Here is a 72,089-nt window from a genome sequence, read left to right on the forward strand (position 1 = left end):
AGGTACGAGGGTGACGCCCAGCAAGTCCTTCGCGAGCGTGCTGGCGTCGTCTGTTTGCTTGGGGTTGGCGTGTTGCGGGGAGACGGCGCTCGTCTTCGTCTCAGACGCGAGGTCGATGCCCGACGTGCCCCCCGTTGGGGCGCCGGCGTCGTCGACTCGCTCGACAGCCAACGAGGTGCCGCCTCCTGCTTGGCCTCGGTTGCCCCGCCTTCTCCTCCGTCGGCGGGGGAGGGGACGGGACAAGCCTGAATGTTGTTCTTCCTCCTCGTGGGGAAGACGTCGTCGATTCCGCCGCCGGCGGGCGGGTTGTCGGCCGCCATTGTCGCTGTCGCGCGGCGGGGGAAGGAGTATCATGTCGTAGCTGCCGTCGAGGGACATGAACTCAAGGCTCCCAAAACGGAGCATCGTCCCGGGCTGAAAGGTTGCTGGAGACTGCCCATCTGGAGCTTGACGGGAAGCTGTTCGTCAACACGCAGTAGGCCTCTACCTGGCGCGCCAACTGTCGGTGTTTCGAACCTCGGGGGTCCCTGGACCGACGAGTAAATTATCGTCGCGTGCCCCAGCCTAGATGGGTCGGCGCGAGACGGAGCGCGAAGGGGGGAAGAGGAGCCAGAGGGAGACAGGCGTGAGAGGTGAAACCTGCGGCCTTCGTGTTTGTCCCGCGCCCAGGTCGGGTGCGCTTGCAGTAGGGGGTTACAAGCGTCCACGCGGGAGGGAGCGAGCGGCCCTGCGCGAGCGCCGTCCCGTCCTTCTCCGCGCGGCCAACCCTCTGTAAGAGGGCCCTGGACCTTCCTTTTATAGGCGTAAGGAAAGGATCCAGGTGTACAATGGGGGGTGTAGCAGTGTGCTAACGTGTCTAGCGGAGGAGAGGTTTTGGCACCCGGTTCGTGTGGTGTCGTGGCCGTCGGAGGAGCGCTGAAGCCTGGCGGAAGGACAGCTGTCGGGGCTGTCGAGTCCTTGCTGACGTCTTCTTGCTTCCGTAAGGGGGCTGAGAGCCACCGTCGTCATGGAGCGTGTGGGGCGCCATCATTACTTGTTTAGCGGAGCGAGCCAGATGGGACGCCGGTCTTGTTCCCCGTAGCCTGAGTCAGCTTGGGGTAGGGTAATGATGGCGCCTCCTGTGACATGGTCGGTCCGAGCCCTGGGTTGGGCGAGGTGGAGGCACCTCCGAGGTCGAGGTCGAGTCTGTCTTCCAAGGCCGAGGTCGAGTCCGAGCCCCTGAGCCGGGCGAGGCGGAGACCGTCGGCTGAGGCCAGGGCTGAGTCCGAGCCCTGGGGTCGGGCGAAGCGGAGTTCGTCGTCTTCCGGGGCTGAGCCCGAGTCCGAGCCCTAGGATCGGGCGAAGCGGAGTTCGTCGTCTTCCGGGGCTGAGCCCGAGTCCGAGCCCTGGGGTCGGGCGAAGCGGAGTTCGTCGTCTTCCGGGGCTGAGCCTGAGTCAGAGCCCTGGGGTCGGGCGGAGCGGAGTTCGTCGTCTTCCGGGGCTGAGCCCGAGTCCGAGCCCTGGGGTCGGGCGAAGCGGAGTTCATCGTCTTCCAGGGCTGAGCCCGAGTCCGAGCCCTGGGGTCGGGCGAAGCGGAGTTTCCTATGGCGTCTGAGGCCGGACTTGGCTGCTATCAGCCTCACTCTGATGAGTGGCACAGTAGTCGGAGCGGCGCAGGCGGCGCTGTCCTCTTGTCAGGCCGGTCAGTGGAGCGGCGAAGTGACTACGGTCACTTCGGCTCTGTCAACTGGAGGGCGCGCGTCAGGATAAAGGTGTCAGGCCACCTTTGCATTAAATGCCCCTGTGATTTGGTCAGTTGGCGTGGCGATTTGGCCAAGGTTGCTTCTTGGTGAAGACTGGGCCTCAGGCGAGCCGAAAGTGTGTCTGTTGCTGGAGGGGGTCCTCGGGCGAGACGTAAATCCTCCGGGGTCGGCTGCCCTTGCCCGAGGCTGGGCTCGGGCGAGGCGTGATCTCGTCCCTTGAATGGACCGATCCTTGACTTAGTCGCACCCATCAGGCCTTTGCAGCTTTGTGCTGATGGGGGTTACCAGCTGAGATTTAGGAGTCTTGAGGGTACCCCTAATTATGTTCCCCGACAATGTACACTCAGTTTGTTGCATACCTGTTAATAGCTTATGACAAATTACACATACGTTTATGCCAGTTTGCAAGTATACTTATGATACTTTCTGGAATTTGTCAAATAAACACAGGAATCACATTTACATAAGGAAATATTTGTATCTTATGGTCTTCTACTCTCTCGCAGATGAATCATCATTTCCGACATCCACCGTTCGTTTTTTCGACGTTGATGTCTCATTCCATTGTGAGGCTGCAGCTATGATTTTGTTCCTTGAACTAGGAGGCCGTCCTCGCTTACGTCCAGATAGGTTAGCCAATCGAACCCTATTATCCTCGACAGTTAAACACGTACGGCTGTTGTGACCATCAGCTATGCCACATTTCTGGCATTTCCTGCTCATCTTCTTAGCTCCTTTCGCACCCAATTTTAAAACTTGTTGCTCACTACTTTTGATTGTTCTTCCCTTAGGCTTGGCCTTATCTGGTCTTGCTAAGTTTACACCTTCCATATGAAATTCCAGTTTCTACAAAACAAAGATATTAAGTCAGTTTTTATATTTACGTATGTCATCGTATATTGTAGCAATGTTATTACCTTTCTAGCTTCCACATCCGTAGAACTACTATCAACCAGCCGAATGTCAGTGTTATGTTCCAATGTTAATATCGGCATATTACATTGATCATCCTTATTATTGCATTCATTTGTATTAGACCCCATTAAAATTTCCTGTGAAATAAAGCAAAGTCCAGTGAAGACACAAATGTTATAGAGCAGCATATGTAATACATTATAAAGATTTGTTCCATACCTCGTTCCCATCATCTAATTTGCGTAAGTTGTCTATAGCCATTTCGTCTGTTTCATACGCTTCGACCTATATCAGCATTACAAACATGGATCATTATCAACAAGTAATTATGCAAAATTCATAACATCACGAGGTGCGTACCTGGATGTCATCGCAAATACTTGTGCCACAACTCTCACCAGTACCTATATCAGGCTCCACACGCATCAATAACCCTAATAATTTGTCCATCATCTCTAGGGCTTTATCATTCCCAGCTTTAGACAGACTCGCATGGTGTACTACTTTCATTGCTTTTTTAAGCAACATCTTCTGTCTATATGATCTAGTTTCTCCATCTTTTCCTTTCAATTCCTATCGTCTCTTGAAAAAGCCACATCTTGATGCGTGGAGTATGTGTATCGTTGCAAAATATACTCACTCGAGATCCTTTCAATTTGTAGATGCATGAAAGCGCGTACAAGATGAACACAAAATAGACCTATAATTGATTAAACATACATTATGTCATATATTAATCGCAAACAGCTATGTATTCGTAATAATTTAGAATTTTATATAGAAATAATCGTTTAGTATAACATACATGTATGCTCCCAATGCTTGCACTCACATGAATACTTTTCGGCATCCACATCAGCCCTTATTTTGAATTGGTGTTGACCCCAAACAATTTTATTTGATCTTGTAGTATGTTTCACCACCCAATCATGTTCATCACCCTCTGTATCACGGTCTATTCGGTATGCAGTTGCATATTTTACTGTCTCCTGGAACCTTGTCATCACAGCTCTAGTGTATGCCCTTGCAACTCTTATTTCAAACATATACAATGTAGTTGTATCCTTTTGACCCTGCAAATTACACAATATAGTATTAATATCGTTTTGTTTTTAATATCATAAAACATATGTTTATTATTTTGTTTCACTTACCATGCATCCTAGTGCCTCTTTGGCCTCTTTCATCTTCCTACTATGCAGAAGCTTCATCATTTGCTTTGCAAATTGATGAAGCGGTGTGTTTGCATCCACGTGGGCACTCTTCACCAACTTGTTCATGCTCTCGCTTCGTTGTTGATAGTCGCCTAGAGGGGGGGTGAATAGGGCGAAACTGAAATTTACAAAGTTAATCACAACTACAAGCCGGGTTAGCGTTAGAAATATAAACGAGTCCGCGAGAGAGGGTGCAACACAAATCGCAAGCAAATAAAGAGTGTGACACGCGGATTTGTTTTACCGAGGTTCGGTTTTCGCAAACCTACTCCCCGTTGAGGAGGCCACAAAGGCCGGGTCTCTTTCAACCCTTCCCTCTCTTAAACGGTCCTTCCGACCGAGTGAGCTTCTCTTCTCAAATCAAAGCCGGGAACAAAACTTCCCCGCAAGGGCCACCACACAATTGGTGCCTCTTGCCTTGATTACAATGGAGTTTTGATCACAAGAACAAGTGAGAAAGAAAAGAAGCAATCCAAGCGCAAGAGCTCAAAAGAACACGACAAATCTCTCTCGCTAATCGCTAAAGCCTTGTGTGGAGTTGGAGAGGATTTGATCTCTTTGGTGTGTCTAGAATTGAATGCCTAGCTCTTGTAAGTGGTTGAGAAGTGGAAAACTTGGATGCTATGAATGGTGGGGTGGTTGGGGTATTTATAGCCCCAACCACCAAAAGTGGCCGTTGGGAGGCTGTCTGTTCGATGGCGCACCGGACAGTCCGGTGCACACCGGACATGTCCGGTGCCCCAGCCACGTCACCAAAGCCGTTGGATTCTGACCGTTGGAGTTCTGACTTCTGGGCCCGCCTTGATGTCCGGTGGCGCACCGGACATGAACTGTTCACTGTCCGGTGCGCCAGTATGGGCACGCCTGACTTCTGCGCGCGCTGCGCGCGCATTTAATGCGTCGCAGGTAGCCGTTGGCGTGATGTAGCCGTTGCTCCGGAGTTGCACCGGACAGTCCGGTGCACACCGGACATGTCCGGTGAATTATAGCGGACTAGCCGTTGGAGATTCCCAAAGCTGGCGAGTTCCTGAGGCCGCTCTTCCTTGGAGCATCGGACACTGTCCGGTGTACACCGGACAGTCCGGTGAATTATAGCGGAGTCGCCTCTGGAAATTCCCGAAGGTGGCGAGTTTGAGTTGGAGTCCTCTGGTGCACCGGACACTGTCCGGTGGCACACCGGACAGTCCGGTGCGCCAGACCAGAGGTGCCTTCGGTTGACCCTTTGCTCTTTTGTTGAACCCAACTCTTGGTCTTTTTATTGGCTAAGTGTGAACCTTTAGCACCTGTATAACTTATACACTAGAGCAAACTAGTTAGTCCAATTATTTGTGTTGGGCAATTCAACCACCAAAATCAATTAGGGACTAGGTGTGAGCCTAATTCCCTTTCAATCTCCCCCTTTTTGGTGATTGATGCCAACACAAACCAAAGCAAATATAGAAGTGCATAGTTGAACTAGTTTGCATAATGTAAGTGCAAAGATTGCTTGGAATTGAGCCAATATAACTACTTACAAGATATGCATGGATTGTTTCTTACTTATAACATTTTGGACCACGCTTGCACCACATGTTTTGTCTTTGCAAATTCTTTTGTAAATCTTTTTCAAACTTCTTTTGCAAATAGTCAAAGGTAAATGAATAAGATTTTGCAAAGCATTCGTAAGATTTGGAATTTTCTCCCCCTGTTTCAAATGTTTTTCCTTTGACTAGACAAAACTCCCCCTAAATGAGATCCTCCTCTTAGTGTTCAAGAGGATTTTGATATATCATTTTTGAAATACTACTTTCTCCCCCTTTTTAAACACAATAGAATACTAATTTATAATATTCTTGGAAACACAAAATTTTTGAAATTGGTGGTGTTGCGGTCCTTTTGCTTTGGGCTCTTACTTTCTCCCCCTTTGGCATGAATCACCAAAAACGGAATCATTAGAGCCCTCGAGTTACATTCTCCCTCTTTGGTCAAAACAAATGAGTGAAGATTATACCAAAGATGGAGTACTTTTGCTTGGTGCTCATGCTTTCTCCCCCAAGAATGGAGAGTTGCTTGGAGTGACGGCGAAGGATGAGTTACGGAGTGGAAGCCTTTGTCTTCGCCGAAGACTCCAATTCCCTTTCAATATTCCTATGACTTGTTTGAAATTCACTTAAAAAACACATTAGTCATAGCATATGAAGGAGACATGATCAAAGGTATAAAAATGAGCTATGTGTGCAATCTAGCAAAAGAAATTGCACGAATCAAGAATATTGAGCTCATGCCTAAGTTTGTTAAAAGTTTGTTCATCAAGAGGCTTGGTAAAGATATCGGCTAATTGATCTTTAGTGTTAATGTAAGAAATCTCGATATCTCCCTTTTGTTGGTGATCCCTTAAAAAGTGACACCGAATGGCTATGTGTTTAGTGCGGCTATGCTCGACGGGATTATCCGCCATCTTGATTGCACTCTCATTATCACATAGCAAAGGGACTTTGGTTAATTTGTAACCGTAGTCCCGCAGGGTTTGCCTCATCCAAAGCAATTGCGCGCAACAATGACCTGCGGCAATGTACTCGGCTTCGGCGGTGGAAAGAGCGACCGAATTTTGCTTCTTTGAAGCCCAAGACACCAAGGATCTTCCCAAGAACTGGCAAGTCCCCGATGTGCTCTTCCTATTGATTTTGCACCCTGCCCAATCGGCATCCGAATAGCCAATCAAGTCAAATGTGGATCCCCTAGGATACCAAAGCCCAAACTTAGGAGTATAAGCCAAATATCTCAAGATTCGTTTTACGACCGTAAGGTGAGCTTCCTTAGGGTCGGCTTGGAATCTTGCACACATGCATACGGAAAGCATAATATCCGGTCGAGATGCACATAAATAGAGTAAAGAACCTATCATCGACCGGTATACCTTTTGATCCACGGACTTACCTCCCGTGTCGAGGTCGAGATGCCCATTAGTTCCCATGGGTGTCTTGATGGGTTTGACATCCTTCATTCCAAACTTGCTTAGAATATCTTGAGTGTACTTGGTTTGGCTTAGGAAGGTGCCCTCTTGGAGTTGCTTCACTTGAAATCCTAGAAAATACTTCAACTCCCCCATCATAGACATCTCGAATTTTTGTGTCATGATCCTACTAAACTCTTCACATGTAGACTCGTTAGTAGACCCAAATATAATATCATCAACATAAATTTGGCATACAAACAAGTCATTTTCAAGGGTTTTAGTAAAGAGTGTAGGATCGGCCTTTCCGACTTTGAAGCCATTGGCAATAAGGAAATCTCTAAGGCATTCATACCATGCTCTTGGGGCTTGCTTGAGCCCATAAAGCGCCTTAGAGAGCTTATAGACATGGTTAGGGTACTTACTATCTTCAAAGCCGGGAGGTTGCTCAACATAGACCTCTTCCTTGATTGGTCCATTGAGGAAGGCACTTTTCACGTCCATTTGATAAAGCTTAAAGCCATGGTAAGTAGCATAGGCCAATAATATGCGAATTGACTCAAGCCTAGCTACGGGTGCATAGGTTTCACCGAAATCCAAACCTTCGACTTGGGAGTATCCCTTGGCCACAAGTCGAGCTTTGTTCCTTGTCACCACACCATGCTCATCTTGCTTGTTGCGGAAGACCCATTTGGTTCCTACAACATTTTGATTTGGACGTGGAACTAAATGCCATACCTCATTCCTAGTGAAGTTGTTGAGCTCCTCTTGCATCGCCACCACCCAATCCGAGTCTTGTAGTGCTTCCTCTACCCTTTGTGGTTCAATAGAGGAAACAAACGAGTAATGTTCACAAAAATGTGCAACACGAGATCTAGTGGTTACCCCCTTATGAATGTCGCCGAGGATGGTGTCGACGGGGTGATCTCGTTGAATTGCTTGGTGGACTCTTGGGTGTGGCGGCCTTGGTTCTTCATCCTCCTTGTCTTGATTATTTGCATCTCCCCCTTGATCTATGTCGTCATCTTGAGGTGGCTCATTTGATTGATCTTCTTCTTCATCAACTTGAGCTTCATCCTCATTTTGAGTTGGTGGAGATGCTTGCGTGGAGGAGGATGGTTGACCTTGTTCATTTGGAGGCTCTTCGAATTCCTTAGGACACACATCCCCAATGGACATGTTCCTTAGCGCGATGCACGGAGCCTCTTCAATACCTATCTCATCAAGATCAACTTGCTCTACTTGAGAGCCGTTAGTCTCATCAAACTCAACGTCACATGAGACTTCAACTAGTCCAGTGGACTTGTTAAAGACCCTATATGCCCTTGTGTTTGAGTCATAACCAAGTAAAAAACCTTCTACAGTTTTAGGAGCAAATTTAGATTTTCTATCTCTCTTAACAAGAATAAAGCATTTGCTACCAAAAACTCTAAAATATGAGATGTTGGGCTTTTTACCGGTTAGGAGTTCATAGGATGTCTTTTTGAGGATTCGGTGTAGATACAACAGGTTTATGGCGTAGCAAGCGGTGTTTACCGCCTCGGCCCAAAACCGATCCGAAGTCTTGTACTCATCAAGCATGGTCCTTGCCATGTCCAAAAGAGTTCGATTCTTCCTCTCCACTACATTTTGTTGTGGGGTGTAGGGAGAAGAGAACTCATGCTTGATGCCCTCCTCCTCAAGGAAGCCTTCAATTTGTGAGTTCTTGAACTCCGTCCCGTTGTCGCTTCTTATTTTCTTGATCCTTAAGCCGAACTCATTTTGAGCCCTTCTCAAGAATCCCTTTAAGGTCTCTTGGGTTTGAGATTTTTCCTATAGAAAGAATACCCAAGTGAAGCGAGAATAATCATCCACAATAACTAGACAGTACTTACTCCCGCCGATGCTTATGTAAGCAATCGGGCCGAATAGATCCATGTGGAGTAGCTCAAGCGGCCTGTTGGTCGTCATGACGTTCTTGTGTGGATGATGGGTACCAACTTGCTTTCCTGCTTGACATGCGCTACAAACCTTGTCTTTCTCAAAATGAACATTTGTTAGTCCCAAAATGTGTTCTCCCTTTAGAAGCTTATGAAGATTCTTCATCCCAACATGAGCTAGTCGGCGGTGCCAGAGCCAACCCATGTTAGTCTTAGCAATTAAGCAAGTGTCGAGTTCAGCTCTATCAAAATCTACCAAGTATAGCTGACCCTCTAACACTCCCTTAAATGCTATTGAATCATCACTTCTTCGAAAGACAGTGACACCTACATCAGTGAATAGACAGTTGTAGCCCATTTTGCATAATTGAGATACAGAAAGCAAATTGTAATATAATGAATCTACAAGGAAAACATTGGAAATAGAATGGTCAGGAGATATAGCTATTTTACCAAGACCTTTGACCAAACCTTGATTTCCATCCCCGAATGTGATAGCTCGTTGGGGATCTTGGTTTTTCTCGTAGGAGGAGAACATCTTCTTCTCCCCTGTCATGTGGTTCGTGCACCCGCTGTCGAGTATCCAACTTGAGCCCCCGGATGCATAAACCTACAAAACAAGTTTAGTTCTTGACTTTAGGTACCCAAATGGTTTTGGGTCCTTTGGCATTAGACACAAGAACTTTGGGTACCCAAACACAAGTCTTTGACCCCTTGTGCTTGCCCCCAACATATTTGGCAACTACTTTGCCGGATTTGTTAGTCAAAACATAAGAAGCATCAAAAGTTTTAAATGAGAGACTATGTTCATTTGATGCATTAGGAATTTTCTTCTTAGGCAACTTAGCACGGGTTGGTTGCCTAGAGCTAGATGTCTCACTCTTATACATAAAAGCATGGTTAGAACCAGAGTGAGACTTCCTAGAATGAATTTTCCTAATTTTGTCCTCGGGATAACCGGCAGGGTACAAAATGTAACCCTCGTTATCCTGAGGCATGGGAGCCTTGCCCTTTACAAAATTAGACAATCTTTTAGGAGGGGCATTAAGTTTGACATTGTCTCCCCTTTGGAAGCCAATGCCATCCTTGATGCCAGGGCGTCTCCCACTATAGAGCATACTTCTAGCAAATTTAAATTTTTCATTTTCTAAGTTATGCTCGGCAATTTTAGCATCTAATATCGCTATATGATCATTTTGTTGTTTAATTAAAGTCATATGATCATGAATAGCATCAATGTTAACATCTCTACATCTAGTACAAATGGAAACATGCTCAATGGTAGATGTAGAGGGTTTGCAAGATTTTAATTCTACAACCTTAGCATGCAAGATATCATTCTTAGTTCTAAGGTCGGAAATGGTAGCATTGCAAACATCAAAATCTTTAGCTTTAGCAAGCAATTCTTCATTCTCAATTCTAAGGCTAGCAAGAGAAATGTTTAATTCTTCAATCCTAGCAAGCAAATCATCATTATTATCTCTAGGGTTGGGAATTGAAACATTGCAACCATGAGAATCAACCTTAGCTAAAAATTAGCATTTTCATTTCTAAGGTTGTCTATTGTTTCATGGCAAGTGCTTAGCTCACTAGATAATTTTTGACATTTCTCAATTTCTAGAGCATAAGCATTTTTAACCTTAACATGCTTTTTATTTTCCTTGATTAGGAAGTCCTCTTGGGAGTCCAAGAGGTCATCCTTTTCATGGATGGCACTAATTAGCTCATTTAGTTTTTCCTTTTGTTCCATGTTAAGGTTGGCAAAAAGAACGCGTAAGTTATCCTCCTCATTGCTAGCATCATCCTCATCACTAGAGGTTTCATATTTAGTGGAGGATCTTGATTTTACCTTCTTCCTTTTGCCGTCCTTTGCCATGAGGCACTTGTGGCCGACGTTGGGGAAGAGGAGTCCTTTGGTGACGGCGATGTTGGCGGCGTCCTCGTCGGAGGAGGAGTCGGTGGATCTCTCGTCGGAGTCCCACTCGCGGCATACGTGGGCATCGCCGCCCCTCTTCTTGTAGTACCTCTTCTTCTCCTTTCTTCTCCCCTTCTTGTCGTCGCCCCTGTCACTATCACTTGATAATGGACATTTGGCTATAAAGTGTCCGGGCTTACCACACTTGTAGCAAACCTTCTTGGAACGGAATTTGTAATCCTTCCCTTTCCGTTGCTTGAGGATTTGGTGAAAGCTTTGATGATTAAAGCCATCTCCTCATTGTCGAGCTTGGAGGCGTCAATTGGTTGTCTACTTGGTGTAGACTCCTCCTTCTTCTCCTCCGTCGCCTTAAATGCCACCGGTTGTGCTTCGGACGTGGAGGGTTCATCAAGCTCGTTGATCTTCTTGGAGTCTTTGATCATGCATTCAAAGCTCACAAAATTCCCGATAACTTCCTCGGGGGTCATTTGAGTATATCTAGGATTACCACGAATTAATTGAACTTGAGTAGGGTTAAGAAAAATGAGTGATCTAAGAATAACCTTAACCACCTCGTGGTCATCCCACTTCTTGCTCCCGAGGTTGCGCACTTGGTTCACCAAAGTCTTGAGCCAGTTGTACATGTCTTGTGGCTCCTCCCCTTGGCGAAGACGGAAGCGACCGAGCTCCCCCTCGATCGTTTCCCGCTTGGTGATCTTGGTGAGTTCATCACCCTCGTGCGCGGTCTTGAGTAAGTCCCAAATCTCCTTTGCATTCTTCAACCCTTGCACTTTGTTGTATTCCTCCTTGCTTAGAGAGGCAAGGAGTATGGTTGTCGCTTGAGAGTTGAAGTGCTCGATTTGGGCCACCTCATCCTCATCATAGTCTTTATCCCCTATGGACGGTACCTGTGCACCAAACTCAACAACATCCCATATACTTTTGTGGAGTGAGGTTAGATGAAATCGCATTAAATCACTCCACCTAGCATAATCTTTACCATCAAAAGTTGGTGGTTTGCCTAATGGGACGGAAAGTAGAGGTACATGTTTAGAAATGCGAGGATAGTGTAGGGGGATCTTACTAAACTTCTTACGCTCTTGGCGTTTAGAAGTTACGGAGGGCGCATCGGAGCCGGAGGTCGATGTTGATGAAGTGTCGGTCTCGTAGTAGACCACTTTCCTCATCCTCTTTGGCTTGTCCTCACTCCGATGCGGCTTGTGGGAAGAAGATTTTTCCTTCTTCTCTTTGTGGTGAGAAGAAGATTTCTTCTCCTTCCCTTTGTTGGAGGAACTCTTCTTCTTCTCCCTCCTCTTGGTGCGGGACTCTTCCGATGAAGTGCTCCCGTGGCTTGTAGTGGGCTTTTCGCCGGTCTCCATCTCCTTCTTGGCGTGATCTCCCATCATCACTTCGAGCGGTTAGGCTATAATGAAGCACCGGGCTCTGATACCAATTGATAGTCGCCTAGAGGGGGGTGAATAGGGCGAAACTGAAATTTACAAAGTTAATCACAACTACAAGCCGGGTTAGCGTTAGAAATATAAACGAGTCCGCGAGAGAGGGTGCAACACAAATCGCAAGCAAATAAAGAGTGTGACACGCGGATTTGTTTTACCGAGGTTCGGTTTTCGCAAACCTACTCCCCGTTGAGGAGGCCACAAAGGTCGGGTCTCTTTCAACCCTTCCCTCTCTCAAACGGTCCTTCCGACCGAGTGAGCTTCTCTTCTCAAATCAAAGCCGGGAACAAAACTTCCCCGCAAGGGCCACCACACAATTGGTGCCTCTTGCCTTGATTACAATGGAGTTTTGATCACAAGAACAAGTGAGAAAGAAAAGAAGCAATCCAAGCGCAAGAGCTCAAAAGAACACGACAAATCTCTCTCGCTAATCGCTAAAGCCTTGTGTGGAGTTGGAGAGGATTTGATCTCTTTGGTGTGTCTAGAATTGAATGCCTAGCTCTTGTAAGTGGTTGAGAAGTGGAAAACTTGGATGCTATGAATGGTGGGGTGGTTGGGGTATTTATAGCCCCAACCACCAAAAGTGGCCGTTGGGAGGCTGTGTGTTCGATGGCGCACCGGACAGTCCGGTGCACACCGGACATGTCCGGTGCCCCAGCCACGTCACCAAAGCCGTTGGATTCTGACCGTTGGAGTTCTGACTTCTGGGCCCGCCTTGATGTCCGGTGGCGCACCGGACACGAACTGTTCACTGTCCGGTGCGCCAGTATGGGCACGCCTGACTTCTGCGCGCGCTGCGCGCGCATTTAATGCGTCGCAGGTAGCCGTTGGCGCGATGTAGCCGTTGCTCTGGAGTTGCACCGGACAGTCCGGTGCACACCGGACATGTCCGGTGAATTATAGCGGACTAGCCGTTGGAGATTCCCGAAGCTGGCGAGTTCCTGAGGCCGCTCTTCCTTGGAGCATCGAACACTGTCCGGTGTACACCGGACAGTCCGGTGAATTATAGCGGAGTCTCCTCTGGAAATTCTCGAAGGTGGCGAGTTTGAGTTGGAGTCCTCTGGTGCACCGGACATGTCCGGTGGTGCATCGGACACTGTCCGGTGGCACACCGGACAGTCCGGTGCGCCAGACCAGAGGTGCCTTCGGTTGACCCTTTGCTCTTTTGTTGAACCCAACTCTTGGTCTTTTTATTGGCTAAGTGTGAACCTTTAGCACCTGTATAACTTATACACTAGAGCAAACTAGTTAGTCCAATTATTTGTGTTGGGCAATTCAACCACCAAAATCAATTAGGGACTAGGTGTGAGCCTAATTCCCTTTCAGTTGTGTAGAGACCATAAGACCACAATAGTCTCCTTTGAAAAATGCAGGTACCCAATCTTTGCGTATTTCATATAATCTGGCAAGGGTGTTGTTCTCGTGTAGCTGGAAATCATCTAGCATCATTTGCCAGGCAGCCTCGAACTCCATTTCATTCAATGGATGATGTATTATAGATTGGAACCTTGTTTTGAAATCCATCTCCTCAAATCTTGCATATAATTCATTCAAGTGGGGCATATACCTGTTTTGCACATGCCACAAACACAATCGATGTATTGTGTTTGGGAATACTCTGCCTAGTGTGATTGGCATAGCAGGGTCTTGATCTGAAATAGATAAATTTACATAACATCATGCAAGCCAATATGATATCATATAGTACGTGCCATAATAATTACGAGCCATTTATTACAACATACCTGTCAACATCACTCGTGGTCCGTCACATCCCATGCATGTTTTGAACGTATTGAAGACCCACTCGAATGTATCAACTGTCTCGTCTCCTAGCAAAGCAAACCCAAATATTGTGCATTGTAGGTGGTGGTTCGAGCCAACAAACATGACTAATGGCTTATCGTACATATTAGTCTTATGTGTAGTATCAAATGTAACTGCATCACCAAAATCAATGTACTCGGCTTGCTGGCTAGCATGGGACCAAAATATGCTTAAAATTTTCCCTTCTTTGTCCAGTTGAAAGTATGAAAAAAATTGTGGATTATCTTTCTTGCATAATGAAAAAAAGATAACAGCTTTGACACATCATTTGCATTTCTTTCCCTTTGCCATGCTTTTTTCCTGACAAAAAATGTAATGATTATGCATTATATCTAATTCAACACATTATGATTGTTTCTGTAATATAAAATACAATTATTGTCAATGCATAATACACTTACAGGTTACTCATGTCCTGCACGGTTATTGGAACGTTTTCTGGGCCACCATGCATTTCTGTAACAAAATCCATAATGCAATGTTGTGGAATCCTGCTTTCTTGCATCGCACTAAGGAACTCCATATATTCACGATCATGTGTTTTGGTGCAATTGTCATTTTTCTGTATCTTTCTTCAAAAATTCATGATTATGCTCATAGTTTACCATATCAATCCGAACGGAAATAACATTCTCTTTAGCATCATCGTAGATTTTTTTAAGTTTCATCCCAGCCTTGCACTGTGTTCGTTTCGAACATGTGTTACGTATCCTTGGATTTCCAGCTACCCTTTCAGCATTCTTTCCTTCCATTGAACAGTTCAACCATTTACAATTCTTCTGCTCCCTATATTTCTTCAACGGAAATCCAACCTCGTATGCATATTGACTATAAAAATTATACGCCTCGTCCACGTTACTAAATGTCATACCGACTTTAGGTATCAATCTTATATCAATATTGTCCGGCTGCGCACAGAAATTTAACATTTACTATTCAATAGCGTCTAAATTAAACATGGTATATGTACAACATTACAAAGAAGTATGTAAGAGAATAAGAGTATCATATTAGGGAGAACTTACATGGCTTTGAAGAATATGAGGTGTGTCCTGTTCATGCGGCCCAATATGTCTCATGGGGATGTGCTTCTCTGCGCCGACCACATCTGTCGTTTTTGTTTGCTCGTCGATATGTCCAGGTGCCCTCAATGCTGCCGGGGGAGTAACGGAGACACCCTCTGTGTATGGTGCGATCGCAGACGCTACAAGATTCATGTCCATTGAAACAGACGTACCTGCTGGCGTATTTACAGATGCTACAGGTGGCATGTCGTCGCCAGCTCCGGTGCTTGACATTTTCTCGCCACCGGCCGTACCTCTAACTTCCGCCGCCGCTAAACGCCGCCAATACCTGAGATAAAGACGGTGGACGAGCGAACGTGGACGAGCTTACCTTGTATTTGTTTCCTCACGTAACTGTGCCTTTATTTACGCGCATGTCTTTCCTTATCTCAAACTAGTGGGAGATTTTTAAATGTTGCATGGTTTACGCTATCATGTCTCACAGCGTTATGCAATCGTAAACCGGCATGCACATGCAAATATTCGTTTCGTGATTTGTGGCAGAAACTTCTCCATTTATGCATGAGTTATGCACATTTCCACATACCTTTATGCGTGCGTATATCGGTTGCAGCGTCTTAGCCGGGATACGTTGCTATCCTATGCATGGCTGACGCAAGCTGGCGTCCATTGGGCCGAACGCGACCCGATCGGCCTCCTGGCTGGGGCTTCCTCCACTAACGGAAGCCTAGAGCTTCCATTACCTCTTCCCTATATATATATATATACTACTATATTAAGAGTGTAAGGGGTAGGCTGCCTCCATCTAGTTCTGCCTTCAGCCAATCTGCACCGTCGATCTGTCCCTGCTCAATCCCCACCCTCGAAGCAAAAGATAGTGGACACGATCGCCGTATGCCTTACTGTTTTGCACGATGGCCGCGATCCTCCCCCACGAGCCGCCACGATGGCCGCGATCCTCACTCTCCCTCCCCCCACGATCTGCTCCCCCCATCTCAACAATCCCCGCCCCATCGCCGTGCGTCTCGGCTGTCATCTTCCCTACCGGAAGCAGCGACTAGGGTCAAGATGGTGTGGTGGCTCACCTACCAGAAGCGGCACAGCTACGCCACCAAATCGAACCAGACCCGCGTCGTCAAGACACCTGGTAAGATCAGCGCACTCATCCTGTGTTGTTTCTGTTCCTGCAGGTTGTAGAGATAGGATTCTCGCTGATTTGTTCATGTTTTGGTTAGGAGTTAGATGGATCTGCCCTTGAGATCTAGGACCCTTTAGACCGGATATCGCACTGTTACCACTTAATCTCGTATATTCACTTAGTGTCGTTGTTGTGTTGTAGTTGATTAGGTGGGAAACTTGTGTACCAGTACACCAAGAAGCGCGCGAGCGGACCGAAGTGCCCAGTCACCGGGAAGAAGATCCAAGGAGTATGTGTCGCCCACCTTTCTATTTTATCCTTTCGTTATTGTGTTAGGTCGTTGCATCATGCTCCATGCAGAGATTTCAACTTTAATGCTGCTTGATCAGCCTAGGCTAAGAGTTTCTGATGGAACATGTATTTAAACCACGACATTAGTATTTTGTGTAGCTTATGACTCATTCTTGTGAAGTGTCATTGCAAACTGGAGATTTAAGTGCACCTATTATTGTCGAATCATGTTGCGGGCTCTTGGTTGGAACAGTTTATTATCCTTAGATTTAAAAGAATGCTATAGGACCTTGGCAAACTGTATTTGTAGCTAATCCCTAACCTTTGTGTGTTTGCCGGAGCTGGTTAATTTGCATTTCAATCTATCTGTGTTACTGGTACTTATTATTCATCCTAGGGCAGTGTACACATCTGAGCACAATGTGCTGTGTTGTGCAAGTTTTGCTTGTGTTATAGGTCGTATCAAGTTGTCCTTTCTCCAGGCCTGCCTTCCTTTTTTTTGTTTTGAGTTTGTTGGCCAACAATTATACAGTTACAATTGACAAGCATATGTCTGAATTTTCCTATGAAGATTTCAGCATTTTGTGTTGTTTGTCTAGAAATTATAACAAATCAGGATGCCAGAGAGACTGGGCTTTGATGCCAATTACATGGAATTGTATATTTGCATTGTGTACTTTGTATTGATTTTGATTTTGATGTGTTTTTCTGGCCATGGTGCATGTTCCTGATATCAAGTGGCTATGATGCATGATTATCATCCCAGTTCATAACACGAACAGGTAAAATGCACCAAGTATCCCTACTGGTTGGTTTGCTGGTTTGTTGCTCCTACTTCAATAACTGACAGTGATTTCAGCTACATACCGACAGGGAATTGTTTTTTCATGTAGTACAGGTTATTATGAAATGTTGGGACACGATTATTCCCTTTGGGGTTCCTGGTTGTTGAGATGTTCTCTGTTGATGTCTCTTCTATGCTTTTCCCTTAAAAACATGTTTTGTTGTAACTTCCAAATTGTCGTTACACATTCGAAACTGTGTACTGCCTGTTCTGTTCATACTAATGGGCCTATGGTTACTGAGAAACATGACAAGCATATGTCTGAAACTTTCAGGCTGATTGCCTAATCTTCCCTACGAGGCCCTTTGCACTGAGATACCCCTTGTTCTATCAATCCAATCCCTCAACAACCATGCTGCTCCGCTCTCTCAGCAAATTTGTCGCGCCTAGATGCTTAGCATTTTTATATGCTGTTTTCATTCCACAACGGCTCCAATCCATCACTTGCGCGCACACAGCAAGCAGCGTGGCTGCGATCATGAGCGTGCAGCGGAGCGGAAGCCCAACGCTAAGGTCTCCTAGGACGGGCGGCGACAGCCGCAAGAGATGCGCTTATTCTTTGATGGTTCTGCGACATGTCCATATCATCTCTGTTGCTTGGCGCTGACCCTGTCCCCATCCGGTTGTTGTTGGCAGGGACAAGAAAGCACTGGAGAAGAAGGCGGCCAAGAAGACGCTCCTCTGCTTGAAGCAACACTTGGAAATCTAGCACCAACATATTCAGAACATGTATTCTGTTGTGCTCCCCTTGCAATCTTTATTTTAATTGGTTGCATTTCTGTTTTTTTATGCAATTATAATTATTGATTGCATTACTGCTCAGGTGATGGATTAGAGCCGTATTTGCATTACTGCTCTCAAGCCAATTAACATAAACAAACTGGTATATTCACATGTGGTTCAGGCAACCAATCATAATATATGGTTACGCAGTTTGTTTCTGTTAATTAGCGTACAGGCTCTGAGTGGAATCAATTTTTTGATACGTTAATAAACTAAAAATGCTCTGATTGTGTAACTGAATTTTTGCTACTTCAATGATGTATACATACACGGTTCTATGTTGTTACATGTTCATTTGTCTGTATGCAGTACTTTTATTGATAACAAGATCCTTGTTACATGTTCATTTGTTAGGTAGCTAACCACTATGTTCCTGATTTTATTGTGTTTTTTTCGAATATGAAGAAGCTCTTTACTACTATTAAGACGGTAAGGGGTAGGCTGCCATTCCTGGTTCTACCATTCCCATTCCCATGCGCCCCCTGACAGATCGGTTTTCTGAACCAGTGTTGCCATTCTCATTCCTTCCACATCTGTGTAACCTGTGTTTTCATTTCCATTCCCAACTGTGTCCCGCGCATGTGACCCATTTCCCATTCCCAACTATATGTCCCGCGCACCGCGACCAAATTTTTACCAAAAAAACTAGCTGCGTGGGTCAAAGCTCGCGGCCAACCAAGACCACATGTTGTGTGCGCACTAGACCTTATAAACAGATGTGTGCACAGTTTAGTGAACAATGTGGTACTATTTTTAGCTTGCCAATACGAATTACACGCTTACTGGGAGGCCCATCTGCTTGTGGCCCAGACAAGGCCCACAGTCGACGGCCTCCCCCACCTCCGCGCGCCGTGTCGCCTCCACAGCGCCACCCCTGCTCGCCGTCTCCACCGCCCCACCCCCACGCGCTGTCATCGCCAGGGCTCCCCCACCCCCGCGCGCCACGACCTCCATAGCCCCACCCCCGCGCGCCATCTCGCCAGGGCTCCCCCACCCCCGCGTGCCGTCTCTCCTGCACCAGCTCTCCCTGCAATCCCTCCAGCTAAGCTTTACAAGCCAATGTCCTATATGTCAATGCACGATGGGAGGTACTTGTGGTTCTTCAACTTCATGGTTGTTTGGCCTAGCCGCCATCCGCCCGCGCAAACGCGGTAGCCTACAACTGCTCTGTGCTGCCGCCTGCTGCAACGGCTCCACTACAGCGGCAGGGGCGGTGACGTCGCCAAAGGCTGGCGGGTCTTCTTGGCATGGTTATTCAACCGCGCTCCCAGTACTTTTCGTGTGAATTTGAGAATCCAAGAGTACTTCACTTCGTTCAAATTGCGCTTGTGAATTGTACCAGGTACTTGATGGCTCTTGATAAGAAGCCTATTGCAACTAAAGGCTGCCACATTTGCTGTCCTCACCCTAGCCGAGGACCTCATCTGCCAGGTGCTTCACTTATTCTCTCACTTAACTTCTGAATTTGCATAGCATTGATATTATTTTCTTGCATCAATCTTAGCACTTCAACTCACAATTGATGTTATTTTCCCTGTTGTTTCATATTATCGTTGTTTGTTAATAAATCTATACTTCTATATTAAGGCTGTAAGGGGTAGGCTGCCTCCCCCTGGTTCTGCCTTCAGCCAATCTGCACCGTCCATCTATATACATCAAATCATCACCGTCCGTCTCGTCGCCTCCCCTTCAAGTCTACTCCATCCCTCGGCAACTGCTCCTCTAACCTCCCCCGACTCTCCTCCCCACACCGCCGCCACTCCCACGACCCACCCTCCCTGCTCGCCTCCACAGGCTACACCATGCCCCTGCCCACTCTCGCCATTCTCGCGTCCGTGCCGTGCCCTAGCCCATCCCCGGAGAGCTCGCGCCGGCGCCATTCCTCCGCAATGCCCTGCGCCCTCCCCGCACGCCATCATCACGTAGGCGCCATTTCAGGAAGGCTCGCCTCCGCCCCGCTCCAGGAGGCCTCGCGTCCCTCGTCCGCGCGCGGCCCACATGCTCCAACCTGCAGCCTCCTCGCCCGCCATTCTCGCATCGGCGTGCCGCTCTAGGCCCCGAGCCCGCCCACGCCCAGCGCCCCCGGCTGCCGCACCTTGACCCTACCCCATTGGTCGTCTGTCCGTCCCTCCCCCTCCCGAGATTGTCGCGTGATGGCAGAACACCCCGCCCCTGAGACCAAGATTGCCTCTGCCATCGCCTGTCTCCACCCCCACTTCACGATCGTCCTCCCCTTGCAGCGCCATCTCCGGAGAAGCCGCAGGCAAAGACCGACCGTGCGAAGGTCGAACCGAAGGTCCAAGCTGGCGTTGTCCCCAACGAAGTCCCCCAAATTACCAGTTGTGATCACTCAATTTGATGTCGTGAAGGATAATTCCCTATCGCCAAAGAGGTCCTAAACCCTAGCTGTTAAATCTGACACCTAGCCTCCTGCTGAAGGTGTTGTCTGTCACACCGATGGGAAGAAGGGGTCACCCTCACCGACCAAGGCTAAATGCTAGGCTTCCCAAACAGAGGAGAAGAATCAAGCTACTTCACCCAAGAAGGTCAAAATCACAGATTTCCTGAAGATAGAGAAGAATATCACCCTAGAGCTAAAGAAGAAAGACACTGAGTTAAGCCCGATGGTTGTTCAATAATCTTTCGAAGAGGTAACTCCCTGTTTTGTGCTTATTTACACTCCTACATTTATTTTGAATAGGATCATATTGAAATTATCCTATTGCTTGCACATTAGATTTTTGTTAGAGAAGAATATCACCCTAGAGCTAAAGAAGAAAGACACTGAGTTCAACCCGATGGCTGTTCAATAATCTTTCGAAGATGAGACATCATGTTTTGTGCTTATTTACACTCCTACATTTATTTTGAATAGGATCAGATTGAAATTATCCTATTGCTTGCACATTAGATTTTTGTTAGTATTTTTAATCAACTCTACAGTCATGGTAGGATGCAACTGTGCAATACACGTTTTACAGGGTTCTACATGTGTTCTTCAATAACCTTAATTCTAATTTATTGATGATTGTTTGTACTATAAGAAATGGTGCTTTGCAAAATTTAGAATAAACTATGTAATAATAATATTGTACACTGTAGGACATAAATGTCGGTTTGTTGCTGAAGTTTCAGACTTCCAATTGATATATACAAAACGGTAAATGTGGCTGGGGTTATGGTAGAAATCTGATAGCCAAGATCTAATGCCTGACCAGATGAGGATGAAACCTGTAGAACAAAGGATTAATGCAAAATGATGGCATACAGTGCCATAGCACTTAGGCATGTGTGATGTGCTTTAATTCCAACAGTCCGTCCCTACTTGCCCCATGTTTTATTTTTTTGGTATCTCAGAAAAACTGATTAGTTATTGTGACTTTTTTCATCACCTTTTTTTCAGAAACACAATTTCTGCACCCCGGTTTCACTGCATGCATTGCTTATCAAAATACAGACTTGACTGTTTCTTGCGGCACTTTGCAGGTGATGTATGATGCCTTTGGTAATTGATGCAAATGACCTGTATGTGGAATTGGGTTTCTCCAAGGTTTTATTCCACAGAACAACATTGGTCCTCTTGAAATTCAAAATTTTCTGGAGGAGCATGATTATTTTCCTAATGCAACCATTGCATACAGAGTTCTTTTTGACTATTCTTGTGACTGTTGCATCGACTGAGTGAAGCTTTTCTAAGTTGAAGCTATTAAAGTCCGACTTGCGCTCTACAATGATATAAGAAAGACTTAATGCATTGGCTGTCATAGCAGTTGAGGGAGATATGGTAGAAAAGATTGACTATGAATATATTATTGAAGATTTCATTACAAAGAACACAAAGAGATTGATGATTTTCATGTGAATATTATGTACCAGGTACAATACTAAGTTTACAGCTTTATCACATACTACTATTCTTATTTTAGTATGTTAAATTAGGCCTCTACTTTCATTTCGCACTCTGGGACGCCCCTGACCGGAGCGTAGTGGTAAGGGATGATGGAGGGAGGTAGCCGCGCGGATGGGCAGAACCCGAACCAGCTCCGGCTGTTCACCTGCATCGGGAACCTGCTCCACCGCGCCCACGGCTGCACGCGGTGGGCGCAGGGCGGAATCGTCATGCTATCCGCTGTGTATGGGCCCAAGCCGGGGACCGTAAGGGGGAGAACCCCCGAGAAGGCCTCCATCGAGGCCGTGTGGAAGCCTAGGACCGGCCAGATCGATACCCCGCTCTTCCCCTCAAGTTCATTTTGTCCCACGGCTGTGCGTGTTATTGGGTCACTGAAATGGCGAGTTGTTTTTGCAGGAAGGCAAGAGAGGGAGTATGAGATGACACTCAAGAGAATGTTGCAGAGTATTTGCTTGCTCACAGTTCATGCTAACACCACCACCTCTGTCGTGCTTCAGGTAATGTTCGCCTGGCTGGTAGCTACCATGCTACTCTTGATTTACTTCTGTTGTTCTATAAACAGTTCCACCATTGTTGTTGGTTGTGTTAGGTACAATGTAGCTAGGTGCATTATATAGTAAATCATATATAGTACTACTTTTGGCGAACCGATGGAAAACCAGTGGACATATTTTTACTCTTATTAGAGCCAATTATATCAATTGCACTGGAAATGCCATAAACAAAGTAAAATGCACCTCTTAGTTCTCTTATTTTAACCTTAATAACTACCTTTCTCAGTGCATCTCCAAGGGTGCAGACTTGATGTGCTTATGTGCACTAATGAACAACTTATAGTATTGATGGTAGGTACAATAATTACTAGGATAGGATGCCCACTTCCAAAACTCTTATGTTGGCTATCGCTGTTTCTAAATCTTTACTTAAAACAATAGATATATGGAAAGCGTTACAACATTTCTGTTTTTGAATTGTTCAATTCATCCAGTAAAGCTAGAATATTTTGTGATTGCTTCTTAACTTCTTTACTGTAATTTATCTCATTTACACTCAACCGCACAATTTTAACTTTCTATTTTCACGATCTATCATGTGCGTTTAGAACCTTTCAGTGGAACGATTTGCTTGTATAACAGAGACAGAAGAGAAAAACTGTCATAAGACTTCTACTTTCACATACTTCCAACAGATATGCAGGATGTAAGCTCTCAGCGCCAGTTGTTTTCTTCTTCTTGTTTTATATCTGCATATATAGAATATTGTACCATGTTAACAATGTTAAGTTTACACTAATCAAATTTCTATTCTTACTGATCATTTAACTTCCTCTGGGCTTAACAGGCTCAGGGTTCTTTGGATCGTCGAGACGTTTTTTCATTGGACACACATTCACCATCAGTCTGCCTTTTGATTCAATTGGAAAAGGCTGCTACTGAAGAAGGGGGAGTAACACCTTCTGTTTATTCTCATAAAGAGCCTGTAAGTTAAAAGGTGTTATTCATTATAATATTAGTGTTGTGCTGCCTACATCGATTGCGTGTTCTCATATTATTCCTGCACCCATTCTTTGTCAGGTGCACTTAGCTGAGAAAGAGAAGCAAAAGCTGCAAGTATGGTCTCGAATTATGCCTTGTAAAGAGTCATTTGCATGGGCCATGATTCCTCTGTTTGAAGGTAACCATGCGGGTGGTCTCAGTGATGCTGCTCACAAATATTATATCTCAAATCTTTTTCAAAGTATTACGCGCTACCATCTGCATGTGACTCCTTATTTAGCTCTGATTCTAACAAGAACCTTCCTATTGCAGTTGAAACGGAAACATAACGACAGAACAGAAAATGAAGCTGCCGAATCAAATGACTGGATGAGCCCTGGATATGCTAATGCTGGCAGCAGCCCAGTTCCTACACCCCCTTCAGGGAAAGGTTTAAAAGCATCCACCAAGCCTAAGGCTACGAAGGGCCAGAAATCTGGTCCTGAGACCCCTTTGGGTTTTGGTGAGTGATGCCACACTTGTAATGTAAACCATAAATCATCCTATTTGGGTCCAATACTCAATTCAATTGCAAATACTCTTCCTCAGGTTCTCCAGGCAATCTTTCTACTCCTGTTGGTGGCTGCCGCTATGATAGCTCCCTCGGTGAGAAGAATCAGCTATGGTTTTCCTGTTCTTTTGTTCACGTCTCCATGGCATCTTGATGAGTTTTCCTTTTTTTAATTGCGAGGTATTGTTGCCTTTTAGGGCTCTTGACAAAGTTCCTGAACTTGCTAAAAGGTGCACCTGGTGGCATTGTTGATCTGAATAATGCTGCAGAAACTCTAGAGGTTGATCACAGCTGAAATGTTGATCACAGCTGTTCATCTACTACCACACAACTAAGCGACCTGTAGCACAAGGAGGGTCGTCCATGGCGCCACGCTATGCCCCTTCTCGCTCGCTCGTAGCTTATTTCAATTCATATTGGTTGCTAGCTGTAGCTAGGTTAGCCCCACCGTACCATGCTGTTTTAGCTCAACGATATATATATATATCCAGGTTGGTTTGCTGGCTGGCTTGGTTGATCACAGCTGTTCAGATGATATTGATGTTGACTAGAGGTTGGTGCTTTCCTTTTGGTACTTGATCCAGTCATGGTTTCTTTTGTTAAACATATGCGTATATAGCTTTTTCAGGTACAGAAAAGGCGTATATATGACATCACTAATGTTCTTGAAGGGATAGGACTGATAGAAAAGAAGCTTAAGAACAACATCCGTTGGAAGTAATTATTCTCAATGTCTATATCTGTAATTGGTGGTTTATGGGCATTACTTAATTCATGTGGCCTTTTGTAGAGGAGTTGACGACTCTCGACCCGAAGAAGTTAGTGATGATATGTCCATTTTACAGGTACCACTATTCACTTCTCTCTGACTAATATAGTTCTTCTGAATTCTCATGACACAATTTATCGAATTGGGAATGCAGATGCTTCATGCTTAAGTAATGGTTTTTCTCTTGGAATAAATATTTGTTCTTTATATTTGTTATCAATAGGCAGATATCGATGCTCTCACACTGCAAGAGCGCAATTTGGATGAACGAATAAGGTTAGACACCAGTTGTTAAAAGGCTCATTTGTTCTTGCGATGGGGACAACGAGATACGGTTCTGGAGCATCAAGCATGGAAATGCTGTCCGAATTTTCAAGGTTTCTCAGCTTGACTTCGTTTTTTGTCGACCTGTAATTTTCTTAACTTGCTGCTAACACACAAGAGTTGTCCACTTGAGGCCTTGTTTGGTTATTCCAATTACATGCGGATTGAAGTGTATTGAAATTGATTGAGATGGATTTTGACTTGTTATTGATTTAAATCGACTCAATACCACCCAATCCACATAGATTAACGGTGAAAACGAACAAGCCCTGAGTTACAATCTATTAGATAAAGTAGCCATTTAATATCGCATCGACGTGTGATGGTAGCAAGCATCGATAATATATGTATACTGATGTGAGTAGCACCAGGCATAATCATCAACTTGTCTCAAATGTGACAATACTATCACCTGTGTATTTTTCCATCTTTTTTCCTTGAACATGTAGAGAGCTGCATGGCAACTAAGAGGATTTTTTCTGTATGCTACACCTTTTCAGGGAGGTTCGACCCAGCTGAGATTCCAACCACTATTGGAGGACTCGTTGCAACGGTTTCAGACAATGTAGTCTCTATCCTGGATGTGGAGAGGCAAGCTTTCGCGAGGAGATTTGAGGTTCGTGACTGAGGTGCACTCTTGAATATGTTTGCAAGTCACACCTGCTTGGTGCAGAGGCTGGAACCTTGTTGACTACAGTTCTTTATTAATCACTACAGGTCCCCTGTTGTTATTGAGAAAGATACTTGAAAGCAGTCGTGTGACAATCTGTTTTTTTTTGTTTTTTTGAAATTGCAGAGCCACACTAAGGGCGTCGATTCCGTGTGTTGGGATCCCACCGGCGAGTACGTGGTGTCTGTCAGCGAAGACACGATGAAGGTGTGGTCTTTGAACGACGAGAGCTTCGTGAACGAGCTTAGCTGCGGCGGGAGAAAGTTATCGAGATATTATATGTTCCAGATGTAATGCACGGGCACTAACCTATCTTATATAATACACTAGGTGAGTGTCCGTGCATCACAGATTTAAGTTTCTCTTCGATGTCATCCCAGACAGCTCGCATATATGTCATCATCTATCTTATAACTATCTTATAAGTGCATATTTAAGTTATCGAGATATTATATGTCACCGTTGCAACGCACAGACACTGACCTAGTATATATATATTTATCATCCTTTGAATGAATGTGGACAGAAAAATATAGGCTAGAAAAAACTCTATTTTAGTACGTATGAAGTATTTGTTGGGTGGAACTAGTACACCTGCTGATGCAGACCCTTCTTATTCAAAAGTTTGAGCGGATGTGCACGCTTATATCTAAATGGAATTACAGATTGCCACAACATCGATTGGTCTTATTTCAGAATCATGAGGCGGCCGTCGTCTACCCAAGAGGAAGAGGCTGCTGGGGCGTCGGCACGTCGCTGACATCGGCCTCCGCGTCACAGCGCGCACGGCGAACCGTCAGCCCGTTCGTGCGCGCCGTCGCGGTCGCGGCAGACAGGATAGCGGTGGCCTGCTCTTGCACCACGCTCCACGCCTCCCGGACGTGCCGCTCCTCGGTCAGCGAGTTGCCGATGGCGCAGCGCAGAATGTAGGCGCCGCCGACCACGGCGGAGCTCATGTACACGCGCCCCGTCGCGTTCACCGCCTCGAGGAGCCTCCGGTTGAGCTCGTTGCCAGCTGCCACCCCGTCGTAGTCGCCGGCACGCTTCTCTCCGGCGACGGCGACGGCGACGGCGCGCAGCCGGAAGCACACCAGCGCGAACTGCCTCGGCACGTGCACCTCGAACCGCGCGTCGCCGCGCACCATGGCCTCGAACGCGGCGGCCATGCGCACGTGGGCGCGCACGAGGCCGCGCAGGCCCTCCACGCCGTGGCAGCGGAGCACGAGCCATAGCTTCAGCGCGCGGAACCGGCGGCTCAGCGCGACCTGCCAGTCCTTGTAGTCCACCACCCCGCCGTCGCTGCACTGCTGCTGCTGCGCCTGCGCCTGCGCCGCCGCCGGGTCCTTGAGGATCACGTCGTGGTCGGTGCCGAGCGCGGCCGTCAGCGCAGCCGGACGCCGCACCCAGAGCGCACAGCAGTCCATGTTGGCGAGGAGCCACTTGTGCGGGTTCGTGCTGAACGACTCCGCGGCCTCGACGCCCGCGACAACGTGGCTGAACTCCGGGCACACGCACGCGGCGCCGGCGTAGGCCGCGTCCACGTGCACCCACACGTCGTGCCCCGCCACGGCGGCGCACAGCTCGCGTAGAGGGTCCACCGCCGCCGTCGGTGTGGTCCCCACGGTCGCGCAAAGGAACAGCGGGACCCTGCCCGCCGCCTCGTCGGCTCGCACTGCCGCGGCCAGCGCCTTGGGCGAGAGAGTGAAGCCGCTCTCCCTGGAGGTCGGTATCTCACGGCAGTTCCCGCGGCGAATGCCGGCGATGCGCGCGGCCTTCTGGAACGAGAAGTGGGTCTGGTCGGAGCAGTACACCACGAGGTCTCCTATCCGCTCCTCGCCTACCTCGGCGAGCTTCCGGTCTCTAGCGGCGACGATTGTGCAGAGCATGGCCTCGCAGGACGTTCCCAGCAGCGTGCCCCCGCCGCCTCCGGAGAACAGCAGGCTCTCCGGGAGGTGCAGCGCCTTGCCGAGCCAGTCTGTGACGACGACCTCTAGCTCGGTGGCCGCCGGCGATGCGGCCCACGTGAACGGGTTCACGTTAAGCCCCGCGGCGAGGGCCTCGCCGAGGGCGCCCACGTTGCTGGCCGTGGCCGCGAAGTGCGCGAAGTGGCGCGGGCTCTGCCAGTGCGTGACGCCGGGCAGGATGAGGTCGCGCACGTCGCGCAGCGCCGCGGCGAGCGCGTCGGGCTCCGGCCGCGCCGGCGCTGCCTCGGGAAGCTGCCGGATCAGGAACCCAGGTGCGACGGCCGGGCGCACCGGGTACCCGTCGATGCGCGCGTAGTAGTCCGCGATGAAGTCCACGACTAGGCGTCCCTGCCTGCGGAACTCGTCGGCGTCCAGTGGCGGGTGAGGAAGCGAAGGCATGGCAATGGCAACGGGGGCAGCCGGGGTGGCGCTGCCGTTGGATGCGGTGGTAGTGTGACTAGTGTCAGCTCTGTTCAGGATGGCCATGGCAAGGAGACGGCGTTGGCGCTCTTGCCACTTGGCAGGTCGTATAGCACACACAGACAAGTCGCAACACAGACCCACCGTCCGTGGCTCCTTAATGCAAAGGCCAGGAGAGAGAGGCGGGTGTATAGCGGCGCGCATGACGTGGGACAAAGGCTATAGGGCGTGGGCGTGGCGCGGCTGCCGCCATACACGATACTACCACATACTCGTACAGACGTCAATTTGGGCATCTCCTCTACCAATTCCGTCAACGACGATGTATCAACAAATGACAGCCTCGTATAGACGTACGTGCATGCATGTCACGCTAGTGGAACAACACGTTATGCACGTGTGCCGCACTGTTACACGCGGTTTCCCTTGACCCGGCTCACAGCGACGGATCCTTTGCTATTTTTAGTATCCTGCTCATCTTTTTATGCTTCTTCCTCTTTATTTTCCTGTATACCAATAACGTCACGATATCTAAAGAGGAGTGAATAGGTGTAATATAATTTTTTAAACAAAAATATATCATATTCAATCACGGCTATTAAAAATTCTGAACTTATCGAAAGATTCTGGCAAGGGCCAAATATTTTAGCCTTAGAGAGAAATAAATTGGCCAAGGTTTAAGAGATGGGTATTACTAACATATTAGGGGGTGTTTGGCATTTCTCCAGTGCAAAATTTTGAGAAACTAGAGCTAGGCAAAAAAAAATAACTACTCATTACCCAAAACTGATTTACCTGAACCCGAATTACCCGGCCAATAATTCAGATAGCAAGCCTAAAAACCTGATTTAAGTTTGGGTAATTTGGATTATGAGTCCGGGTACCCGATTTACCCAAACCCTTTATTATTATGATGTGATTGTAAATTTATGAAGTATTAATATATGAACAATGAACTTCAGTCAATATGTATGAGACTTATGAGTAGTGTGGTGTGTTTGTTGAAAAATATCATATTATTTTGTTACATGTAACATTTACTCTAATTTCATTGTCTTTACTAGTTGGTGGAGGTCAAAATGGAAACGGTAATTTTCGGGCAACGAGAACCGTTTTCAAAATTTTACCAAAATGTAGGGCTAAACAACAATGGCCACTGTTACTAAAAATACGAAAACAAAATCGGTAGAAAATCGGAAACGGGAACGATTTGTGTCTCTTCCGATAGTTTCCGAAAATTATCTATTTTTATTCGGAATTTTTCCCCGTAATTAATTTGATTTTTTTCAGGGAAAAAATGAATCTGAACTAACATTTAAAAATTCTTAATAAATTCGTCTTAGTTTAGAAAAATATGGATCTAATTTTATTATTTTTCTAAAAGCAATATTTATCTAATGGTATATAATTTAGAATTGTTTAAATTTTTCATACTTTACGAGGTATTGTATTACGACTTTCTAACTACATGTATGCACCTGTATGTGTGAGATGTTAGCTTAATACTCTGTGAGATATCTTTTAATAATTCATAAATTTGTGAATATTTATATATTATTAAAAAAATAAAGTCAATTGAAGGTACATGTTACATTTTCCACCGATCGAATTTTAGATTTCGACCGTAACCGGTGTATATTCCACGAACTTGTGAATATTTATATATTATTAAAAAGTTGAAGTCAATTGAATGTAGATGTTATAATTTTTACCGATCGTATTTTAGATTTCGACCGTAACCAATGGAATTTTCGTATCAAACTTTTATTTCTGGTGTTTTTGAATTGTCGATGTCTGTCGGGGACCATAATTAGGGGTACTCTCAAGACTCCTAATCTCAGCTGGTAACCCCCGTCAGCACAAAGCTGCAAAGGCCTGATGGGTGCGATCAAGTCAAGGATCGGTCCACTCAAGGGACACGATCTCGCCTCGCCTGAGCCCAGCCTCGAGCAAGGGCAGCCGACCCCGGAGGATTTACGTCTCGCCCGAGGACCCCCTCCAGCAACGGACACACCTTCGGCTCGCCCGAGGCCCAGTCTTCACCAAGAAGCAACCTTGGCAAAGTCGCCACGCCGACCGACCGTATCGGAGGAGCATTTAATGCAAAGGTGGTCTGACACCTTATCCTGACGCGCGCCCTTCAGTCGACATAGCCGAAGTGACCGTAGTCACTTCGCCGCTCCACTGACCGGCCTGACAAGAGGACAGCGCCGCCTGCGCCGCTCCGACTGTTGTGCCACTCGAAAGAGTGAGGCTGACAACAGCCAAGTCCGGCCTCAGGCGCCATAGGAAACTCCGCTTCGCCCGACCCCAGGGCTCGGACTCGGGCTCAGCCCCGGAAGACGACGAACTCCGCTTCGCCCGACCCCAGGGCTCGGACTCGGGCTCAGCCCCGGAAGACGACGAACTCTGCTTCGCCCGACCCCAGGGCTCGGGCTCGGGCTCAGCCCCGGAAGACAACGAACCCCGCTTCGCCCGACCCCAGGGCTCGGACTCAGCCCTGGCCTCAGCCGACGGTCTCCGCCTCGCCCGACCCAGGGGCTCGGACTCGACCTCGGCCTCGGAAGACAGACTCGACCTCGACCTCGGAGGAGCCTCCGCCTCGCCCTACCCAGGGCTCGGACCGACCACGTCATAGGAGGAGCCATCATTACCCTACCCCTAGCTAGCTCAGGCTACAGGGAACAAGACCGGCGTCCCATCTGGCTCGCCCCGGTAAACAAGTAATGATGGCACCCTGCATGCTCCATGACGACGACGACTCTCAGCCCTCTTACGGAAGCAAGGAGACGTCAGCAAGGACTCGACAGCCCCGACAGCTGTCCCTCCGTCAGGCTCCAGCGCTCCTCCGACGGCCACGACACCACACGAACCGGGTGCCAAAACCTCTCCGGCCGCCACGATGGCATGTACTTAGGGCCCTAGCTCTCCTCCGCTAGACACGTTAGCACACTGCTACACCCCCCCCATTGTACACCTGGATCCTTTCCTTATGCCTATAAAAGGAAGGTCCAGGGCCCTCTTACAGAGGGTTGACCGCGCGGGGAAGGACGGGACGGCGCTCGTGTAAGGCCGCTCCCTCCCTCCCGCGTGGACGCTTGTAACCCCCTACTGCAAGCGCACCCGACCTGGGCGCGGGACAAACACGAAGGCCGCGGGTTTCCCCTTTTACGCCTGTCTCCCTCCGGCTTCTTCCCCCCTTCGCGCTCCGTCTCGCGCCGACCCATCTGGGCTGGGGCATGCGGCGACAATTTACTCGTCGGTCCAGGGACCCCCCGGGTTCGAAACGCCGACAGTTGGCGCGCCAGGTAGGGGCCTGCTGCGTGTTGACGAACATCCTCCCGTCAAGCTCCAGATGGGCAGTCTCCAGCAACCTTTCCAGCCCGGGACGGTGCTCCGTTTCGGGAGTCTTGAGTTCATGTCCCTCGACGGCAGCTACGACATGATACTCCTTCCCTCGCCGCGCGACAGCGATAATGGCGGCCGACAACCTGCCCGCCGGCGGCGGAATCAACGACATCTTCCCCACGTGGTGGAAGAACAACATTCGGGCTTGTCCCGTCCCCTCCCCGCCGATGGAGGAGGAGGCGGGGCAACCAAGGCCAAGCAGGAGGCGGCACCTCGTCGGCTGTCGAGCGAGTCGACGGCGCTGGCGCCCCAACGGGGGGCACGTCGGGCATCGACCTCGCGTCTGAGACGAAGACGAGCGCCGTCTCCCTGCAACACGCCAACCCCAAGCAAACGGACGACGCCAGCACGCTCGCAAAGGATTTGCTGGGCGTCACCCACGTACCTGAGACGACGGTGCAGTCTGCCCCTGACGTGACTTCGTCACCGCCCATCGACCAAGAGGTACCGACCGATTCCCATCTCGTGCCTTTTGGATTCAGCCTCGACCCACCAAGCGACTTCGCTTTGGTGGACGCTCTCATAGAGGCGAGTCCAAACCCTCTGGGGTATCGTATGCGGTCACCCTGGGACCGGCTGACGGCCGTCTCGACCTACGGGCCCTCGGGTTCCGAGGAAGATGACGAGCCCGACTTCTGTTGGGATTTCTCCAGACTTGGTAACCCCAGTGCCATGCGGGACTTCATGACCGCATGCGACTACTGCCTTTCCGACTGTTCCGACGGTAGCCGCAGCCTCGGCAACGAGGACTGCGGCCCAAGTCGTGAATGTTTCCACGTCGATCCAGGGGGTCCCAGCGAAGGCAACCATCTTGGTATACCGGAGAACGGTGATCCCTCTAGGCCTGTGCCTCGCGTTGACATCCTTCGGGAGCTAGCTGTGGTCCCCGTCCCGGCGGGGGGTCATGACACACAGCTCGAGCAAATCCGCGAGATGCAGGCCAGGCTCGACGAGGGAGCATGAACACTTGAGCCGATCCGCCAGGACATCGGGCAGGAATGGGCAGGCCAACCTCTGGCCGGAGAAGTGCGTCACCTACTCCAAGGCGTCCAGCACCGCATCGCCGACGATGTCAGGGTAAGGCCGCCACCGGTTTCCAGTGGGGTCGGCCAAAACCTGGCTGCAGCGGCAATACTTCTCCGCGCGATGCCGGAGCCATCTACCACCGAGGGGCGGCGTATCCAGGGAGAGCTCAAGAATCTCCTAGAGGATGCCGCGGTCCGACGGGCCGAAAGCTCTGCCTCCCGAAGGCAGGGGTACCCCTCGGAACACCGCGACACGACTTCCTGATTCATGTGGGAAGCCTCGGTCCACACCGGGCGCACGCGCAACACAGCGCCTACGGCCCCGGGTCGCCTCGGCAATGAACACCCTCACCGCAACCGTCGAACCCACCTCGACGAGAGGGTGCGCCGAGGCTACCACCCCAGGCGGGGGGGGGGGGGGGGGACGCTACGACAGCGGGGAGGATCGGAGTCCCTCGCCCGAACCACCCGGTCTGTAGGCTTTCAGTCGCGCCATACGACGGGCGCCGTTCCCGACCTGGTTCCGAACCCCGACTACTATCACAAAGTACTCGGGGGAGACGAGACCGGAACTGTGGCTCGCGGACTACCGGCTGGCCTGCCACCTGGGTGGAACGTACGATGACAACCTCATCATCCGCAACCTCCCCCTATTCCTCTCCGACACCGCTCGAGCCTAGCTGGAGCACCTGCCTCCGGGGCAGATATCCAACTGGGACGACCTGGTCCAAGCCTTCGCCGTCAAATTTCCAGGGCACGTACGTGCGCCCAAGGAACTCCTGGGATCTCTGAAGCTGCCGCCAGCAGCCAGGGGAGTCTCTCCGGGACTACATCCGGCGATTCTCGAAGCAGCGCACCGAGCTGCCCAACGTCACCGATTCGGATGTCATCGGCGCGTTCCTCGCTGGCACCACCTGCCGTGACCTGGTGAGCAAGCTGGACCGCAAGACCCCCACCATGGCGAGCGAGCTGATGGACATCGCCACCAAGTTCGCCTCTGGCCAAGAGGCGGTTAAGGCCATCTTCCAGAAGGACAAGCAGCCCCAGGGCCGCCTACCGGAAGATGTCCCCGAGGCGTCAACTCAGCGCGGCACCAAGAAGAAAGGCAAGAAGAAGTCGCAAGCGAAACGCGACGCCGCCGACGCGGACCTTGTCGCCGCCGCCGAGTACAAGAACCCTCGGAAACCTCCCGGGGGCGTCAATCTCTTCGACAAGATGCTCAAGGAGCCGTGCCCCTATCATCAGGGGCCCGTTAAGCACACCCTTGAGGAGTGTGCCATGCTTCGGCGCCACTTTCACAAGGCTAGGCCACCTGCGGAGGGTGGCAGGGCCCGCGACGACGATAAGAAGGAGGATCACAAGGCAGGAGAGTTCCCCGAGGTCCACGATTGCTTCATGATCTACGGTGGGCAAGTGGCGAACGCCTCGGCTCGGCACCGCAAGCAAGAGCGTCGGGAGGTCTGCTCGGTAAAGGTGGCGACGCCAGTCTACCTAGACTGATCCGACAAGCCCATCACCTTCGACCAGGGCGACCATCCCGACCACGTGCCGAGCTCGGGGAAATACCCGCTCGTTGTCGACCCCGTCATCGGCAACGTCAGGCTCACCAAGGTCCTCATGGACGGAGGCAGCAGCCTCAACATCATCTACGCCGAGACCCTCGGGCTCCTACGGATCGATCTGTCCTCGGTTCGGGCAGGCGCTGCGCCTTTTCACAGGATCATCCCCGGGAAGCGCGTCCAACCCCTCAGACAACTCGATCTACTCGTATGCTTTGGGACACCCTCCAACTTTCGAAGGGAGACCCTCACGTTCGAAGTGGTCGGGTTTCGAGGAACCTACCAGCAGTGCTGGGGAGGCCATGCTACGCCAAGTTCATGGCCGTCCCCAACTACACCTACCTCAAGCTCAAGATGCCGGGCCCTAACGGGGTCATCACCGTCGGCCCCACGTACCGACACACATACGAATGCGACGTGGAGTGCGTGGAGTACGCCGAGGCCCTCGCCGAATCCGAGGCCCTCATCGCCGACCTGGAGAGCCTCTCTAAGGAGGCGCCAGATGTGAAGCGCCACGCCGGCAACTTCGAGCCAGCGGAGATGGTTAAATCCGTCCCCCTCGACCCCAGCAACGACGCCTCCAAGCATATCTGGATCGGCTCTGAGCTCGATCCCAAATAGGAAGCAGTGCTCGTCGACTTTCTCCGTGCAAACGCCGACATCTTCGCGTGGAGTCCCTCGGACATGCCCGGCATACCGAGTGATGTCGCCGAGCACTCGCTGGATATCCGAGCTGGAGCCCGACCCGTGAAGCAGCCTCTACGCCGATTCGACGAAGAAAAGCGCAGAGCCATAGGCGAGGAGATCCACAAGCTAATGGCGGCAGGGTTCATCAAAGAGGTATTCCATCCTGAATGGCTTGCCAACCCTGTGCTTGTGAGAAAGAAAGGAGGGAAATGGCGGATGTGTGTAGACTACACTGGTCTAAACAAAGCATGTCCGAAAGTTCCCTACCCTCTGTCTCGCATCGATCAAATCGTGGATTCCACTGCTGGGTGCGAAACCCTGTCTTTCCTCGATGCCTACTCAGGGTATCACCAAATCAGGATGAAAGAGTCCGACCAGCTCGCGACTTCTTTCATCACACCTTTCGGCATGTACTGCTATGTTACCATGCCGTTCAGTTTGAGGAATGTGGGTGCGACATACCAAAGGTGCATGAACCACGTGTTCGACGAACACATTGGCCGAACGGTCGAGGCCTACGTCGATGACATCGTAGTCAAGACGAGGAAAGCCTTCGACCTCCTTTCCGACCTTGGAGCGACATTCCGATGTCTCAAGGCGAAAGGTGTGAAACTCAATCCCGAGAAGTGTGTCTTCAGGGTCCCCCGAGGCATGCTCTTGGGGTTCATCGTCTCTGAGCGGGGCATCGAGGCCAACCCGGAGAAGATCGCGGCCATCACCAGCATGGGGCCCATCAAGGACTTGAAAGGCGTACAGAGGGTCACGGGGTGCCTTGCGGCTCTGAGCCATTTCATCTCGCGCCTCGGCGAAAGAAGCCTGCCTCTGTACCGCCTCTTAAGGAAGGCCGAGTGCTTCACTTGGACCCCTGAGGCCGAGGAAGCCCTCGCAAACCTGAAGGCGCTCCTCACGAACACGCCCATCTTGGTGCCCCCCGCTGCCGGAGAAGCCCTCTTGATCTACGTCGCCGCTACCACTCAGGTGGTTAGCGCCGCGATTGTGGTTGAGAGACGAGAAGAGGGGCATGCATTGCCCGTCCAGAGGTCAGTCTACTTCATCAGTGAGGTACTGTCTGAGACCAAGATCCGCTACCCACAAATTCAGAAGCTGTTGTACGTGGTGGTCCTGACATGGCGGAAGTTGAGACACTACTTCGAGTCTCATCCGGTAACTGTGGTGTCATCCTTCCCCCTGGGGGAGATCATCTAGTGCCGAGAGGCCTCGGGTAGAATTGCAAAGTGGGCGGTGGAAATCATGGGCGAAACGATCTCGTTCGCCCCTCGAAAGGCCATCAAGTCCCAGGTCTTGGCGGACTTTGTGGCTGAATGGGTCGACACCCAGCTCCCAACAGCTCTGATCCAACCGGAACTCTGGACCATGTTTTATTGACGGGTCGCTGATGAAGACAGGAGCAGGCGCGGGCCTGCTCTTCATCTCGCCCCTCGGGAAGCACCTACGCTACGTGCTACGCCTCCATTTCCCGGCGTCCAACAATGTGGTCGAGTACGAGGCTCTGGTCAACGGGTTGCGCATCGCCATCGAGCTAGGGGTCCGACGCCTCGACGCTCGCGGTGACTCGCAGCTCGTCATCGACCAAGTCATGAAGAACTCCCACTGCCGCGACCCGAAGATGGAAGCCTACTGCGATGAGGTTCGGCGCCTGGAAAACAAGTTCTACGGGCTCGAGCTCAACCACATCGCCCGACACTACAACGAGACTGCGGACGAGCTGGCTAAAATAGCCTCGGGGCGAACAACGGTTCCCCCGGACGTCTTCTCCTGAGACCTGCATCAACCCTCCGTCAAGACCGACGGGACACCCGAGCCCGAGAAGGCCTCGACCCAGCCCGAGGAACCCTCGGCTCAGTCCGAGGCACCCTCGGCTCGGCTCGGCCTGAGGCACCCTCGGCTCAGCCCGAGGCACTCTCGGCTCAGCCCGAGGTACCCTCGGCCCCCAAGGTACCCTCGGCCCCCGAGGGTGAGGCACTGCGCGTCGAGGAGAAGCGGAGCGGGGCCACGCCTAATCGAAACTGGCAGACCCCGTACCTACAATATCTCCACCAAGGAGAGCTACCCCTCGACTGAGCAGAGGCTTGGCGGTTGGCGCGGCGAGCCAAGTCGTTCGTCTTGCTGGGAGACGGGAAGGAGCTCTACCACCGCAGCCCCTCAGGCATCCTCCAGCGATGCATTTCCATCGCCGAAGGCCAGGAGCTCTTACAAGAGATACACTCGGGGGCTTGCGGCCATCACGCAGCACCTCGAGCCCTTATTGGAAACGCCTTCTGACAAGGCTTCTACTGGCCGACCGCGGTGGCCGACGCCACTAGAATTGTCCGCACCTGCCAAGGGTGTCAATTCTATGCAAGGCAGACCCACCTGCCCTGCTCAGGCTCTGCAGACCATACCCATCACCTGGTCGTTTGCTGTGTGGGGTCTGGACCTCGTCGGCCCCTTGCAGAAGGCACCCGGGGGCTACACGCACCTGTTGGTCGCCATCGACAAATTCTCCAAGTGGATCGAGGTCCGACCCCTAAACAGCATCAGGTCCGAACAGGCGGTGGCGTTCTTCACCAACATCATCCATCGCTTTGGGGTCCCGAACTCCATCATCACCGACAACGGCACCCAGTTCACTAGCAGAAAGTTCCTGGACTTCTGCGAGGATCACCACATCCGGGTGGACTGGGCCGCCGTGGCTCACCCCATGACGAATGGGCAAGTAGAGCGTGCCAACGGCATGATCCTGCAAGGGCTCAAGCCGCGGATCTACGACGACCTCAACAAGTTCGGCAAGCGATGGATGAAGGAGCTCCCCTCGGTGGTCTGGAGTCTAAGGACAACGCCGAGCCGAGCCATGTGCTTCACACCGTTCTTTCTAGTCTATGGGGCTGAGGCCATCTTGCCCACAGACTTAGAATACAGTTCCCCGAGGACGAGGGCCTACGCCGACCAAAGCAATCGATCTAATCGAGAAGACTCACTGGACCAGCTGGAAGAGGCTCGGGACATGGCCTTACTACACTCGGCGCGGTACCAGCAGTCCCTGCGACGCTACCACGCCCGAGGGGTTCGGTCCCGATACCTCCAGGTGGGCGACCTAGTGCTTCGGCTGCGACAAGATGCCCGAGGGCGGCACAAGCTCACGCCTCCCTAGGAAGGGTCATTCATTGTCGCCAAGGTTCTGAAGCCGGAAACATACAAGCTGGCCAAGAGTCAAGGCGAGGTCTATAGCAACGCTTGGAACATCTGACAGCTACGTTGCTTCTACCCTTAAGATGCTTTCAAGTCGTTCATACACCTCGGTCACATACAAAGTCTAGTCATCAAGGAAGGGTCAGCCTTGCCTCGGCAAAGCCCGACCCTCCCTCGGGGGCTAAAAGGTGGGGAACCCCCTCTGTGTCAAAATTTTCCTCGGAAAAAGATCTTTTCTGCCAGAATGTCTTTCGTGCTTTTCGACTACTTCGAAAGTGGATCCTGAAAACGACGGAGTACACGTAAGCAGCCAAGGCTGACCGAGTCGAGGGACTCCTACGCCTCTGGGATACGGATACCTCACCATCACCTTCTGCGATAAGTAACTCACGCTCGGATAAGTGACTCCACGGACCGAACAAGTCTTCACGCTCAAAAACTCCTCTGCCGAAACGATTTTTCGGGCCTTCTCGACTACGTCGGTGACAGAACCCTATGGACGAGTAAGAGTGCACGTAAGCGGCAAGGCCGACCGAGCCGAGGGATTCCTACGCCTCCGGGATACGGATACCTCACTCATCACCTTCCGTGAAAAGTAACTCTCGCTCGGACAAGCAATTCTGTTACCGACAAATAATTCCAGATACTCGAAACAACAGGAAAAGGAACGCAGCTTTACAACACGACGATAGTATGTTTGGGCCTCAGCGGACGCTGAAAACATACGCACACTACATGATAACCCGATCCTGCAGGCTCGGATCTTGACAGTTGAAGGGAGCAGCAGCACCCTCAGCGTCAAATACACCTTCGGTGAAGTCCGGCCTAGCCTCGGACGGCGACGCGATCGGGGATCTCCACTCCGAAGGACGACATCAGTACCACGCCCGGGCCATCGCCGCCAGGATCTTTTCCAGGAATCCGGCTCGAGCAGACGGCTCGGTCGGCCACCCCGAAGCCTCAGCCACCTGTCCCCCGAGGACATCAGCCCGGCCCGTGACCTCGGCAACTCAACTCCGGCGTCGGTCCCGCCAGTGGACGACCCGGTCAGGCTCCGGCCGACCAATTCTTCTTTTCGAGCCAACTCTGCCTCTGTCCGTGCTGACACCGCTACCTCCGGCTTTGGTTCATCGAAGAGCGGCCGAGGGTTCCTTTAACTAAGCAAGAGAAGCCTCAGACAGCAAGGCCGACCGAGCCGAGGGACTCCTACGCCTCCGGGATACGGATACCTCACTCGTCACCTTCGCACGAGGCGACTCACGCTTGATGAGGCGGTTCAGATAGCCGACAGGCGAGTCTTAGTGCTCGAAATGAGGAAAAAACACGGCTCCGTGCCGAAAATACATACATGTTGAGGCCCCGACAGCCACAATGAACAACCTCCACACTGGGGAGCCTGCGGGGCGACAAGCTCCGTGCGACTCGCCAGCGACCTCTGCAGCAGCAGCTATGGTCCCAGGACGGACGCAGCCACCGGAAGGCTCTCGTTCGCGTCCCCGCTCAAGGGACGCGAACCAGAAATTAAAGCCAAAGAGCCGGAGGTCGGTCCGTAGGCGGCGCCGACGGCGTCGACGGTGGGGAAGCTTCCTCCAGCTGCCACCACGTCAGCACCGACGGCGGCGTCCGCCTCTCCACCAACGCCGCACCGGCGAGCGCGGGCCGCTCCAAAGCGCACCGACAGGTCCTCACTCCCGTCCTCACCACGAAAGCGAGGAGGAGGACGGAATGTTGCATCCTAGCTGGGCAGCAACAGTTCGCCTTCCCCGGCATGGCTGGAGGACGCCTCTTCCGCAGAGCTGGAGGATGGTTTCCACCACCAGAAGCTGGAAGAGGAGGTGGCCAGCCGACCCGCGCGGGAGGTAGAGCCCCGGCTCACCCCGCTCTCCGCCCCAGCAAGGATGATGAGGATCCTTGAAGCTGAGGGCGGGACCAAGATCGCAGCCCGGCTTGCCTCTCCCCACCCAGGAGCTGGTGGTCACCGTCTTGGGTGACCACCAGCGAGGGGATGCGGCCGGGCTGCCTGATGAAAATCCTTGAAGTCGAACGATGGCTGAAAGGTACCAACTTCCACGAAGTTGCGTTCCTCCAACGACAAGGCGGAAGGATTGCGGGTGTTCCCCATCCGGGGGCTCGGAAGGTGGAAAGACGCGATGCATAAGGGAGCGCGAAGACATGGTCGCCTTTCAAGGGGGTCACCCTCCTTTTAAAGGCAACTCTCCCCACTTGCGTCCTCAGCCATCGCGGGCTGAGTCTTCTCCAATACGCTCCAAGGTCCTCCCCCTACGACACGGGGGCTGGGTCCCACGCGTCATGCAAGCTGGCCCAGGGCAGAATAAGCCAAACCGCCGCGCGCGGTGCATGCAACTGCCCAGCGGTTACAAGCATTCCTCCACTTTCGCCCAGACCAGCGGGTGAAAGGGCGGGCAGCCATGCAGTCGGCATGCAACCGCGCCAAGTGGGCGCACCCCTTCAACTCCAACGCGCCCAGCATGGAGGCCTAGGCCCACACGTCATGCAACCGATGCGCCGGTTGCTACGTGCGAGCAACTGCACCGCCCCTCGCGCCACTACCGCGCCTCCTCGACTGTGGAACCAGTACCGCGACTCGAGGCAACCCTGCGTATGACCCAATAGTGCCAGCCAGGCACATCGGTCACGGGCCAGTCAGCCGCGGGAGAAGGCGCGACGGTCGACGGGGCCAAAAATGGACCGGTAGTAATGGCGGCGGCAGGCGGGCGGAAGCAGCAGTCACGCCGTCAGCCAAGCTCACGTCCCATCCAGGGACAGCAAGGGAACCCTCTCTCGCGGCGTAAAGATGGCGCGCCCGTGTTCCGTTCCTCGAACGGCTCGCGCACGCGCAACGGCTGCCCCGCGAACCACTCGCCCCGTCACATTAACTCCGCGGCAGGACAGGCGACACCTTTGGCAGGAGAAGCGGGCAACGCTTCGCCTTCGCCATAACGACCGCGTCAAAAAAGGTGTGCCATGCCATTCGTTTTCGTATCCTTTTCCTCTTCCTCTTTCTCTCTCTTACAACAGGGACCGGGAAAGGGGATACCCCGAAAGGGATCCTTCTCCGCGAAGGAAATGGGCCCCGAGCCCCCCTACTGATCAGAGGTTCGAAGGTTGGCCCCTCGGAGGGGTTCAATAGCCGCCTCAGAGCGCTCGGGCTCCGCGCCCACTACTGGTCAGAGGTTCGAGGGTCGGCCCCTCGGAAGGGTTCAACGGCCGCCTCAGGCCACTCGGGCTCCGCGCCCACTACTGCTCAGGGGTTCGTAGGCTGGCCCTCGAAGGGTTCACAGTCGCCTCAGACGCAGAGCGAGGGATGACCCTGGGTACGTTCGATACATAACCAAGGCTCGGGCTACGCTCCCGAGGTACCCAAGGACATTTCCGAGACCAGCGGGAACGATCTTGTAACGGAATCCCATCAGAGGGAGGCATCGAGCCCTCGGACCCCATCAAAAGGGGACCGGGTCCGGCAGATCACCCGCAGGTACTTTTGGAGCGCGCCTCCGGGCCTCTAGCCGACCCCTAACAAATGGGCACGAGCGTCCACTCGGATTACCCGTCAGCAGCTCACTGGAGACACCATGTTCGGCGCCCTCCAAGGGCAACATGGCGCTTTCCCCCCCCCTCCTCCTTGCGGAAAGGCAACGCAAGGGCGTATGTAAAAAAGTCGAGTCTATCCCTGACCGTCCTCTCGCTCTGTGCGGAGGCTCGGGGGTTGCCCTCGCAAACCTGGCTCCGGCCAAACCGTTGACAGCGTCAACATACCAGCCCGAGAACTTGGGACACGATCGTGCACCCGGGCTACGGCCAGCTCGCATGAGGGAACAACCAGACCTACCGAAGCATTGCGAAACGCATTAAGCCCTCGAAGGAGTCAAACCACTCCTCCGAGGCCTCGGGGGCTACACCCGGCGGGTGCGCTCGTGCGCACCCACCGGAACAAAACGCAACCGAGAAAGGCTGGTCCCCTTGCAAAAAAGTGCGACAAAAGCCTCCAAGCGAGTATTAACACTCCCTTCGAGGCTCGGGGGCTACTGTCGGGGACCATAATTAGGGGTTCCCTCAAGACTCCCAATCTCAGCTGGTAACCCCCGTCAGCACAAAGCTACAAAGGCCTGATGGGTGCGATTAAGTCAAGGATCGGTCCACTCAAGGGACACGATCTCGCCTCGCCCGAGCCCAGCCTCGGGCAAGGGCAGCCAACCCCGGAGGATTTACGTCTCGCCCGAGGACCCCCTCCAGCAACGGACACACCTTCGGCTCACCCGAGGCCCAGTCTTCACCAAGAAGCAACCTTGGCCAAGTCGCCACGCCGACCGACCGTATTGGAGGAGCATTTAATGCAAAGGTGGCCTGACACCTTATCCTGACGCGCGCCCTTCAGTCGACAGAGCCGAAGTGACCGTAGTCACTTTGCCGCTCCACTGACCGGCCTGACAAGAGGACAGCGCCGCCTGCGCCGCTCCGACTATTGTGCCACTCGACAGAGTGAGGATGACAGCAGCCAAGTCCGGCCTCAGGCGCCATAGGAAACTCCGCTTCGCCCGACCCCAGGGCTCGGACTCGGGCTCAGCCCCGGAAGACGACGAACTCCGCTTCGCCCGACCCCAGGGCTCGGACTTGGGCTCAGCCCCGGAAGACGACGAACTCCGCTTCGCCCGACCCCAGGGCTCGGACTCGGGCTCAGCCCCGGAAGACGACGAACCCCGCTTCGCCCGACCCCAGGGCTCAGACTCAGCCCTGGCCTCAGCCGACGGTCTCCGCCTCGCCCGACCCAGGGGCTCGGACTCGACCTCGGCCTCGGAAGACAGACTCGACCTCGACCTCGGAGGAGCCTCCGCCTCGCCCTACCCAGGGCTCGGACCGACCACGTCATAGGAGTTGCCATCATTACCCTACCCCTAGCTAGCTCAGGCTACGGGGAACAAGACCGGCGTCCCATCTGGCTCGCCCCGGTAAACAAGTAATGATGGCGCCCCGCATGCTCCATGACGACGACGGCTCTCAGCCCTCTTACGGAAGCAAGGAGACGTCAGCAAGGACTCGACAGCCCCGACAGCTGTCCTTCCGCTAGGCTCCAGCGCTCCTCCGACGGCCACGACACCACACGAACCGGGTGCCAAAACCTCTCCGACTGCCACGGTGGCATGTAGTTAGGGCACTAGCTCTCCTCCGCTAGACACGTTAGCACACTGCTACACCCCTCATTGTACACCTGGATCCTTTCCTTACGCCTATAAAAGGAAGGTCTAGGGCCCTCTTACAGAGGGTTGGCCGCGCGGGGAAGGACGGGACGACGCTCGCGTAAGGCCGCTCGCTCCCTCCCGCGTGGACGCTTGTAACCCCCTACTGCAAGCGCACCCGACCTGGGCGCGGGACAAACACGAAGGCCGCGGGTTTCCCCTTTTACGCCTGTCTCCCTCCGGCTTCTTCCCCCTTCGCGCTTCGTCTCGCGCTGACCCATCTGGGCTGGGGCACGCGGCGACAATTTACTCGTCGGTCCAGGGACCCCCCGGGTTCGAAAAGCCGACAATGTCGTTTTCATTTTCGGAGTTATCGTTTCGATCTTATTTCAGACGAGACTATGAAACAGAAATGGTTTAAGCGTTTACCGATCGTTTCCGACTGTTTTCACCTCTACCACTTGGTACTACAATCGGGTAATTCAGTAAATCCTGAACTTGGAATTTCAGGTAACCGAAAATTCGGGTAGAGATTATGAACGAGTGTATTTCAGGTCCTGCTCTCATTACTTGGATTTTTAATACCCGAATTATCCGCCCCGAAAAATTCGGGTAACCCGAACGCCCAGGCTTACCAGAGTAAGACAAACACTCTAACTCTAAGGCTGTCTCCAGCAACGTCCTCTATATTCATCCTCTATATCTGTCCTTTACAGTCTCCTCTAAAAGATTTCATCCTCTATATCTCATTTCTCTCCAACAACGTCCTCTAAATCACGTCCTCTATACTCAAATACTCATATTAAAGACATTTTTTAATTTTATTTTTTGTACATACGTATTTATCATACTCTCAAATATATTGTACATATTTTAATTTTGCTAAACCGGTTATTTAAAGTAGTCAAATGAATAGAGGATCGTTTAGAGAAACTCTATATATAGAGAATCCAGCAGTGTCTTCTAAATTTAAAGGACCGTTTAGAGGACGTTGCTGGAGAGCGTAGATGACCGTTTGGTTCTCTATATTTAGGGTAGAGAACCCTTTAGATGGCCTTGTTGGAGCCAGCCTAAAGTTATAGACTCCATGGAGTTTTAAGAGTTGCAGTACATTTTTTTGTAGTACCTTTTTTTGCTGCACCGAAAACTTTAAAACGACCTATAGAGAGTTTGAAGCTGTTTATCTACCACTGCTTATGAGAAGATAATCGAGACTCTAGAGCAGAGCTCATCTATCAGAGTTTTAGACTATAGCTACTATGAAGTGGAGGAGAGTCATGCAAACACGCCCTAGGTTGATTTCACCACATGTCGTAGTATAAACTGAATTTACGCTATTATTTGCTCTAACACATACACACAAAATAGATCGGGCCACACGGAAATACAAGATTTATCCCAAATTTGGCCACACCATAAAAGTTGTGCCTACATGTTCGTGATTGAGGCGACCACAAAAGTATTTATAGTCTTTTTCAACTCCTATGTTTTTCAAGCGGACGTAATTATAAAGACAGCAATGTCACTAGAACAAAGTGGGTGAAACAAACTTTATGGATCACCACACAACCAAGAAATAAAGGTGTCACCGGGCAACACCTAATTAGCTAGTGTTCCAAGAACCCGAGCGTGATAGAACGAAAACCAAATCCTCAACTAGTGTCATGAATGCTTAAGAGATGGATGGATCTTAGTTACAAAGTCAGGAACACAAAAGATCTCACCAAAATTCCGCTAGGAGAGGTGGAGATAGAGATGGCAATGGGGACCCGATCCTCGATTTCCCGCGGGGAATTCCTCTATTAGGGAACGGGGATGGGGAAATTTCTTCCCCCACGGGGATGTAAATAGAGAAAATTTCTCCCCTGACGGGTAAACGGGGACGGGGATGGGGAAGCATTCCCCATCCCCGTTCCCCGCGGGACCCGTTAAACTTACATATGACAATGTTTTTATATAATAGTTAATAATAGAAATAAATAATTATCTTGACAAAGGATCATTAGTTCTACAAATGCGTTCATTTTAATGTATACATAATGATTTTTACATCTAACAATGTGTATAAGTGACAATGTTTTACATTAATAACAAATGAAGTACGATATAATTATAATTTAAGCGGGTACGGGGATCCCCGATGGGGATTTATCCCACGGGTAACGAGGATGGGAAAGAAATGTCCCCCGCAAACGTTCGTGGGGATCCTCGCGGGGAAATTTTTTCGTCGCGGGAATGGGGATGGGAAGCTAAAACCCGATGGGGAATTCCCCATTGCCATCCCTAGGTGGGGACCTAACCTGTAAGAAGAGTGTGGGAGGAGAGTGGTGAAGAGCTGTCTCAAAGTTCCTGAGAGCTTCGAAGTCACCAAGAGAGAGAGGAAAAGGAAGTAAAATAAATCCACTCCCCTCCATAAACTGACCATCGGCAGAGCTTTAGGCTGTCTCCAGCAACGTCCCTTAAAATTTATCCCCTAAAGGAATATTCTCTGTTCTTTACAGAACCCTCTAAAAATTTTTCGTACTCTATATCTTCGTCAACTCCAGTAACGTCCTCTAAATCCGGTACTCTATATCTACAGTGATAACAGAATTCATATACTCATTTTTAATACTCATTTTTTGATATTAATACAATTTGAACTTATGTGCGTAATGAAAAAATGAAGTTATTTATTTCTAGAAATTTTATAAAAATGAATTAGAAACTAATTATAATAATTACATTTTGCAACCGACATTACTAATCTTTTTTCATAAGGCCGTGTACCTATATATCTATATATGTATTGGACATAAACTGATAATACTAATCTAATAATTCCAATTAGCAAAAGTGTTGTTACTATTAGGTTTACACGCAAAAAAAGAATAGAATTAATCGGCCAGCGGAGATAGCGGAGGTAGCTGCAGACGAATGACCACATTGAAGAGCGGGCCCTGGGGCTGAGCAGACGGATAGCGCGCGCAAGGAGTCCTCTACGTTTAGCGTTCGCCGTACATACTCTATATTTTAGAGTTCCTTGTTGGACGTCGTAGAGAACGTTACGTACTCTAAATTTAGAGTACATAACCATTTAGGTTGCCTCCAACAAGAGCCGCTAAAGGCTCCTGTCCGCTAAATGTGAGGGACTGTCAGGTCCCCTACGTCTCCAACAAGGTACTCTAAAGCGTCCCCTAAATTATAGAGGATGTGCCAGAGACCCTAAATGTGAAGGCCGCTCACCGTGCGCTATCCGCGCGACGGATCCACCCGCCGCCGCGAGGAAACTTCCGCCTCCTCCTACCGCGCGCTGGCGACTGCATCTCCCGGGGCCGAGCCCTCGATCCGGCGTGCTTCGCCGCCGGCATCGAGGCAGGTGGGAGAGAAGAGGGCTTGCGAGGGCGGACGCGGAGTATGGCGGAGGAGCAGATCGAAGAGGCGTCCATGGCCATCGCCGGACGTGGAGCATGGCGGAGGAGCAGATCGAAGAGGCGTCCATGGCCGCGGCGGCGGCCACGCCGTTCCAGCTCTAGTTCGTTCTAGCTCCAGTTCGACAAGCCCATCCCATTCCAGGTCTAGTCTGCGCTCTCCTCCCCTGCCTCTCCCTTCTGCGTACGCAAACAGCGCTCTCCTCCCCTGCCTCTCCCTTCTGCGTACGCAAACGCTGTTGTGCAAGTTCATGATGTGCTGATTCTTAACCAACATTTGCTGAGGCTGCAAAATAGTGTGTTGCAAAACAGCTTGACCTGCTTCTAGCTAGCCACCTGCATCAAAACTAACTTTACAAATTGGCGTCATCACTCAACAAGTACTCTGTAATAAGTGTAATGTTTTATTTGACCATCTTTCGATGGTTAATTTTCTTTATAAGCTTGAAGGGCTAAAAAACAATTTGGTGGGAGAATTTTTTCCAAAACTCTGTCGTAATGCTTAGGCACAGGTGATTGATTGGCACTATAATCACACACACAGACACAAAGGGAAATGTATTGCAGTGTCATTAATTTATTTTTTGCAGTTTCACTCACATTGTTAGTACTAGTAGTGTATGTAATCTTTCATACTCCCTTTCACCTTTAATTTGGAAACAAGAGCAAATCTGCACAGCTTGCCACTGTCAGTTAATCTTGAAATATAACAACATCTCATGCTGTCAAGATCTACTTGTTACTTTTCTTTTACACTATCATTTTGTGCATTTATAATTGAATAAAAAATCTCATTGCAGAATGGGAAGATGCTAAGAACTACGAAATCCCACGATGTTGCCATTGTATCTTTGAATTGTGCAGAAGACGATCCACTGTCAAAGGTATGCTATTGCCTTTGCGATATAAGTATCATATAATAACACATGTGTAGTTACAAAAAGTTTCAGTTGATTTACAAATTCAGCACTAATCAAAATTAGTTTAGGTCTCTACTAAAACTTCTCATTAGTGATTCTTATACTAATTTATTCAGTCTGACAAGGATGAGTTTTTATCCTATGAAGACCGCACCACACGTTTCTTTCCTCCTGTGATGCCTAGGATAGGTGGACTACGTTCTGGAGATACTGGTCTTGCGGATGAGAACGAAGAAGCTATTCCAGAATTTTCTAATGCTTCCTGTCAGTGTTTTAACATTGTGTGCAGTGGTGGCAAAGATGGTTGTGTTTGCTTCAGCATTTTTGGAATATTTCCCGTTGGAAAGATAGCAAGTAAATACAGTAACTCACTTGTCCATAATTTGAACTCAACAAAAAATAGTCTCTCATGCATGCTCTCTCCTGCTTCAGCATTTCCTGTTATTGGTTCTGGGGACCTTTCTACCCTAACAGCTCATCTGGAAATCTGTTCTACACAAAAATATTTTGTGAAGTTAATATGCTCATTTAAACAGAGCAAATAGAAGTTGAGCACTAGCCTTTTAGGCTTGGCTATTGTTATTAGTGGTAGACCCACAGTACATCTGTTTTCCACAGAATCAACAAACTCTAGGTGTCCATCGCTTCAATTGGCAAAGGCTTTGGACAATCTCTCCAGGTTGATACACCCCTACTCCATTACCCTCAGTTGCCTGTTGTTTTTGCCCACTTTGAATGTTCCTTGTCATTACAATCAATATGTACAATCTGTCAATTCCACTGTGCCCTTTAGTTATACCTTTTAGTTATAGTCATTTATAAGATCATGTCTGCTTTGAACTTATAAAAAATAGTGAGGAACTGGCAACTAAAGTATTTATAATTGTTCAGGGAAGTGCATCACATCAATTTGTTGGAGCCCTGATGGTAAAATAATAGCACTTGGCACAGAAGATGGTTTGATTCTTCTGCATGATGTGGAGGTGTGTATGTGGATGATGATAAAAATTGTCGATGTCTATTGTATCTTTGTATGAACATTCGTTTGTACTTCATAGACACCTGATCCAGTGCCTATCTTCTCTTAATATTTTTCTAATTGCTTATTCTCATTTTTATATCATGCTTAAACCTTTATGAGCGAACTATTAGGAGACAATTAGGGGATACAGGCCTCAAGGACTTCTTGCCCAATTATGTTTTCGATAGAGGCATTTTAATACTTCTTGAAGATTAATGCGTGTCAGCTATACAATTGTCAATTGTGTTTGACAGACAGGACCACTTGATCACATACATTTGGGGATCTTGCAGCCACTGCTTGAACATCTGTGCAGATTCTCAAGACCTCACTCTTCCATGATAAACTTCTCATATTATTTTCTTGAAATGAAACACGCCCTTTTCCAATGACACTCTCTTAGTATCTTGCATCCTCTGCAAAGCTAGCTTGACCTGCTTCTATGCGACGTTCTATCGAGAACAATTACACACAAAATAACAGGCAATGATAATTAATTTAGACAATTCGAAATTATTAATTCGAAAATTAATAAATACATTTTTTGCGCATCATTTGTATAGCGTGAATTGGGAAGAAAACAAAGAAAACTGAAAAAGAAATGGAAAAAAAGAATCTGTTAACACTGTAGCTTTAAGGGACCGAATTTAGGGGACGTTGCTGCAGACTGAGAATATATAGAGGACAGAATCTTTTAGAGCGTGTTGTAAAGTACAGAGAATATTCCTTTAGGGGATGGAATTTAGGTGACGTTGCTGGAGACAGCCTTAGCGTGTATTGCTGGAGGCAGTCTTAGAGGCCAACACAACAGTTCAAAGGGAAATATGCAATATAGCTTCGGAGACAGAGCGATCTAACACTGTCCAAGTACATGAGTCCTCCATGCACGAGCATTATTTACCTATTTATAGAGATAACTCGATATACAACCCTATATAAAATTATAACTGTACACATACAACTAAAAAAACTCTAAGGGTAACATCGTCATTTATTTCTGAAGCGGTGATACACGTGTTAGCGATAGGGATGGATATCAAGACTTGCCTCACAAGGGTCATCCTAAATCTAGATAAAATATAATTTCCGAGACAGAGTCGTCCTAGTTATGAATAAAATACAGTTTAGTAGAATCATCCAACACCGGCTTGAGCAATCAACAAACACACATAAAGACACATCTCTCCGGTACTCCGCCTATCCACACTCGTACTATTGTAAATTTATACCATAAAAATATTATATTCTGGTCAGCAAAATTCTTTACTCAATATCACAATCTTCCGCACTCATATTTACTCTATATCTCAACCATACACGAACTACCACATTTTTTATTAACTAGGTGAGTACCTGTGGGGGATAGATATCCCCCGGGTCCACTAAAGGAGTAAAAGACCTCACGAAAGGCCCAAAAGCCCAATAAATCGTAAGATCATTCCTTCGTGGGCCTGGGGAGAAACAACCAACAAAGCAGAGAAGACGTAAGACCGGATTGGTGCAAACCCGGACGGCCCACAACGTCGAACGAGTAAATCGCAACAGAGACCCGACTTTCCCGCGCTGGAGCCCTCATGCAACGGAGCCATGCAAGGATAAGTCGGCGAAAGTTACGTAGGGATAAACTCAAGAGGTTCACTACCTTTTAGCTACTTGTTGTTATCATATCCAAGTGTACTGCCCCACGGTCGAGTATATAAGGCCTAGGGGGCACCCCTTCAGAACGATCGACCTTATCTTACTTAGCCTCCCACCTCAACTCTCTGTGTCTTCAATCCAGAGAGCCCTCTTGTAACCTCATTTACATACTCACCAGGACGTAGGGTGTTACGCATTTCTAAGCGGCCCGAACCTGTAAATCTTGTCCACTGTCCCTCGTGTGATCGGCACGAACCATTTTGCTACAGTCGTCGACACCGTCCTACTCCTAAAAACACCTTGAGGGGCAACCCCGGGTGTGCGGTCGGACCCAAAACACCGACAGCTGGCGCGCCAAGTAGGGGGTGTGTCGACGATCCAAGCTAGCTCAATGGCCGTCACCTTCAACAGCAAGATCACCATGCGTCCCGGATCCGTATTCTGCTTTGGGACAATCTCATCCATAGCGGATGATGAGGGAACTCTACACCGTATCGCGGATCCGCCGAAAAAGAAGTCTCCTCCAACAAACCCCGAAAATGCCGGAGACGCGCAACCTCGAGCTCTTCGGAAAAAGATCGTCTTCGGAAAGCCGGGGCCGAGAGTTCGCTAACCCGGAAGACTCCGCTGTCTACTTCCCCGACAAAAGAATGGACGCATATCGCGAAGAAGAAGGAGACCAGAGAAAAGCAAGTCGTTCTTTCCGTTCCTCCGGCCTCAAAGGAGAACGGAAAGAAAGTCGCCACGACAGCAGCACCATTCTACCCCGACGTCCTCTTCATCGGGAGAGTGGAGTCGCCCACCGTTTCTGACGACGAACCGACCGCACCCGGAGAAGAACCGCCTCAACGAGAGTCCCGTCGACGGAGGAATCGGCGCAGGAACGTTCGACGACATCACGCGGCCGGAGAACGGGATCCGGAGCATCCTGTCTCGCGAGACGAGGTCTCGGAGATAGGAGAAACTCTGGAAGAACGCGTCTTCAGAGAACGAAGGAACTCCCGGCGACGTGATCGCCGGCGAGCTCAGGAACAAGCCGAGCAAGATGCAAGGCAACGCCGGGAGAATCCGCTCTTCGGGCGCAACCTGAATCCCGACTTCGCCCGAGCTATGAACACGCTAAGCGAAGTCGGAAGGGTACTAGCTCGGATAGCTGATGGACTTCCTCGGACTCCCGACGCCGAGGGATACCGACGCCTGTTCACCCAGGCAGCCAACCATCTTCTACCGCTTGCTCACCCGCCGAACGATCTACGACACGCCATCAACAGTCGCCGAGACGGACGAAGCTCCATCAATGCTTCGCGCGAGCGGCGGCATGAAAACGAGATTCGCCGTCGGGAGGAGTACGACCGGGATCATGGCATCCCGACTCAGAGCCAGGCCACCAGGACTGAGTCGGCAACGGCCTCAACTGGCGGAACCACCCGGGGACGGTCGAGGAACCACAATCACAACTCCCCTCCCTGGGACAGACATCGTCCCCGACGACAGGAGGACACGTGCGGAGTGTCCGCTCTTACTCCACGCCTTAGGGCCATCCAGTGGCCTCCCAACTTCAAGGTATCCAATGTCGACAAGTATGAACCTAAGCAGGATCCAGGGGGTTGGCTAGCCGTCTACACCACCGCTGCTCGGGCTGCCGGAGCATCTGAGGACGTTATGACCGTGTATCTGCCCATCGTCCTTGGGCAAGATGCGCTACAGTGGCTACGACATCTACCCCGACACTGCATCGACGACTGGGGAGACTTTCGTCGACGTTTCACCGCCAACTTCCAGTCCCTCTCCGACAAGCCAGCACAGCCGTGGGACCTCAAATCCATCAAGCGTCGGGGGGATGAGACTCTCCGGTCGTACCTCAAAAGGTTCCAGACCATGAGAAATCGCATCCCCGAGGTCACGGAAGCGGCCGTGATTGAGGACTTCTACAGAGGATCCAACGACTCGGCTTTTGTCCGAGCCATACTATAGAAGGCGCCGACTACTTCCGAGGAGCTGTTCCGGGAAGCCGACCTCTACATCACCGCCGACGAGCGAGCTCAGGACCTCATCGGAGGAGCAAAGCCTGTGCCGGCAGCACCACGACGCGACGCGAACCAGCCACCCGACAAACGCTGGGAGAAGAGGCCTCGCGAAGAAGTACACGCCGCCGGACCGCCTGCCTCTCGCGCCCGAGGAGGACCTCGCGGAGGCGAGCGCACGCTAGACGACATCCTCGACGCCCAGTGCCCATACCACAAGGACATGCTCCACACTCTTCGCAACTGTCGGGACTTCAAGCACTCCGTTGGGCATGGCCGACCCTTCCAACCTCTACCTCCTCCTCCGCCGAGAGGAGGACCGGATGAACCGCGACAACCTCATCAGCCGGAGGAGGGAGGAGGAGGAGCTTTCCCACGCGTCGACAGGGAGGTCAACGTCATCTTCGGCGGACATGGGTCGCAGGAGAACAAGAGACAACAAAAGCTCAACGACCGCCAGATACTGGTGGCGACCACCGGTCCTCCCGCCCCATACCGATGGTCAGAACACCCGATCACTTTCACTCGGGAGGATCAATGGCTCAACTTCGACCATCCGGGCAAGTACCCGCTCCTCGTCGATCCGGTGATCCGAGAGAGCCGGGTAAAGAAGGTGCTAGTGGACGGGGGGAGCAGCATCAACGTCACCTTCCCCCGAACACTCCAAGGCTTGGGAGTTCACCTCAAAGAGCTCCACGAGTCGGACACTCCTTTCTTCGGCATCGTGCCGACGGAAGGAGAATATCCGCTGGGCCACATCTACATGCCAGTCACCTTCGGAACACCGGAGAACTACAGAACCGAGTTCCTAAGGTTCGAAGTGGCGAACTTCGACTGCGGGTACAACGCCATCATCGGGAGGCCGGGGCTGGCCAAATTCATGGCCATCCCCCACTACACATACATGGTACTGAAGATGTCAGGACCACAAGGAATCATAACAGTGCGCGCCGACTTCCAAGGTGCCGCAGAATGTTTCCGAGTGGCCATCCAAGCAGCCCTCAACACCAAGCCCTCGACGGTTTCCTCGATACCGGCGAACTCTAAGCCTGGAGAAAGCCTCGCAGTACCGGCAAATGAAGCCCAGGCCGCGACCTCTATGCGGCCGACTGAAGATACTAAGAGAATCAACCTGGGGTTCGCTGATGAGCGCAAGACGGCCATCATCAGCTCCAGCTTGAGCGACAAATAGGAAAGCGCGCTCGTCCAGTTCCTGCAAGATAACCGGGACGTATTCGCATGGCAACCTGCGGATATGCCGGGAGTCCCGAGAGAACTGGCCGAGCACAAGTTGAAGGTTTATCCCTAGGCGAGGCCGATCCGGCAAAAGCTACGACGCTTCACGCCCGACAAGAGAGAGGCCATTCGCGCCGAGTTAGCTCGCTTGGTTGCGGCCGGATTTATTAGAGAAGTATTACACCCCGAGTGGCTAGCTAACTCTGTTCTTGTACTCAAAAAGAATAAAGTGGATTGGCGCATGTGCGTCGACTATACTGATCTCAACAAACACTGTCCGAAGGATCCCTTCAGGCTCCCGAGGATAGATCAGGTGGTGGACTCTACCGCCGGATGTTCTGTGCTGTCTTTCTTAGATTGCTATTCCGGGTATCATCAGATTAGTTTGGCAAAGGAAGACGAGGAAAAAACGGCGTTCATCACTCCGTTTGGTGCTTTCTGTTATACCTCCATGTCGTTTGGCCTCAAAAACGCTGGAGCGACTTATCAGAGAGCCATTCAAACATGCTTAGCCGATCACTGGGGCAAGCGTGTGGAAGCTTACGTAGATGATGTGGTGATCAAAACAGAGAATTCGGAAAACTTCATCGAAGATTTACAGCTGGTTTTCAACAGCCTAAAAAGATATAGATGGAAGCTCAATCCTGAAAAATGTGTTTTCGGGGTACCAGCAGGAAAGTTGCTCGGGTTTATCGTCAGCCACCGGGGAATTGAGGCTAACCCAGATAAGATTGAAGCTATCATGAAGATGGAAGCTCCTCGGTCACAAAAGAAGGTTCAGCGACTCACTGGATGTATGGCAGCTCTGAGCAGATTTATATCCAGGCTAGGAGAAAAAGGTTTGCCATTTTACAAGCTACTCAAGAAGGTGGATAAGTTTCAATGGACTTCGGAAGCACAAGAAGCTCTAGACGCATTGAAGAAATTCTTGACAGCACCACCAGTACTGAAACCACCCCGGCGAGCTACATCGACTCAACCGGCTGAAGACTTGCTACTGTACATCTCTTGCACGACTCACGTGGTAAGCACCGCGTTGGTAGTCGAGCGAGTAGAAGAAGGACATGCTTATCCAGTACAACATCCCGTCTACTTCATCAGTGAAGTTCTAGGCCCCTCGAAGAAAAAGTATCCTCAAGTTCAGAAGCTATTATACGCAGTACTTCTAACTGCCCGCAAGTTGCGTCACTACTTTGACGACCACAAAGTCATAGTAGTCACTGGTTTTCCAATAGGGGATATTCTTCACAACAAGGAAGCCATTGGCCGAATAGCCAAGTGGGCTTGCGAGCTGGGATCCCACGACATCGAGTTCCGACCTCGTACTGCCATCAAAACTCAAGCACTGGTTGATTTCGTATCAGAGTGGACAGAACAGCAAGACCAGACAATCCAGAAACTGCAGAAGTATGGCGAATGTATTTTGATGGCTCGCTGAAGCTGCAGGGAGTAGGAGCAGGGATTCTCTTCACCGCACCTGGAGGCGAACACCTCAAGTACGCCTTCCCGTTACTGTTCCCGGCCTCTAACAATGCAGCCGAGTATGAAGCTTTGATACACGGATTGAACATCGCCATATCACTGGGCGTCAAGAGATTGATGGTATACGGAGATTCTCTGGTAGTCATCAGCCAGATAAACAAGGAATGGGATTGTTCAAGTGATTCAATGGGAAAATACTGCGCTGCCGTCCGAAAGCTGGAAGATAAATTCGAGGGTCTGGAATTTCATCATATAGAAAGAGATCGGAACACAGCAGCCGATGTACTGTTCAAGTTCGGATCCGGTCGAACTCAGGTCCCACCCGGGGTCTTCGTGCAAGAAATTCTTCAGCCGAGTATCTCAATGGATCAAACAGAAGAGTGCAACATCATAGATCAACCCGAGTCAAACTTTGATGACTGGAGACGGCCGATTATTAAGTATATAAAGAATGAAGAAGAACCAGATGACAAGAACTCGGCAGAGCGCATTGCCAGGCAGTCAGCTCACTATACACTCATTGGGGAGGTATTGTACAGAAGGGGTGCGTCAGGCATCCTCATGAAGTGCGTTCTCCCGTCCACCGGGAAGCAACTTCTGGAGGAGGTCCATGCAGGGCAATGTGGAATACATGCAGCATCCAGAACACTAGTTGGAAAAGTTTTCAGGTCAGGATTCTATTGGCCGACGGCGAAGAACGATGCAGCCGAGTTAGTTCAGAGATGTGAAGCTTGCCAATACTTGTCAAAGCAACAGCATATGCCAGCACAGCAACTGCAGACCATACCAGTAACCTGGCCTTTCGCGTGCCGGGGACTGGATATGATCGGGCCTTTGAAGAAAGCTCAAGGGGGATATACTCATGTATTGGTGGCGATTGACAAATTCACTAAGTGGATAGAGTTCAAACCCATTGCTTCTTTAACCTCTGCTAAGGCCGTGGAATTCATACAAGACATAATATTCAGATTCGGGATACCAAACAGTATCATCACTGACTTAGGATCCAACTTCACCAGTTCAGAATTCTTCGACTTCTGCGAGCAAAAGAGCATTCAGATCAAGTATGCATCCGTAGCACATCCTAGAGCCAATGGGCAGGTTGAGTGAGCCAACGGAATGATATTGGAGGCACTCAGGAAAAGGGTCTTCGATAAGAATGAAAAATTCGCAGGAAAGTGGATAAGAGAATTGCCTTATGTTGTTTGGAGCCTAAGAACCCAACCTAGCCGAGCCCTGCATGGAAACACTCCTTTCTTCATGGTATATGGGTCGGAGGCAGTGCTACCTGCTGATCTCAAATTTGGGGCGCCAAGATTGATCTTCGAAAGCATAGCAGAAGCTGAGGCCGCTAGGCTGGAGGACGTTGATGTACTTGAGGAAGAACGGCTGAATGCGGTAATCCAATCAGCACGGTACCAGCAAACTCTAAGGCGCTATCACGACAAGGCTGTGCGGCAACGATTCTTTTCAGTAGGAGACCTCGTCCTCCGCCGAATTCTAACGGGGGAAGGACGGCACAAGTTATCACCCTTATGGGAAGGACCCTTCATAGTAGCAGAAGTCACTCGGCCCGGATCGTATCGCCTCACTTAGATGGATGGCACAGAAGTTGGGAACTCCTGGAACATAGAACACCTCAAAAAGTTTTATCCCTAGCTGTATTTCAAAACAGCTGGGGCGACAATGTATTCTGTAAAATGGAAATATGTCATCAATAAAGAGAGATTTCAAAGATACTCGTCTCGTTTACGATCGACTTGCATTCTTACTTAACTCGGGGTGACCACTATGCCCTACAAACGGAGCAATCGACTTAAGTCGGCAACGACTTAAGGCGGTGCAACATGCTCACGCTTACTTAACTCGGGGTGACCACTATGCCCTACAAACGGAGCAATCGACTTAAGTCGGCAACGATTTAAGGCGGTGCAACATGCTCACGCTTACTTAACTCGGGGTGACGACTATGCTCTACAAACGGAGCAATCGACTTAAGTCGGCAACGATTTAAGGCGGTGCAACATGCTCACGCTTACTTAACTCGGGGTGACCACTATGCCCTACAAACGGAGCAATCGACTTAAGTCGGCAACGATTTAAGGCGGTGCAACATGCTCACGCTTACTTAACTCGGGGTGACCACTATGCCCTACAAACGGAGCAATCGACTTAAGTTGGCAACGACTTAAGGCGGTGCAACATGCTCACGCTTACTTAACTTGGGGAGACCATTATGCCCTACTAACGGAGCCATCGGCTGAAGTCAAGCGGTGGCTTAAGCCGGCGCAACATGCTCGCGCTTATGTAATTCAAGGGATGACTTCCATATCCCGCTAACGAATTTCATAATCATCATGCATCATTACCACAAATTTACGAACCAATAAATCCTGATACAATAAGAGAGTAATTATGTCATTCGAATGATAAACTAATGTCTTCTAACAAATACTCGATCATGCTAGCCGCGCGCTCAGAGCACGCAAAATGTTTCTCTATTTCGCAATGTCTTTTTCAGGAGCGACCGACGAAGTAGGACGACTCGAGGAATCGGGAGCAGCATTCACGTCAGCCTTTATGTCTTCAGGAACAACCACACCGGGTCTCCTCATCAAGATCCGTCCGGCACGAATAGCCTTGTCCATGGCTTTATCACGCTGGGTTTTGAGAGTAGCTGCAGTTTCTTCGGCGACTTTAGCAGCCAGCCGAGCGGCCTCTAACTCCTGGGCAACGGATTTCTTGGAAGCTCGGAGTTCTTTGATGGTGGCATCTTTCGCTGATATCAATTGCTTAAGGCGGGTCACTTCGTCCGCAGATTCTTGCAACCTACAACGCTGATTGTCCAGTTTCTCCATTGTAAAGCGGTGACTCCTCTCCAAGATGGTCAGCGAGTTGTTAGAATCACGGTACAATCTGTCTAGATTGTCGCGAGAAGCAGCAAGAATACGTTTTTCTTCCTGTCAACAAAAATCAACTCTTTCAGAAATCAAGCAAGTAATAAGAGCGTAGCAAGGCAAGGCATGGTTTTGTAAGTTACCTTTTCAGAGTCAAGTCGGGCATGAAGAGAAGAACTCAGAGCATTGGCGTCATCCAAGGCAGCGGAGACCTGATTTAATTCAGTTTGGCTCTGAGAGTACTTCTCCTCGAAGTCAGCGCACCGTTGAACCATTTCAGCCTGATCTCGGGAATGTTTTTCCTCAAGAATTGCAATCTGCCGAGTCATTCCTAGCGAGAAGTAATCAAACAAAGCGATGTCAGAAGGCAAAACAGTCCATAACAAAGGCGAAGAGAATAAAAAGGGCACTAACCAGCGTTAGTTGCCTCTAGCTCGGATACACGACGATGAAGTGACACTGGATTCCAACATGCAAGAGACGAAGTCACTTCTGGGACGGAAGCACCCTGCGATCTCAGCTGGCTGGCCATCCCATCTACCAAAGCCTGATGAGAAGAATAAATGAACACAGTGACAAAAGTTCATGCAACGTAAAGATCAAGCTAAAGTACAGCATCAGTACCTGAAGGTTGGAAAAGAACGAAGGGATCCCCAAATCAGGAGAAATCAACTGATAACCAGGTGCAAGACCACCACCCGAAGCAGCTTGCAATGGACCAGTAGGAATCAGCTCAGTGCCTTCAACAGAGCCAAACGCCAGATCAGCAGGGACGCTGCCCTCTAAAGTGATTCCCTGGTCCAGAGTCTGGGCTACCACCATGCAGCCATAGTGTGGAGGTGAACCCGCGTGAACGTCCATGGAAGTGCAGGAAGGAGACCCTGCTCGGGCACCCTCGGGGGCTGGGTCATAGTTGGCACTGCCCACTTGAGCCGGATCATCCCCGGCAGCACCCTCGGGGGCTGGGCAGTGGCTTACCCTCTTCACCCGAGATAAGTCATCCCCGGCGACATCCTCGGGGGCTGGGCATGTATCAGCACCATTCTTGGGGTCCAGGCTTTCTGCAGTAACCACCTCTAAGGTTGACGGGCCTTTAGCCACTTCCATGGGATCAGGACAATCCAAGTCAACATCCCGACCCTCAAGATCGCGCTCTAAGGTCGACGAGGCACGGGATGACCTCAACCCAGCATCAGGCACAGCAGCGCAAGTCTCTGTTGCATCATCATCCACTGGCTCTGATAACAAGTCCTCTGGGACCATATCCTCAAGAGTTTGATCAAAGTTGGCCAGGGACAGTTCTTGCAGACCAATAAGGGCAGACAAAGCAGGAGAAGGAACTCCACTACTTCCACCACTGGCGATGAACTGCCGACTGTTTTTCCGAGTTAAAGGAGCTTCATTTTCTTCCTCCTCATCTTCCACAGTAACAACGCAAGCAGCACCCCCATTGGGATCAGCAACAGTTTGGGTACACCCATTGGGGTCAGTGTCAGTAAGGCCAGTTGCAGGCACTTCTTCAGCAGCAGGAACTAAGGTACTGGCGCCCTCATCAAAGCTGGATACTCGCCGGAGGCGTCTTCTCTTCTTCTTTTGCTCATCAGCAGAAGGCTCAGGCTGACTGGTTCGGCTAGGGCGCCTCGGGCGAGTAATGATAGGTTTCGGGACATCCAAAGTTGTATCAACCTCTGGAAGGGGCACCACTGCCAACGTACCAACAGGAGCAGCGTCGGATGAATCCTCAGCTAACAGATCAAGCATGTCATTTATGTCCACATCACTAGGGTTCAGGGGCACTTCAAAATAAACCTGCCGTTCATCATCGGGAATCTCCCCAAGCGAAGCAACCAAAGTACTGACCTCTTCAGCATAGGGTCGCACTCTAAGGCCCAAATTGCCATCAGTCACAGGCGGATTTGACACAAAAAGGGTGAAAGCTTGGGGAGGAGGTAGGTTCCAGGCCGAGTATGCCACTGGAGCACCAACATTTGAAACCTTACCCCTGAGGATCATTTCAAGTCGGCTTACCAAGTCTACAGAAGGAATTCTCCTATTGGTAACCCAAGTTGAATCGGCTAGCCCTCGATACAGATATGCCGGATAGGCCCTATCCTTCAGTGGCTGAATGTTCTTGAAAACAAAGTCAGTGACCACAGCTTCAGCATTTAGACCTCTCTCTTTCAGCAGTCCAACTTCAGCTAGCAACACACCCGCCTCAGCCACTTCCTGATCTGTGGGAGACTCGGTCCAGCTCGGAGTGCGAACGTCTGGCTGTCTTCCCGACCGAGAGGGGAGAGAATTTCCATAATTATCAACTATGAACCATTCTAGACGCCACCCCTTAATGCTATCCTTGAGGGGAATCTCAAGATACTCAGTTTTCCGTCCACGGCGCATCTCCAAACTGGCACCTCCGACCAACTGATGTTGTCCCCCGGCCATCCCAGGGCGACAATGATACAGATACTTCCATAAACCGAAATGCGGCAGCACGCCGAGAAAGGCTTCACATAAGTGGACGAAAATGGAGATTTGCAGAATGGAATTAGGGTTCAAATGGGTCAAGTTAATGTGGTAGAAATCAAGGAGGCCGCGGAAAAAGGGAGAGATGGGAAGGCCGAGGCCGCGGAGAAGAAAAGGAGCGTAAACTACAGACTCGTGGGTATCCTCTGTTGGGACAGTAGTCCCGCGGCAAATCCGCCAAGAACAGAGTTCTCGCGGAGGAAGAACCCCGATGGATACGAGGTGGAGAAGTTCAGCTTCGGAAATAATGGACATATGGTTACCTGCGAAAGGCAACTGGCTGTTGGGGTCGATTGGAGGGATCACCGCAGCAGACGAGCTTGCAGTTTTCCTCTTGGGCGCCATCTCGATTTTTACCAGCGAGCAGAGCAGGAGGCGAATGGCAGAGAAGATTCAGATGCGGGAATGCAAGAACTAGGGCACGGAAAGCAAAGGCGGCTAAAAGCGCAACTTTTATGGGATATTCTCGAGCCAGATACCGTTTCAAAAAGTGCCCAGTCATCACCCGACGGTTATTTCCGAAACCCCAGCATGCCACGTGGTCATCCGGCAGTTGTTTCCAAAAAGCCGACGTACCACTTCATCACTCGGTTATCATCCTCAAAATAACTCATGCGGCCGGCATTCACTCGGCGTTGACTCTAAAACGCTGATTTCATATTCAGTCGCTCGGCATTACCTCTAAAACGCCGACGCGGACCTTCACTCACTCGGCGTTAACTCTAAAACGCTGATTTCATATTCAGTCGCTCAGCGTTACCTCTAAAATGTCGACGCCGACCTTCACTCACTCGGCGTTAACTCTAAAACGCTGATTTTATATTCAGTCGCTCGACACTACTTCTAAAATGCCGACGCCGACCTTCACTCACTCGGCGTTGACTCTAAAACGATGATTTCATATTCAGTCGCTCGACATTACCTCTAAAATGCCGACGTCACCTCCCCTCACTCGGCGTTGCCTCTAAAACGCTGATCTCGCGATTCAATCGCTCGGCATTACTTCTAAAATGCCGACGTCGACCTCCAGTCACTCGGCGCTGCCTCTAAAACGCTGATCTCGTATTCAACCGCTCGGCATTATTTCTAAAATGCCGACGTCGACCTTCAATCACTCGGTGTTGCCTCTAAAACGCTGATCTCATATTCGAAAGCTCAGCATTACTTTTAAAATGACGACGTCGACCTTCAATCGCTCGGCGTCGCTTCTAAAACGCCGATACCAACTACAAGATTACTCGGCAGCTACTTCGGGAAGCGTCAGTGTGATGCACAAGTTATTCATCTACTGTCTCAAAAGAATCAGTTCTATAATCAGGGAAAGCGAGTCATCGAGAAGGGGCCAACATCATTTTCATTAAAGGGAAGATAATAAGCTTACAAACCAACTCTTTGCGAGTTGGTGCTTCCCTACTATTACTATTACTACTACTACTATACTACACTATACTACCCTACATTACTACTACATTATTCTAACTACACTATACTAATATCTAAAGACCAGTGGCGTTTAGCCACTGGCCTTGCTGCTGCTGCCACCGCCGCCGCCCCTGGTGCTGCCGTTGCCGCCGCCGCCTCTGGTGCTGCCTGTGCTGCTGCCGCCTCTGGTGCTGCCCTTGCCGTCGCTGCTCCCGCCGCTGCCGCTGCCATCACCGTCGCCGTCGCCACCGTCGTCGTCATCGCCGTCGTCGTCGTCGTCATCCTCGTCCTCGCCGCCGTCCGAGTCCTCCTCGTCCGAGGAGAACTCCAACTCATCCGAGCCCTCGAGCCCGGAGCGCTCAACGGCCCGGATGTACGTCCAGACTTCCGCGGCAATCCCCTGGGAGTCGTCTGAATCATCAGACGACCCCGGGGGAGAGACGGGAGCCGGAGACCCCTCGGACTCGGAGGAGAACTCCTCCTCCGAGTATTCCGAGTCGCCGAAGTCCTCCGACGGAGGAGTCGGCTCACGCTTGCGTTTGTTACTCTTGCCCATGGCGGAAGCAGACAGAAGGGAAGAGCAGGATGCAGTAAAGAACAACGAAGAGATGTGAAAAAACCAGAGGAGCAACGGCGTTATTTATAGAAGGGAAAGGCAACCGCTCACCTCCAACCGTGGTCATTGAACAGTCGCAAAGCATTCAATAAGCACTTCCACCCGTCTGGAGACACGTCAGGCGGCTGACGCCGTTTCATGCAACACTACACCCATTGGGACTCCAGTCAACAGCGCAAAGGATATGATTACATTAGCCGTCCCATCACATTACTACTCAGAAGTAGCCGGATAAAACACTCAGCGTACCAAGCCGTCCCTTGCCCACACCCATTGGGGGGGACGCCCAGGAATTATCAGTATATTTTTCAAAACGGTCACATCCGTGCAGGGCACGCAGTAAATACCTCAAGACAAAAATGAGATGTCAGTAAGGATCAGAGGAAAGCCAAATATAGCCAGCAAAGTACAAGATATGGCCGACAGAAGCGACGTGAAGACTAGACAGAGAACGTCCATCAAACGTCCAATCAGTCGCAGAAGCAAATAAATTGCATTACCCAGCAAGATATGGATGGATTGCAAACTCGGCTGCTAAAGACAAAATATATGCTGACCTCTGCAGCAAAATATTGATGACATAATGCTGACCTCCAAAGCATAATGCAAATAGCCTCATGCCGATTTTTACAAACGAAAGGAAGACCTTCGAATGGATTATCCTTAAAAAATCCATTTGAAGGTCGGGGGCTACACCCATTGGGTGCACCCATGGATTATCATTCCAAGCCAAGATAGTGCGGACTTCTAAGGCGAAGGACAAGATTAAAAGACCAACCCTCAACCAAGATGCAGGAGCACAAATGGAGATAATTTCCGGGAAAGACCTTCGAGTAGATTGTTTTCTAAAATCTACTCAAAGGTCGGGGGCTACACCCATTGGGTGCACCTCCGGTGCACCCAACGAGGTTCAGAATCCTACAAATTGAAATGCCGACCTCTAAGGCACAAGCATGAAACCAAGCCTCTGTCAAATGAGTGATCGGAGCAAGAGAAGACAGCAGGAAGACGTTCTTTTTCAAAACACCTGCAAGTTGGACCTGGGATCTTCGGGCTGATTACTTCTAAATTAACCCAAAGATCGGGGGCTTGTGGGGGATAGATATCCCCCGGGTTGAGAGCACCTAGAGGGGGGGTGAATAGGTGATCCTGTAAAACTTCAAAACTTAAGCCACAAAAGCTTGTTAAGTGTTAGCACAATTATGGCCAAGTGGCTAGAGAGGAGTCAAAACACAATAACCACAAGAAATCAATCACAGAGATGACACGGTGGTTATCCCATGGTTCGGCCAAGTACAAAACTTGCCTACTCCACGTTGTGGCGTCCCAACGGACGAGAGTTGCACTCAACTCCTCTCAAGTGATCCAATGATCAACTTGAATACCACAGTGTTCTTGCTTTTCTTTTCTCAATCCCGTTTGCGAGGAATCTCCACAACTTGGAGCCTCTCGCCCTTACAAAAGATGTTCACAGAGAATCACAGAGCAAGGGAGGGATTAGCAACTCACACACGACACAAAGATCACAGCGAATACGCACACACAAGACCCAGACTTGAGCTCAAAAGACTAACACACTAGAACGGAGCTCAAATCACTAGAATGTCGAACAAGTGCGCGAGATTGATGTGTGAGTGATCAAGAGTGCTCAAGGAATGCTTAGTGTTCTCCTCCATGCGCCTAGGGGTCCCTTTTATAGCCCCAAGGCAGCTAGGAGCCGTTGAGAACACATCTGGAAGGCTATCCTTGCCTTCTGTCGTCGGGCGCACCGGACAGTCCGGTGCACACCGGACACTGTCCGGTGCCCGATTTATTTCCATAAACGGCGCAGCCGACCGTTGCCGACCGTTGCAGATCTGGCGCACCGGACAGTCCGGTGCACACCGGACAGTCCGGTGCCTCCTTCCGACCGTTGGCTCGGCCACGTGTCGCGCGCCGATCACGCGGCCGACCGTTGGCTCACCGGACAGTCCGGTGCACACCGGACAGTCCGGTGAATTTTAGCCGAAGTCGCCAGAGAAAAACCCGAGAGCGGCTGGTTTCCTCCATGCTGGTCTGGCGCACCGGACACTGTCCGGTGCACACCGGACAGTCCGGTGCCCCAGCCCGACAGCCACTCTCCACTTCTTTTCTTCTTCCTGTTTCTAACACTTAGACAAGAATATTAGTACACAAACCAATGTACTAAGGCTTAGAAACATACCTTAACTTGTGATTTGCACTTTGTTCATCCTTGGGCATATTTTCACATTTAAGCACTTGTGTTTGCACTCAATCACCAAAATACTTAGAAATGGCCCAAGGGCACATTTCCCTTTCAATCTCCCCCTTTTTGGTGATTTATGCCAACACAACATAAAGTAACTAGAACAAGTGCAAAATCACTTCAAATAAAACTCAAATTGATTTTGATTCAATTTTGGCATATATGGATCATCCTTTGCCACCACTTGGTTTGTTTTTGCAAATCAAACTCAAATCTCTATCTCTAAGTCAAACACACATGTTGAAGCATAAAGAGAGTCATTCCAAAAGAGATTGATCAAAGATTTCAAAAACTCCCCCTATTTCCCATAATTAATACTTCTCCCCACAAGAAGCCAACTTTTGACAAGAGAGACAATAAGAGACAATAAAAGCTTTTGACAAAACAAAAACTCACAAAAACTCTATTCTACTATTTTCAAAATCTCTCAAGTGGTAGCTGATCCATTTATCACTTTGGCCTTTATTTTCTCCCCCTTTGGCATCAAGCACCAAAACGGGATTAATCTTGGCCTTTTAACCCCATTGCCTCACCAAAGTCTTCAATTAAGAGCAAATGGCAATAAGATTTCATGAGATGAACTTGGAATTAGTTACCCTCTCATCGGAGTGCAGTGGAAGTCTTTCATGGTCCAAGTCCACCTTTTCCCTTTCAATCCTCCTTCGAGACTAAATTATCAAACTCAAGCACATGGTTAGTCTCAAAGGGTCAAGTTGTAACACATCTCCCCCTAAACATGTGCATCACTTTGCACCGGACTTGTGAGGTCCAGGGAGTGTTTGTACAACTTGAGCACCATAATAAGCAACAAAATGCAAAAAGGAACATGATCAAAAGCATAAATACATGTATGCTACAATTCAATCCAGGTTCCGCGAATCTATGACATTTAGCTCACTACGCAACCTGCAAAAGGTCTTCTCATCTAGAGGCTTAGTGAAGATATCGGCTAGCTGGTTCTCGGTGCTAACATGAAACACTTCGATATCTCCCTTTTGCTGGTGGTCTCTCAAAAAGTGATGCCGGATGTCTATGTGCTTTGTGCGGCTGTGCTCAACAGGATTTTCCGCCATGCGGATAGCACTCTCATTATCACATAGGAGTGGGACTTTGCTCAGATTGTAGCCAAAGTCCCGGAGGGTTTGCCTCATCCAAAGTAGTTGCGCGCAACACTGTCCTGCGGCAACATACTCGGCCTCAGCGGTGGATAGGGCAACGGAGGTTTGTTTCTTAGAGTTCCATGACACCAGGGACCTTCCTAAGAATTGGCACGTCCCCGATGTACTCTTCCTATCGACCTTACATCCGGCATAGTTGGAGTCTGAGTATCCAACTAAGTCAAAGGTAGACCCCTTTGGATACCAGAGCCCGAAGCAAGGCGTAGCAACCAAATATCTAAGAATTCGCTTCACCGCCACTAAGTGACATTCCTTAGGATCGGATTGAAATCTAGCACACATGCATACACTAAGCATAATATCCGGTCTACTAGCACATAAATAAAGCAAAGATCCTATCATTGACCGGTATGCTTTTTGATCAACGGACTTACCTCCTTTGTTGAGGTCGGTGTGTCCGTCGGTTCCCATCGGCGTCTTTGCGGGCTTGGCGTCCTTCATCCCAAACCGCTTTAGCAGATCTTGCGTGTACTTCGTTTGGGAGATGAAGGTGCCGTCCTTGAGTTGCTTCACTTGGAACCCAAGGAAGTAGTTCAACTCGCCCATCATGGACATCTCGAATTTCTGCGTCATCACCCTGCTAAACTCTTCACAAGACTTTTGATTAGTAGAACCAAATATTATGTCATCGACATAAATTTGGCACACAAACAAATCACCATCACATGTCTTTGTAAAAAGAGTTGGATCGGCCTTCCCAACCTTGAAAGCATTAGCAATTAAAAAGTCTCTAAGGCATTCATACCATGCTCTTGGGGCTTGCTTAAGTCCATAGAGCGCCTTAGAGAGCTTACACACATGGTCGGGGTACCGTTCATCCTCGAAGCCAGGGGGTTGCTCCACGTACACTTCCTCCTTGATTGGCCCATTGAGGAAAGCGCTCTTCACATCCATTTGGTACAACCTGAAAGAATGGTGAGCGGCATATGCTAGCAAGATACGAATGGACTCTAGCCTAGCCACAGGAGCGAAAGTCTCCTCAAAGTCCAATCCTGCGACTTGGGCATAGCCTTTTGCCACAAGTCGAGCCTTGTTCCTCGTCACCACCCCGTGCTCGTCCTGTTTGTTGCGGAACACCCACTTGGTTCCCACAACATTTTGCTTCGGACGAGACACTAGTGTCCAAACTTCATTGCGCTTGAAGTTGTTGAGCTCCTCCTGCATGGCCAATACCCAATCCGGATCTAGCAAGGCCTCCTCTACCCTGAAAGGCTCAATAGAAGAGACAAAGGAGTAATGCTCACAAAAATTAACTAATCGAGATCGAGTAGTTACTCCCTTGCTAATGTCACCCAGAATTTGATCGACGGGATGATCCCTTTGAATCATCGCTCGAACTTGGGTTGGAGGTGTCGGTTGCGCTTCTTCCTCCATCATTTGATCATCTTGTGCTCCCCCTTGATCAAGCGCCTCCACTTGAGGTACCTGTTCGTCATCTTCGGTTGGGGGATGCACCATAGTTGAGGAAGAAGGTTGATCTTGTTCATCTCGTTCCTGTGGCCGCACTTCTCCAATCGCCATGGTGCGTATAGCGGCCGTCGGAACATCTTCTTCATCTACATCATCACAATTAACAACTTGCTCTCTTGGAGAGCCATTAGTCTCATCAAATACAACGTCGCTAGAGACTTCAACCAAACCCGATGATTTGTTGAAGACTCTATACGCCTTTGTATTTGAGTCAAAACCTAACAAAAACCCTTCTACTGCCTTGGGAGCAAATTTAGAATTTCTACCCTTCTTCACTAGAATGTAGCACTTGCTCCCAAATACACGAAAGTACGATACATTGGGTTTGTTACCGGTTAGTAGCTCATACGACGTCTTCTTGAGGAGGCGATGAAGGTAGACCCTGTTGATGGCGTGGCAAGCAGTGTTAACGGCTTCCGTCCAAAAGCACTCGGGGGTCTTGAACTCTCCTAGCATCGTCCTTGCCATATCGATGAGCGTCCTGTTCTTCCTCTCTACCACACCATTTTGCTGTGGTGTGTAGGGAGCGGAGAACTCGTGCTTGATCCCTTCCTCTTCAAGGAACTCCTCCACTTGAAGGTTCTTGAACTCGGATCCGTTGTCGCTCCTTATCTTCTTCACTTTGAGCTCAAACTCATTTTGAGCTCTCCTGAGGAAGCGTTTGAGAGTCCCTTGGGTTTCGGACTTATCCTGCAAAAAGAACACCCAAGTGAAGCGGGAAAAGTCATCAACAATAACTAGACCATACTTACTTCCCCCTATGCTTAGATAGGCGACGGGTCCGAAGAGGTCCATATGCAGCAGCTCCAGGGGTCTTGAAGTGGTCATCACATTCTTGCTGTGATGCGCTCCTCCCACCTGTTTCCCTGCTTGACAAGCTGCACAAGGTCTATCTTTTTCGAAATGAACATTGGTTAGACCTATCACATGTTCTCCCTTTAGAAGCTTGTGGAGGTTCTTCATCCCCACATGTGCTAAGCGGCGATGCCACAGCCAGCCCATGCAAGTCTTAGCCATTAAGCATGCATCTAGACCGACCTCTTCTTTTGCAAAATCAACTAAATAAAGTTTGCCGTCTAATACACCCTTAAAAGCTAGTGAACCATCACTTCTTCTAAAGACAGACACATCTACATTTGTAAACAGACAGTTATATCCCATATTGCACAATTGACTAACAGATAGTAAATTATATCCTAGTGACTCTACTAAAAACACATTAGAGATAGAGTGCTCATTAGAAATTGCAATTTTACCTAACCCTTTTACCTTGCCTTGATTCCCATCACCGAATATGATTGAATCTTGGGAATCCTTATTCTTGACGTAGGAGGTGAACATCTTCTTCTCCCCCGTCATATGGTTTGTGCATCCGCTATCAATAATCCAGCTTGAACCCCCGGATGCATAAACCTGCAAGGCAAATTTAGGCTTGGGTCTTAGGTACCCAACTCATGTTGGGTCCTACAAGGTTAGTGCAAACATCCTTAGGGACCCAAATGCAAGTTTTGTCTCCCTTGCATTTTGCCCCTAGCTTCCTAGCAACAATTTTCTTATCCTTTCTACAAATTGCAAAGGAAGCATTCAAAGCACAATAAATTGTAGAAGGTTCATTCACTACTTTCCTAACAACATTTCTCCTAGGCATTTGATGAACAACATTTCTTCTAAGCCCATTTCTACCATGCATAACATGAGAACTAGAAGCAGTCACAGCATAAGAGTCATAAGCATGTGAATCAAAAACATCATGACCTCTAAAAGCATTTCTAGAATATCTCCTATCATAGTACATGAAAGCATGATTCTTCTTAACACTATTAGCCATAGGAGCCTTCCCTTTCTCCTTGGTGGAGATGGGAGTCTTATGGCTTGTTAAGTTCTTGGCTTCCCTCTTGAAGCCAAGCCCATCCTTAACTGAGGGATGTCTTCCTATTGTGTAAGCATCCCTTGCAAATTTTAGCTTATCGAAATCATTCTTGCTAGTCTTAAGTTGAGCATTAAGACTAGCCAGTTCATCATTAAGCTTGGAAATTGAAACTAGGTGTTCACTACAAGTATCAACGTCAAAATCTTTACACCTAGTACAAATTTCAACATGTTCTATACATGAATTGGATTTATTTGCTACTTCTAATTTAGCATTTAAATCATTGTTGACACCTTTCAAAGTAGAAATGGTTTCATGACAAGTAGATAGTTCAAAAGAAAGCATTTCATTTCTTTTAACTTCTAAAGCATAGGATTTTTGTGCCTCAACAAATTTATCATGCTCTTCATACAACAAATCCTCTTGCTTTTCTAAAAGTATATTCTTTTCATTCAAGGCATCAATTAATTCATTAATTTTGTCTATCTTAGATCTATCTAAGCCCTTGAACAAACATGAATAATCTACTTCAGCCTCATCACTAGATTCGTCCTCACTTGAAGAAGCATAGGTAGAGTTGCGAGTACATACCTTCTTCTCCCTTGCCATAAGGCATGTGTGACGCTCGTTGGGGAAGAGGGTTGATTTGTTGAAGGCGGTGGCGGCGAGTCCTTCATTGTCGGAGTCGGAAGAGGAGCAATCCGAGTCCCACTCCTTGCCTAGATGCGCCTCGCCCTTTGCCTTCTTGTAATGCTTCTTCTTTTCCCTCTTGTTTCCCTTTTCCTGGTCACTATCATTATCGGGGCAGTTAGCGATAAAATGACCAATCTTACCGCACTTGAAGCATGAGCGCTTCCCCTTCGTCTTGGTCTTGCTTGGCTGCCCCTTGTGACCCTTTAGCACCGTCTTGAAGCGTTTGATGATGAGAGCCATCTCTTCATCATTGAGCCCGGCCGCCTCAACTTGCGCCACCTTGCTAGGTAGCGACTCCTTGCTCCTTGTTGCCTTTAGAGCAATGGGTTGAGATTCGTGGAGTGGACCGTTCAACGCGTCGTCGACGTATCTTGCCTCCTTGATCATCATCCGCCCGCTCACGAATTTTCCAAGTACTTCTTCGGGCGTCATCATCGTGTACCTGGGATTCTCACGAATATTGTTCACGAGATGAGGATCAAGAACGGTAAATGACCTGAGCATTAGGCGGACGACGTCGTGATCCGTCCAACGCGTGCTTCCGTAGCTCCTTATCTTGTTGATAAGGGTCTTGAGCCGGTTGTAAGTTTGAGTTGGCTCTTCTCCCCTTATCATGGCGAATCGTCCAAGCTCGCCCTCCACCAACTCCATCTTGGTGAGCATGGTGATGTCGTTCCCCTCGTGAGAGATCTTGAGGGTGTCCCATATCTGCTTGGCATTGTCCAAGCCGCTCACCTTATTGTACTCTTCCCTGCACAAAGATGCTAAGAGAACAGTAGTAGCTTGTGCATTTTTATGAATTTGTTCATTGATAAACATAGGGCTATCCGAGCTATCAAATTTCATTCCATTCTCTACAATCTCCCATATGCTTGGATGGAGAGAGAATAAATGACTACGCATTTTGTGACTCCAAAATCCGTAGTCCTCCCCATCAAAGTGTGGAGGTTTACCAAGAGGAATGGAAAGCAAATGCGAATTCGAACTATGTGGAATACGAGAATAATCAAATGAAAAGTTCGAATTGACCGTCTTCCTGTAGTCGTTGTCGTCGTCCTTTTGGGAAGAAGAGGACTCATCGCTGTCGTAGTAGACAATCTCCTTGATGCGTCTTGTCTTCTTCTTCTTCCCATCTTTTCGCTTGTGGCCCGAGCCCGAGTTGTTGGACTTGTCATCCCTTGGCTCGTTGACGAAAGACTCCTTCTCCTTGTCGTTGATCACAATTCCCTTCCCCTTAGGATCCATATCTTCGGGCGGCTAGTCCCTTTCTTGAAGAGAACGGCTCTGATACCAATTGAGAGCACCTAGAGGGGGGGGGGTGAATAGGTGATCCTGTAAAACTTCAAAACTTAAGCCACAAAAGCTTGTTAAGTGTTAGCACAATTATGGCCAAGTGGCTAGAGAGGAGTCAAAACACAATAACCACAAGAAATCAATCACAGAGATGACACGGTGGTTATCCCGTGGTTCGGCCAAGTACAAAACTTGCCTACTCCACGTTGTGGCGTCCCAACGGACGAGAGTTGCACTCAACTCCTCTCAAGTGATCCAATGATCAACTTGAATACCACAGTGTTCTTGCTTTTCTTTTCTCAATCCCGTTTGCGAGGAATCTCCACAACTTGGAGCCTCTCGCCCTTACAAAAGATGTTCACAGAGAATCACAGAGCAAGGGAGGGATTAGCAACTCACACACGACACAAAGATCACAGCGAATACGCACACACAAGACCCAGACTTGAGCTCAAAAGACTAACACACTAGAACGGAGCTCAAATCACTAGAATGTCGAACAAGTGCGCGAGATTGATGTGTGAGTGATCAAGAGTGCTCAAGGAATGCTTAGTGTTCTCCTCCATGCGCCTAGGGGTCCCTTTTATAGCCCCAAGGCAGCTAGGAGCCGTTGAGAACACATCTGGAAGGCTATCCTTGCCTTCTGTCGTCGGGCGCACCGGACAGTCCGGTGCACACCGGACACTGTCCGGTGCCCGATTTATTTCCATAAACGGCGCAGCCGACCGTTGCCGACCGTTGCAGATCTAGCGCACCGGACAGTCCGGTGCACACCGGACAGTCCGGTGCCTCCTTCCGACCGTTGGCTCGGCCACGTGTCGCGCGCCGATCACGCGGCCGACCGTTGGCCCGGCCGACCGTTGGCTCACCGGACAGTCCGGTGCACACCGGACAGTCCGGTGAATTTTAGCCGAAGTCGCCAGAGAAAAACCCGAGAGCGGCTGGTTTCCTCCATGCTGGTC

General features: G+C 49.7%; 1 protein-coding gene, 2 long non-coding RNA genes and 1 other non-coding gene across 4 annotated transcripts; 3 read left to right on the forward strand and 1 right to left on the reverse strand.

The window, feature by feature from the left end:
- Positions 1 to 16,021: 16,021 nt before the first annotated feature.
- On the forward strand, positions 16,022 to 16,368 carry LOC103630582 (uncharacterized). Its single transcript, XR_002262650.1, has 2 exons — positions 16,022 to 16,093; positions 16,294 to 16,368. It is a non-coding gene; the product is annotated as an uncharacterized lncRNA (long non-coding RNA).
- Positions 16,369 to 24,143: 7,775 nt separating this feature from the next.
- LOC103630581 (uncharacterized) lies at positions 24,144 to 24,648 on the forward strand. The gene is made up of 2 exons (XR_002262651.2): positions 24,144 to 24,238; positions 24,587 to 24,648. It is a non-coding gene; the product is annotated as an uncharacterized protein (transcript).
- A 1,648-nt stretch (positions 24,649 to 26,296) lies between these two features.
- LOC100281591 (tyrosine/DOPA decarboxylase 1) lies at positions 26,297 to 28,267 on the reverse strand. The gene has a single exon (NM_001154510.2). The coding sequence runs from the start codon at positions 28,169 to 28,171 to the stop codon at positions 26,438 to 26,440; it is 1,734 nt and encodes a 577-aa protein (NP_001147982.1). The 5' UTR covers positions 28,172 to 28,267; the 3' UTR covers positions 26,297 to 26,437.
- Positions 28,268 to 48,135: 19,868 nt separating this feature from the next.
- Positions 48,136 to 48,426, forward strand: LOC109940131 (uncharacterized). The gene is made up of 2 exons (XR_002262652.1): positions 48,136 to 48,177; positions 48,390 to 48,426. It is a non-coding gene; the product is annotated as an uncharacterized lncRNA (long non-coding RNA).
- The last annotated feature ends 23,663 nt before the right edge of the window (positions 48,427 to 72,089 follow it).

Source organism: Zea mays, chromosome 6, assembly GCF_902167145.1.
Source record: "Zea mays cultivar B73 chromosome 6, Zm-B73-REFERENCE-NAM-5.0, whole genome shotgun sequence".
Classification (NCBI taxonomy): domain Eukaryota; kingdom Viridiplantae; phylum Streptophyta; class Magnoliopsida; order Poales; family Poaceae; genus Zea; species Zea mays.

What these genes read in the sequence shown, in the direction of transcription:
- LOC100281591 (NM_001154510.2), bottom strand. Translation starts at nt 28,171, where the DNA reads ATGGCCATCCTGAACAGAGCTGACACTAGTCACACTACCACCGCATCC.